This window comes from Cavia porcellus, unplaced genomic scaffold, assembly GCF_034190915.1.
Source record: "Cavia porcellus strain 051 isolate PalLab524CR breed Dunkin Hartley unplaced genomic scaffold, mCavPor4.1 scaffold_8, whole genome shotgun sequence".
In the NCBI taxonomy this organism is placed as follows: Eukaryota; Metazoa; Chordata; class Mammalia; order Rodentia; family Caviidae; genus Cavia; species Cavia porcellus.
Window position 1 is genome coordinate 15,154,015 of NW_026947491.1, and position 72,089 is coordinate 15,226,103.

The 72,089-nt window shown below is 42.5% G+C and overlaps 1 long non-coding RNA gene across 1 annotated transcript; it reads left to right on the plus strand.

The window, feature by feature from the left end:
- Positions 1 to 23,755: 23,755 nt before the first annotated feature.
- LOC134477150 (uncharacterized) lies at positions 23,756 to 35,270 on the plus strand. The gene is made up of 3 exons (XR_010049062.1): positions 23,756 to 23,890; positions 29,756 to 29,862; positions 35,034 to 35,270. It is a non-coding gene; the product is annotated as an uncharacterized LOC134477150 (long non-coding RNA).
- Positions 35,271 to 72,089: the final 36,819 nt, after the last annotated feature.

Genomic DNA, 72,089 nt, shown 5'->3' on the forward strand with positions numbered 1-72,089 from the left:
TGTGGGGTAGTCCAAGTTGACACACTTGAAGATCAGACATACTTCTCAGGAAGCTCTGCTGTCACAGGACAGGATTGTCACCTACTGAGAAGACCTAGGAACAGCTTTCTTGAGGTCAAGCTTTGCAAACCATCTCTAACTTTGAGATGATTTAGCACCTAAAGGAGAAGTGCACCTTCAACCCCAAAATGAAGTCTTCGGATCCACTTGAAGTTATTCTCGACAAGTGGCTGAGGGTAGACATTTAGAGAAATGTGAAGCGAACACATGCAAGAGATGTGAGTAATGTAAGTGTCAGGTCCCTTGACTCACTCATCGCTGCTGCAGTGGGAAGGGTTTTAAGGGTGTGGGATAAAATAAGCTCACAAGCACATTTCTATGTTGTCTTAGCAAGATAGACCAAGGCAGGAAAATTAGTTTAATTGACCCTTAAATAAAAATGATAATTTTGTTACCCAAAGTGTGTTCCAAAATCAGTCAAATGGAATAATAAAACCAGCTCTAATATGTTCCAGCACGGACACAAGAAGCATTCCTGAAAAACAAAACAAATCATTTGAAAGTGATTTGTAAGATGTAACCAAACTATTTTTTTTATTATTATTTGAAAGAGAATAAAGCAAAGCAAAGCAAAATAAAACACAGCAGAACAGAGTAAAACAAGGAGAATAACACAGGATTTCAGAAAAGATAGCAGGAAATCAACAGGGGCTATAATCATGTCTCCTGTTTTCTTCAAAATAATTGTCCATGCCTTCACACACAATAAGTTATTATACATCAAAATAGTATAAAAGCAATCAAAACACAAGAATGAGAGCCTTGAGGGCTTTCGAGACCAGACATTAGGAAATCAGTAATGGCTACCATAATGTCTCCTGTTTTCTTCAAAATAGCTGTCTATTTTCTCCTGTGTTGTTGTTTTTATTTTATTTTCTTCTCCAATACTAATAGAAAAATAAAAATGAAAACTTAAACATTTACTGTGCACCAAGTTTGGTGTTAACCATTGATTTTTTGATACGCATGTATCTGTAAATTATACACATTCATGTTATATCAGTGTATATGTGTATATGACACAATAGTTCTTGACACATATACACATGCACACACATACATATTTGACGATAGTTTAGAAAATATTTTAACCTGTTGCAAATCAGAGATTACCGAATTACATCAATGTGAGTGACTAGACTTGATCTCTTCAATAACACAAAAGGTTTAAACTTTATATTACTTGTGCCTTTCACAGGCAAGAAGTATACTAAGTGAACCTTAAAAGATCACCAGGCTATTTTATTTTCATGTGTTGTGTTTTTATTGGTCAAATCAATGGTGTTGTTTCCAGATGGCACTCACTGTTCAGGTGACAGGAAGGAAACAGATAGAAGAACACGGGTCCTTTTGCTCTTACGGACTGCAGAGTCTGATGATGGAGAAATGATGTATGTGTCATTTGACAAGGTCACTTGCCTTCATGGATTCATTTGTTTGTGAAATGTGGCTGAGAAGGTCTCCTCAAAGTGGGGAAAGTGGAATAAGACAAGCTTCCTGAGGACTTGCACCACAAGCACTGTGCCAGCACCTCTGGTCTGCACCGGTTACCAGGGATGTGTACCAGTCTCAGCTCCATTTTACATAGGAGGAAACATGTATCTATCTCCATGTGACCTTTGCTTTTACTAAATGTTTAAATTTTATTAACGGTGTTAACAGATTGCCCATATGGGTTGGGATCCCAACATACTTGGTATGGTAGACTATAGATATTGGTTTGCAACTAAAATGTCCCCCAAAGTTCTCTTGCATTCAGGGATGGGACTGCAGAGATGCAAGCGGATCATGAGGACTGTAAAGTCATCAATGGATTCGCCCAGTGATTGGGCCACAATTTGATAGCACTGCCAGTGTGTTGATGGAAGCGGAAGTCGATGGTGCCTCGTAGAAAGGAGTGACCTAAGGAGCTGTACTTGGTCCTTTACTACTTCCTCTCAGGCTCTGACTTCCTGGCTCCTTCCTGGCAGCCATGAGGTGAGCAGTGCTCTTCTTCCACATCCTTTTGCTGTGATGTTCTCACCAACCAGTTTCCCATGGACTGAAGCCTCTGAAACAGTGAGCCCAAACAGTCCTTTTCTCTTTCAAGTTGATTCATGTTGAATACTTGATCACAGGTATGGAAAGTTGACCAGCACATTGGCTCCTGTACCTTTGGCCTAACCCATTTTCACCCCCAGCCCCTAGATTTGCTGTGCAGCCCTGAGCAGCTCTCTCAGTTCTGGTAGCCCCTGTCTCACTCTCTCAGAGCAAACTCTGCCATCAGGGGAAGCCTCTTTGGGGACAGCACTCTCTTTGATCCATTTGTCTCTATCTTGGTTTAACACAAATGAGTAGCTAACAGCTTTGTAAAGGCAGCAGGGCATGATTCTGGCTCTGGGGCAACTTGCTCAAGAGACACTCAAGTACAGGTGCAAGGGATGATCTTGCTCCTCATGGCCAAAGCAGCATGGACAAGGTAACAGTTTTGCAGCTCCTTAGTGAGAAGGTGAGGTTTCAGAGAAAGGCCCAGTGGTCAGCAAGCTGGTGGGAGGCATGGTGCAGGTGATGCATAGCCAGGCACCCAAAGTGTGTAGATGCCCATTATGATCAGTACAAGGAGACAAGCAGGAGGGGGCCTGTGGCCCTTCAGGCCAAAGGCTGTCAATGTGTCCTCGTAACCCACTCTGACAGGGTGCTCAAAGTGACTGAGTGGTGAAGTCTCAGAAACTCAGAGACCACAGAAAGGAAGGCAATGCAAGGCCCAGTTATTTCTTTTTCCCTCACTCAAAGTATGATGATCTGGTGTGTTAGGCATGATGATTTATGGAACAACCCCTTTAATCAGAAAAATAGGATGCTATCTCTTGCTGTAATTTTAGCCCATGACACAGGTCAAATATCCCAGGACTCTTATCATCTAAACCTTAAGTGAGTTGATGGCTGTCATCCAACTGCATGCAACGTGGGAGATCTGATGAGACCACATTGCAGAAGCTTTCTGTAACCTCTAGCACTGAAAGTAAAGATGAGAAATAGGCTGTCCCTGCATTCAACTAAATCTCTGGCAGACCTTGCTACAGCAGCCTCTCAGTGACACTGGACTGAGAATACATCATAGTGATTCCCAGCTCATATCCACTTAGCTTGGTAGGCAGAGTATAGAACTGAGCCAACTGGCCATGATACCATTCCAAAGAGTGAATGAGAACCTCTGTGGAGACAAAATGGGGTGGAGACAGAAGTGAAGGGGGGGGGATCCTCCTCATGATGCACTGTCCAACAGTGACCATTTCCCTGAGTAGGGAACCATGAGACGTGTTACCCTCCATTGTCAGAGGACAGGTAGGTGACTCTGGAACTCTGACTTCACCCAGAGGCTGCAGGCTCAGACTCAGAAAGCTGCAAGGATGTTGAGTGATATTCCACAGTGACTCAGACGCCACCAGCATGTGAGCTAAATCTGCAGTGCAGAGAGGGTGTTTCCACACGCAGTATGTTTCTGATGTCCCAGTCCAACTCTCTCTAATCTTCCTTTCCTCTGAATGCTCAATATCCAGGTATGTCTTGGTCCCACTCTTTAATTATGACCCTGCAGGTTCAATCCAGTGGTCTGAGACTCATATCTTCACATCTCAAGTAGACAGAGTTACATCTCAGGTGCAGTGCAAAGATGAAAGCAGGCTTGACAAGAAACCGTAGGATTTGGTGCACTTCATGGACTTCTCAAGCACTAACCACTTCCTGGAGGGAGGTGGCCAGCCTCACGTGTCTATCCAATGGGTCTTTGCTGCTATCAGATGCCCAATCTATCTTTAGTAAATGTTGGCATTGGGTGGCACATGAGGAAGTGCTATCTAAGCACTTCAGGTAGGTTGTGGAATCAGTGCCTCTAACTGAAATTGTCTGGTCTGTGCTTCAGGGATGCTTCTACTGGGCAATAGAGGAAACCCATCAGAGTCTCTTGGAGGTCACACAACTCGAGTTAAAACCTCAATTCCTCCACTTAAAATATAAGCATGAGCCATAGTTTCCAAGGAAATATGACATAAAATTTGTGATGCTTGGCATAGTGAATGACACAAGTAAACGCTCTAAAATGCTGGCTGTTTCTGTCATGTCATTTATTATTGTCTTAATTACTCTCCTTCTGGCTGGGATCCAATACTGGACACCCACAGTCTGAAAGAGGAGCGGTTTATTTTGGCTTACTTTTACAAGTGTTAATTTTTGCATGATTGGCCAGTTCTAAGGCAGGGTAGCATGGCACTGGGCTCTGGTGGAGGAGAGTTGCTCATGGCATGGTGGACAGGGAGGAAAAGGAGATAAATATTTCCAGGCTGCACCTAAAATAACCATCTCTTCTGACCAGGCTCCACCTCCTAATATTAAGTCAGCTGTAAGCCCCATAATCCAGTTACCTTCCCAGAGCCCCACCTCTGTGTGCATAGGATTCTTGGGAGACATACAGCCATGAGCTGTAACAGCTAAGGTGGTGAACAATAGTGCCCTACTTAGGGGCTGTGTTCTAAGTACCATCCAGAGCTTCAGACCCTAAGTTCCTGAGGCCGGGTTTCACTGCCACATATCGATATCACATTGATCTGCACTGGAGAGAAGCCCGTGTTATACCTTAAATTCAACTTCTTCCTCAACATAGGAGTCTTTCTTCTCTAGGAGTCACTCAGGCAATGACCCAACCACCCCTGGACTCTTGCCAAGTGGCAATGGTACCCACTGGCTCAAAGCGCCACTAATTTACATCAGTGAACTCCACATGGGAAATTCTATTTTTAGTTTATTAATAAATCATCATCTTCCTTATTGTTTTTCTAAATCAGTTCTCACATTGATTTCTGGGGGAACCAAAATCTCCCTATCACATGACAGTCTTTCAGGAGCTCAAAATTTTTCTTCCATTAATGTTATGGGGAAAGAGCCAGGCATGGTGGCTCACACCTGTAATCCCAGTACTTGGGAGGCTGAGGCAGGAGGATCATTGCAAGTTTGAGACCAGCCTAGGCTAGAAAGTGAGCTCAAGGCCAGTCTGAACTGCAAAGCAAGACCTTGTCCCTCCCCCCCAAAAAAGATGAAAAAAAAAGTTATGGAGAGAACTTAATGTATTTATTACTGTTATTTTGACTGTGTTGAATTCTTGCTTTCTCTTACGCATCTCCCCAAATTAGCACATATTTGGAATCACTTGGTTGCATAGTAAGAAACACATTGGAGGTGTATGCCAGTATATATTCAGTGTTTCAAAAATAATACACAGTTTGCTACCACAATTTCCATTTTTGATCATTTAATAAAAATGAAAGAATTAAAGTGTGACATAACCAGCATCATGGATAATTACAGAAAACAAACAAGCGAATAAATAAAAATGGCAGACACACTTGGAGTACAGCAGGAACGTGGCCAGTGCTTGATTTCAACCACTGTTCTTGGTCCCACAGCTGGTGGTCACATCATGATGGATGTATCATGGCAGCTACATCATGGCGGGCATCTGGGAAGGCTAAAGGCAGCAATCTTCAAGCTTTCTTCTCTCCCACCTATTTGCTCAAAATGCTTGTGGAAGCAGAGAGACATTAGTCACTTATAGAGCAGCAGCCCTGAGGGTTGGGGGCTCAAGCTGTCAGAGTTCACGATCACTGTCACTGAAGTGCTGGCTGTGGTTGTCTCCAGAGCATCCTAGTCTGGAAAGGTGTAAACGTGGTGCCCTGCTGGAGGAAACCAAGTCTCCCTGCACACAGAGTAACTGACACACCTTCCCCAAGTGGGAAAGAGAGATCTTGTCTATGTGATGTTTCCTTTCAACCAGGCCATCCAGGCTCACAGAGACACCTGAGAAATGAAGCTATGTCAACCCACAGCAAAGTCGCAGTCCTGTGAGATCTGCAGCTCCTGAAGTTGCTATTCCACTGTTGCCCAGAGCATGGTGATGACTATCACTTCTCCCCTTACATTCCTCCATCTAGCCTCATGATGATGAATTCCTGTGCAAACGGTGGGAGCTAAGTCTGCTAAAAAAACGTGCATATTAACACGACCTCTCTGGTTACCCAGAGTACAGGCTTTGGAGTAAGGAGCCTTTGGGAGATCTGTGGCCTAGCTGCAGAGCAAGACACAGTGCGTGGCCTCTAAAAGAACAGCAGGGCACCACTGGGCAGTGTGACAAACTGTCTAAACTTCATAGTTCCATTCCTCCAGGGTGACTCCTTGATAAGAGAGTTTCTGCCATGCTAAAGAAACTGCAGGATGCGACAGCAACCAAAGCAATGTTTGGTGTGGAGAGTTCTGCAAGGTAGATGAAATACTGTGTGGGCTAGTGCAGCCCACAGGAGGGCCCTGCATGTGGCTGCAAAATTGCTGCGTGTCTTTTGCCGAGCAGGGCTGCTGCAGGGAGCTGGAGGTACAGCTTCAAAGCTTCAAAGGCTGCTGTGGACCCAGGCTGAAGAAACCAGGTATGAGACTCAGTGGTCCCCAAACCTCCCACACACTTTTCCATTGCAGACACCCATTTCCATGCCAAATACCTGCCTGTGCTAGATGGTTTACAGAGAGCTATAAATAAGCTTGAAGTTGAATAATAGGGCTGGAATATGCTCTAGAATCATTAAAACAGTGGGAAGCAGGATGTTTCAATACTAAAGGGCCAACTCAGAACCATGACTCACCAAGCTGGCAAATGGGAGAGGGCTCTGAACTCCGGTGAAGGCCCCTGGGGTGTGCCCTGCGCTGTGCATGGGTCCTGAGGCAGGGTTGGGAGAGACAGAAGAATGAGAAATTCTTAGAGGCCCACCATGCAGCATCCCAGCTCTGCATCCCGGAGCCCTGAGCTGCAGGAAGAAGAGAGCCATGGCGACTGCTCTTCTCTCTGTAGCTGCCTTGTTTTCTACAGCAAGTGCTTGAAGATTAAGCTAATGAGCTTTCCTGCTGCTGATGGTGGCAAGCCCATGCCTTTTCCCTGGCACCCAGCCCTGGTTATTTTTCTTTTAAATAAAGAAACAGGCTGTCTAACATCAGGTGGAGACCTGGGTGCCTTGCGCAGCCTCAGGTTGGAGCACATCTCTGCTTTGGGTGACAGATGGCCCCATCACACTCCATCTCCCAGACCTCTGGCCCCAGAAGCATGGCACATGTGACATTTGAGTTGCTGACAGTGCCATCAATTTCCATTAATGTATGATAGAGCTCAATCAGTCCAGCTGCCAGGCCAGCGTCGGAGCAAAAAGAAACACTTGGACAAACTCGGTGGCCCGCATTCATCCTCTCCCAGGCAATACTCCAGCGCATGCATTTCCCCCCAGCAAATCAATATCTTGAATTCATGGTGGTTATGATATTTTGTGTTGACCATGCGATGTCATTTGTCAAATCCCTACTCCTCTGTGGAATCCTGGCAGGCAGGCTATGTATTGACTTAAAAGTCTCAGCAACGAACGACTTTGTTTTTGTTTAATGCTTACTAAATTTGAAGGAGGTGTATTTGTGGGTGAGTGCAGATTCTAGAGGAAAACATTTCCTATTTTCATATAATTCTACATGTCAGGTTGTTATTTGCCATCCTGTTGTTTATTGAGTTCTTTTCATTTTTAATTCTTTGCATTGTTTTGCTCCTCATAGCTTTGTAATCAGGATGAGTGTCAATTTTAATTCTGTGTTCCTTGCAGAATTGCAGAAAAGGATCACCAAGTCATTGGTTCAAGAAGTTGCTCTGTAACAGAAAACCACTGAGTGACTATTTAAGACCTATACTCCCCTACTCCTTAGTAACAGAACTAATTTTACTACATTCCAGTTAGAATCCTACATTTCCAAGCTTTTCTTCTAGCTCAGATAGCTATCTTCCTGGGAACTGATGAATAGAGTGTAAAGGGCATTATGTATGATTTGGGGGTGATATCCTAGAACAACAACAACAACAACAAAAAAAAAAAAAAACCAAGACCTCTCTACCCTCTGCCCAGTTAGTATCTGTGAAAATGTGCTTGGACCATGAAGATGACTTGAGACATGACCAGGAGGGGGTCTGGGGCACTGGGTGCTGGAAGACATCAAGGAGCCAATTTTTCCACTTTGAGCCCCTCTCTGCTTTTTATCCATCCTTCCTTTCCATCCTTCTTCCTTTCAATATTTATCAAATGCTTCCCATCAGCTGGATGCCATCCCAGAAGCAGCTACAGCTCTTTAAGGGGTGGAGAAACATATGCATTAACAAATTCAGTGCAAGTTAGAAAGGGTGGGATGAGGGTGTGAGATCCAGCATTCAGAAATGACTTCAGCGAAGATGAAACAACGATATTAAGTCCTGAAGTACAAGTAGGGATTAGTTCAGTGAAGGAGACATGGGAGGATCCACCTACGCAAAGCACCGGACATAACAAGACGTACAGGAAGGAAAGGCAGCTGTGGGAGGGCTATTATGGAGACCTGAGTATAGAAAGAAAAGTTGTGTGTGTGTGTATGTGTGTGTGTGTGTGTGTGTGTGTGTGTGTGTAGCAGAGAGACAAAGAGAAAGAGGGAAGGTGCTTAAGATCTAGGAAGCTACCTCATCACGATGAAGGTTTGGACTTGGTTATGAAAATCACAGCAAACATCTGAGACCACCCCTCTTCCCAGTACCAGTCCCCACTTGCCTGCTCTCCACCTTCTCCCCCTGTGTATGTGCCTCACACCAGAACTAAACTTTTGATCTTGGTTTCAAAGTTGTACATAGTTTCCTCCTTAGAGAATCAAGCAACTTCTGATTTCTCTAAACCACAGCTCCCTCTTATATGACAATGCTTTTTAAAATTCTCCTTAGAAGTCGTAGTCATATATTCTTCTCCTCTTCCTTCATTTCCAATCTACATTTCATTCCACTAGCTGAATTTTCCTTATCTCAAAAACAGAACTTATTTTCTACTTACCGAAAAATGATATAATTATGTCTGCTTTTCTCAGGAAAAATAATGTGGGATGGTTATCCGTTGGAGCAGTGTTGATGATATGAGATCTTGGATTAGTCGACTTTCTCACACTGGGACAAAATAGCCAACACCCATGATTCAAAGGCAGCGAGATTTGTTTGGCTCACAGTTTCGGTGGTTCAGTCCACAGCTGACTTTCCCACCACACCGGGCAGAGCTCCTGATACCCCAGTACTATCAGGACGGTCTAGTCGTTGAGCACAGAAATGATTACTGGAGTTCTCCTGAAGATAGTCTGTTTCAGATAGGAAGGGACAGTGTGGCTCTAAGCCATGCAATGTGCCTGTATTGAGAAATTGCCAACATGATCATATAATACACTATGTCCTTTATTGCAGTCACTGTGTGTTTTCCTGGAATGATGATGAGCAGCAGTCAGGGACATTTCCCTGGACAGGTGGGAACTGAAGCAAGGGAAGATAGGGTACATGTGTGACCACCTGCCAGCCCCTTATAGAGGATCTGGGCAATGGGAGTCAAAGCAATACCATTTCCCAACTTCTCCACAGCGGTTTTCTCTTTTGATGACATCTTTGTGACAGTTCCTCTCTTCTAGAAGTGGAAACGTGAATGGAAAATTGGTACCCTAACCCAAGCTCTTCAGTGCCTACTTCCTGAAAGCCTGCCTTTGCTTCTTGCCATTATTATTTGTAAATAACTGATCTAATATTGTCTTGCTTTATATAATTTCCTCTTAATATTAATTACATTCTTCTGACATGAATGATGTGTAGACTTTTAAAATAATCCTACTTATGAGTTAATATTTTGTAATCTAAAGACTCATAGGTCTTTTAAGTTTGTGAAAAGTTCTTTTAAGATGTTTTCTGAGTATATTTTTGTTACATAACATTTATTGTGACTTTGAATATGATAATCATTCTTAAGATTTTATTACTTGTTTTCACTTTTCTACTTTGATCTGTACATAGTATAATAAAGTCTTCAAGCTTGAAGGCTGACTCTGATTCTATCTGTGAGCTAAAGCCAACTGCTTTCTTCTGGGATGTCTCTTGAATTTCAGGTATAGTTGTTCTGATCCCAGTTTGACTGACACAGACTTGATTGCATGAGAGGGGTCCAGTTTTACCTCCTAGTTTGTTTCTGTATCCTTGACTTAGCCATTGTGACATTAAAATTTACTTAATAATGTGCCCATCTAATAATTCCAAGCTCTGCAAAACTTAGTGACCACTCACTGAAACGACTGTGTATCTGACCTTGTTTTTACCTGGTGTTGAAGATTTTCCTTTCTTACTGTTGACTTTAGTATTTACAGAAAAACAGTCTCACTTTCTGGGTGGAGTGTGGGCCTTGGGTGGAGTTTCTTAGTTTTACAGCTCATGTTCTTCTCTGGAACTCTGCAGTACTGTCTTTACTAGTTTCAGAGTCAGATTGTTTTTGTCGTGTGTGCTTCTGACAAAATACTTGACACTAGGAAATTTATAAACAATCGAGATGTATTCCTCATACATCTAGGGCCTGAGAAGTTCAAAATCAAGGCATTAGCAGGTTTGTGCATTTGCTGAGGGGTTTCTGTTTCTAAGATGGTGTCTGCCTGCTGTGTCTTGGGAGGGGAACCAGTGCTCGGGCCTCATATGGTGAGAGGCATGGAAAGGAGTGAACTCTCTTCTTTGATCGTATTTGAGAGACCCCTAATCACACCCATCAGCATTCTGGATTTCTGTCTTGCTCAGCTTCCAGAGGTTTCACCTCAAAAGCTATCACATGGCAAACAAACTCCAGCATGTGAATTTCGGGAGAACATTCAGGTCACAACATTCGTCAAGCCCACGGTCACAAAACTCCACATCTCTATTCTATTCTTTAAACACTGGTTGTTCTATCAGAACCAGTAGGATAGTGTGAGCAAAGTTTAGAAAGAGATTTCACTTTTTTTCTTAGAACCCGCCTCTTTGTGAATCAGAGTTTTACTGCAGAGAAACCAACCAACAAAAATGATTTGCTATTTCCTCCCCACTACATGGGAACTATGATTTCAGCGAAGTTACATAACCTTTCTAACTTTCATTTTCTGTGAAATCACAACAGTATCTGCTCTGCAAGGTTTTGTGAAGCATTAACAGGCCATCTGCAGCAATACTCTGCTAGATGCTTAGCATATAAAGTCTCGTTCATTAGCATTTATTATTACTCAGCCACTATGGTTTATATGTAGATGTCCCCCCAGAGCCTAGAGGCTCAAGGGGGCACTTTGGGGAGGTGATTGGAGCCAGGGACAGTATACTCTAGTGGATTAGCTCATAGATGAGTTTACTGTGATGCTGGGTGATGAAGCCTGGTCAGAAGAGGTGAGTCCCCAGGTGACCATTCCCTTTCTCGCCTGCCCTCTCTTGATGTCTTTTAGCTTCCTGTCACCATGTTATGTGCTGTTCCCCCTCTACCATGCCACCCAGCCTTGGACCAGACTACTATGACCTGAAACTTGTATAAACTTTAAGCCACAATAAACCTCTTCCTTAGAGCTGTGGGTATTGGATTTGGTGCCTTAGCCACAAGAAAATAGCTATGACACCAACATATAGAAGTCTTGGAATAAAATTAAAAGCATCCCTATCTTTAAATGGAGCATTTTTAGGTAGATGTTTCCATAGTTTATTTGAAAATTAGTAACTTGACAGCATTTGGTCCTAAGCCCTGAAGGTGATGGGGTAGACCCCGAGGTGACCCAGGTCCTCTGAGTCAGTTTGTTACTCACAGTCTGTTTCTTATCTGCCAGGGGTTGGATGTGTGTGAGGGCTGCCACACAATGAGACCTGAGCAAGACAGGTGGATGGGCATCACATGATGATGCTGTTTCTCTGTTGGTTCCCAGGGTTGCTTTCTCAGGGATGGCACAGTGGTAGCCTTTCAGAGATCCGGTTAGCTTCCCAGTGGATTACTTCTGTTTCTCCAGTCAACTGATTCACTTCAGTTTCTAGGAACACGGGTCTGCAGACAAGAAAGTGCAACACACACTTCCTTAGGTCTACTAGGTAATCCAGACTAGAAGGAGTTAGAAAACAAACTTTGCTTGAGTGTTTCCCATGGAAGCAAGCCAAAAGACAGCTAGAAAAGGAAAAGAAAGGAAAGGATAAGGGAAGGGAAAGGAAGAAGGAAAGGAAAGGAAAGGAAAGGAAAGGAAAGGAAAGGAAAGGAAAGGAAAGGAAAGGAAAAGAACAAGTAAACAAAGGCATTAAATGGTCTTCAGACCTGCACTGAGAAACCAGGAAAAAGAGCTGCTAGGCAGGGCACAGCGAGAGAGCCAGGTACACAAATGGTGAGTTGCCCCCACCTCCAATAAAATATGGGAGAGACAAAGTAAGGACTGAATAAATTTTTCTTCTTCTTCTTTCTTTTTATTGGTATTGGGAATTGAACTCAGGACCTTGTGTTTGCCAGGCAGGCACTTAGTCCGCTGAACTATATCCCCAGCTCCAGGACTAATTTTAAGGCCAAATGTGCTCACACATATGAACTCACACACACACTGATGTGCCCGTGTATTTGCTCCAGAGCCACTGTACTGGCCACCCTAGAGCCATTACAGAGTACAGTAGATACCTACAGGTGCCCTTGCTTACTAAGCTAACTAAGAACAAGGCACCTCTTTGCCAGCTGGTCACCTGTCTCAAGGATGAGATGAGAAGTAGGTCAGAGACAAAAAGAAGTAGGTCAGAGACAGAAAGAAGCTGCACGTATACCACCAGTGGACATGATTGTAGGCAGAGTGCCTAGAAGCCAGTCCAGTTTGGCGAGTTCTGGACAGAGAGGAAAGATTTACCTCCCGAGTCCCCCATACTGGAAGCTAAGAATGCAGAGCTCACGGTCTGCCATCTTTCTGGTCCTTCTTTGTTGGGGTAACAATCTATCTTCTCCTCTCTCCTTTCTCTTCCTGTTTGCAAATAAAGTGTCTTTCTTTTGTTATACTTTGCCCCTCTAATTTATTATGAGTTATGATCCTAGTGAGCTGCTCAGACAGGTCATCTCCCATATGCATAGAGATCACCTACTTTTAGCCTCTTTCAAAGGACATGGAGCAGTCATCTACCCCGTTCACCAAAGGGTAATTCGGAGACTCTGAGGAGGATTCCAAAAGAAAAAAAAATATGTCCTTAAATTATTCACTTTGGCAGAGAACAGTATACAGTGGTCTGAGTTCCAACATGGACTGCTGTAAAATTTGCAGCAAAAAGAAGAATCATTAAAAAGTCTTGGCCTATTTTTTTAATGCTTGGGGAGTCAAAAGACATGGAAAAAAATTTTAAAATAGATCTTTTAAAATCTGTGTCATCCCCAAAACATTCTTTTTGTGTTAGACAATGATACTTTAATTGATAAATTTGATAGATAAGTTCTTTTTATAATAGGCCCCAAGCCACCAGAAATGACCCTGGAGAAATTTCTTTTGGTACTTTCACATGGGTCTGGGAGATTAGTGCCTCGAGGCAGAATCACAAATGGGATTTCTCCAGGCACCAGGGCAACCTTCTTGTCTGTTTCAACACATTCTTCTAAATGATTGATTATTTCACTTTTGCAGATGCCATTTGATTTCTATTTCTGAATTTTCCCAGAGGAACATATGGTAATAATTAGGCTTGCATCTTCTTGGAATTACAGCAAAGTTACTAAAGACAGTAGATGTGTAAAACTGCCCACTGCAAGGTTGAGAGTACAATCTATTTGCAAGGTTGTCATTCATACCAGCTGTGCTGAAGAGCATCATGGAAACACAGAATTGATGAATAAGGGAATCTTTCTGAAGGAAACACAGGACTAGGTCCAGTTCTTGTGAACTTCTGGTCCCATGATCATCAACCAATCAATGCACACACTTGTTTCATGATAGTTTCTGCTTCGACACTGTATTTAATATGGATTGTTGATTAATTAGTGCTGTACTCATAAGCCAAAAGCATGATATCTGGCTTCTGTCTTTTCACCCTAAAACACATCACAGCTTTTTTGCACATGGGAAGGCGAGACAAACCTTCACCACTATATTTAGTGTTTGCTTTGAACAGTGAAGTCACATACAACAGGAGAGAAATGGTGTATTATTTGTTAGCTCTATGATCCTCTCCAAAAGTCTCATGTATTGAGAGGTGGAGTTGTGACGAGATCCTTGGGGTGCTATGTGCATTGACAGAGTCATACAATTATGACTTCATAGCTGGATGTGCTGTAGGAGGCGGGGCAGGTTGGAAGTGGTCCCTAGGGTGTGACCTGGAAGGGTGCATTGTTGTCCCAGCTCCTGCCATCTCTCTTTGATTTCCAGCCACCATGAGGTGAGCAGGTCCCCTCCCCCAGGACCTTCTGCCGTGGTGTTCCTGGCTTGGAGCCACAAAATGTGGCTTGCATCCCTTGAAATGGACCCATTTAAACCTCTCGGCATTTAAATTGGGGTGCTGGATACTGAATCCCAGCATCGGAAAAGTGAATAATGGATATGGCACTAAACAGACCTCCAAATGGACACTTGCTCACACTCTCAAGGTGCGAGGCAGAGCTCACCTTACTCCACAGCATCTGGAATGTGGGTGTGGACAACCCATTATTTTGCTGCGTTACACATGCCAATGAGTGATCACAAAATTTAATGAGTAGCGCTTTGGGGATTATGAATAAGTTTCAGAAAGCAGGGGAGCTTTATGAAAAGCTTTATGGAAAATGACCATTAATTACTTAAAAGTCACACACTTCTGTGGCATAAACAAAATTAAACTGGAAGACCACCAAGAAGTTCTTGTCTTGATTCTGTTCTCAAATTTTTGTGCGGCCCTGGGTCAGTCACAGCAGTTCTATACCTCCTTTGTCAGCTATGACATGAGAGCATTATTGATGAAACTGTGATTGAATAACTGTCATACAGATTGTCCTTTGAAGCTAGATAGAGACAAAGACAGTTTAATGTACATCCTTAGGAAAGGGAGTAATTCCTTTGATTCAGTTGTTTTCTAAAAATTTTATTGGAAAAAAGTAAAATAGACATGCATAACAAAATAGCAATAGAAATAACACAGTTAACACATTGCATATTGTCATCTTCAAAGTAGTCACTCAAAGTATAAGACACGGGCATAAAAGTTCCCCAATCAATATTAGCATGAACTTTCCTTTTCAGTGAACTAAGAGACACAAACAGTACAGCTTTTCTCCCTTGTCCCTTTATTTCTTTCCTCTTTCCTCCATTCTCTTTCCTTTTTCTTTTTAAACAATTTCTTCCCATTTCACAGTAACATTGTACATTTTAGCCTTTTTGTCTATTTCACTTTCTCATACTAGGGAGACAATACAATGTCTACATGTGACCTGATTTATTTCACTTATGGGTATGGTCTCCAGTTGCACCCATTTACCTATCAAAGTTTCAAATTTATCCTTCTTATGTCTGAGGAGTACTCCATTGTATAAAGTCATCACATCTTTTTCATCCATTCCTTGGCTGATGGGCATTTGAGTTGTTTCTAAGATTTAGCTGTTACAAACTGTGCTGCTGTAAACATGGAGTGCACATATATCATTGTGGTATGATATTTTCAATTCTTCTGGGAAGATACCCAGAAGGGGAAGAGCAGGGGAGGATGGGACAGCTAATCTTAGCTTTTTGAGGAATCTCCACACTGTGTTCTACAGTGCTTGTACCAGTCTACACTCTCACCAATAGTGGCAAAGGAGTCCTTTTATCCTGACAGTCCCTCCAGCATTTGTGCTTGGTTGATTTTTTTTTTTCTTTTTCTTTTTTTTTTTCATTTTTTGGTTGATTAATTGATGATAGCCATTCTTTCTGGTATGAGTTGCAATCTCAGTTGTCTTAATTTGCATCTCTTGAATTACCAATGATGTTGAATATTTTTCATGTATTTATTTGCCATTTGTATTTCTTCATCTGAGAACTGTGTATTCATTTCAGACGCCCATTTTTGAAGCGGGTTTTTGAATTTGGGAGGTCTGAGTTTTTTCAGTTCTTTATATGTTCTAGGTAGAAGTCCTTTGTATGAGGGATGACTGGGTAAAAATTTTTCCCACTCTGTTGTTTTTACACTCTGTTGGTGATTTCCTTCAAAGTACAAAAGCTTTTTAAGAAGGTGAGATCCCAGTTGTTGATTCTTTGAAGTACTGCATATGCTATTTAGGTTTTGTTCATGAACTCTCTGCCTTACCTGTGTCCTTCAAGATGAAAGCAGTTCTTGTCCCACCAAACTCAGAATGAACTGAGTTCATGAAGCGAGGTACCAGTGTATAATAATGTTCACGGATAAAATCTGACAGGAAATTTTGACAGTGGTGTAGTCTTGTCATGGCTAAGTGTGCAAGATCAGTGTCACAGTATGCTTTGCCAAGAACAACTCAGGTGTTCCCGGGGAGGACTTCGAGTAGACTTTACCAGGTGATAGCTTGGGAGCATTCCTTTCATTAAGTAGAACTGATCACAGTAAGACAAACTGCCACTTCCTAGTGGATGGGATCCAAAGCCCTGCAAGTCAGTGACACCAGCCGAAATGGAAGTACTTAGGAGACCACGATTTGCTCTGCTATTTGCTTTATCTTGTGTTTCTAGAACAGCACACAGCTGCCCTGTTGCAGGTTACAGCAGACACTAATTCAGCACCACTGTCTTTCAAAGCCTGGTGGCATGAGGAAGCCCATCGTTGTCCTCTACCACTGATGTCACCTAGGGCATGTAGAACCCCCTCCAGGTCCTGCCTGGAGATGTGCATTTCATGAGGCTCCTGGTGATTAGAATTTGTGTTGAAAACTGTGATGGCTGATTATTGCTCTGCTCCAAACTGTCTCAAGGTCCAAATTAATGCTCAGCCCACCAAGCAAAAGCAGGCCTTGGAGAGGTGAACACGATGACCACCTAACTACATGCCTCTTAAGTGGAGTGTGGTTACACTGGATTGCAGGTCGTAGGAGGTGGCTTACACTATGGGAAGGGGCTACGTATGCTCTATGTAACCTCCTTGGAACTAACTCAAGGGAATCTAAGCACCATCAGGGACAGCTTGGGAAGACACTTGTGCAACTCTGTATCTGACATTTTAGGCTTGGGGTCCTGGTGTGTCCTCACCACCCTGAACATTCATGCAAGGACAAATGAGGACCAGAAGTTTGGCTGTGCTCATAACTCTCCAGTAATAAACTAGAGCTTGTAAGGCTTCTTGGGTGTTCAGACCTCTGGGTAAGCACAGGCAGGCCTATATCTCTTTGGGAAGAGTAGTTGACTAAAAAATTGTGCTAATGGAGAAAGACACAACCCAGGGCACCGATCATAAATAACAAAGCCAAGGAGACTGATAATTCATCTGTGGGTTCCATTCACTTTTTCTTACCTTGAACTTTCTTACCAATTAGTTGCTACTAATAACTTCATCTGTAGCTGAAAATTCTGAGACACCAAGAGACTGTGTAAATTGCCCCAAATCCCACATGATAGCAACCAGTGTTTACAGGCATAGGCTAAGTGCAAACCATGGCATTCTCCTGTTTCTTGAAACTAGAAGTAGAGTCAGTTGTCTTTGAATACACAACCTCAAGGAAGAAAAAAAGACAGACAGACCCTATGTGATTAAACATTGTCATCCTGTAAGTGGTGTTCAACCGAGAAATGTGCTCACTGAAAGTCAAACCACAATGTTCTTATTAATTGGACATCACAGAACCTCAGGTTTCCTGTGAGGGAGACTGATAAAAGATGGGGAGAGGTAGGTGTTTCCATTCAGACAGCTCCATAATAGGGAGCCTACTTTCACAGAAATGTAAAGGTGAGACATAACATCTCTTTTATTCATGCATCTTTCAGTTTTCAATATCACTGCATGTGGCTAAGGACAGTTATTACTGTGCTGTGTCATTTTTGTAAGGGATGGGAGAAAGATTACAGGATCTGGGGCAGAAGTTGCCTGTAATGTGGGACTAATTATTATGGTGTTAATTGAACAAGAGTTCCATAAAAACAGCATGGAACAATAAGTGGTACCCAAAAGCTTCTTTCCCATCATCCTCAAGCAGGATGAAAGGGACCTATTTGTAATCAGAGAATCTCATGTCACTGGGGTAGGCACCATTTAATATAGTCACATGAAATATTCTTCCCAGACATCATATGACATCACTTTCTCTGTGTAGATCAGGCTATTAAAATTTACTCTATTACACTGTGGAAACTGTTCAGCATACATTCCATCTGGCTTAAAATAACTCGATCCAGAGAAACCACTAAGACACAATTCCTCTGTTACTGCTGCTTGAAACATGAAACAAAACTATCTCTCTTCATTTCTTAAATAAGTAATTCTCTTTAGGGCGAACCACAAATCTGATTCCTCCTGTGAATTCAAATGCATCTCTATGGAGGGAACCATAAGCCTGGGTTTCCTCATAAATTTAAAATCATATGTTAAACTTTATGGAAAGATAAGTACAATGTGTCCAAAGATATGGATTGCTTGAATTTATCTCATTTTTTAATCAGGTTTCAGTGATCAAGAAAATTTTGATTTCAGTTGCGCTTTACTCATCCATCAGCTAGGTAAATTTGGTTTATTCTCTTCACTTTCTGGACTTCAGTTTCCTTGTTTATAAATCAAAGGAATTGGAGATAAATAAGTACACGTTTTCAGCAAATTCCATATTACAAAATTCTGTGATTCTGTGAAATCTGTCTATGGCCTACTAATCTCCAATTAAATTAGTGTATTTTAATTCCATAGTGACCCAAGTACAGTCCCAACAATCCAGAAGGGGCACAAACAATGCTCACCAACAAAGCCAAGTATCAACCCAACAAGTGGTTTTGATTAAGATTCTAGCTTCTGCATTTACAACCACATTCCCACTGAAAAGAGAAAAAAGTAACTTTTCTATAGAACCCATCAGCTGAGGAAGCAAGAATAAGCTTGTGTTACAGGCAGGGAATATAATATATTTTATCACAAGTTTATCTGGGGTTTCAGGGTAGGGAGAAACTCTTCTATTGGAAGATTAAAGCCCCCAGTGAAAGAGAGACCACTTGATCCTGGTCCATAACTGACAATGGAACACCAAATAAAGTGTTTCCCTTAATGCTTGCTACCTTGAAAAATACACAGGGCTTGTTGTTGAAGACAGCAAAAAAACATATACTGCATTACGCTTTTCTGGATACTAAATGTATGTGTTTTTAAATCACTTAGTCTATGTAATAACCCACCAGGGAAGAAAATCAAATTACATACTGTACACATGAACCTCAAAAAGTACTGATTACTGATTTGAGAAAGAAAAAAGAGAAGAGCAGAACTGTAGACCCTGCCATGCAAAGGCACGGATCCGAACTGTTAAACACTTATTACCATACTGTTGCTCTTGGGGAAATGAAACACATCAGAATATATTTTAAAATGTTAACTATTTTAGCAAATTCCACAAAGTGCTTAGTCAGCACCTTTAAAAAATCTTTTATCTTTGTTGACACCAAATGCAAAGTGATTTATCTGACTGGAAATTCATGATTTGTGAGGTTGCATAAATCAACCATTTGGGGGTAACTGCTTCGAATAGAAACATATTTGTACTTGATAAAAAGAAGCAAGGGTTTTGGAAGAAATTCATTTTCTTAGTAAGAGACTAAAGCTCTTGTTGATAAACAAAGCACCAATGTATGATCAGTTTCTGGGATGACTTGGAGGAGCTGCCCTGGGGCTTTTGATGTACAAAATAAAATTGTTAGGTTTTTTGGTGCAGTAGAGAAACAAAGGCAAAAGAGGGAAAAAGCCTTCATTGCCGCACGGGAGGACTGCAAGAAGAGTGTAGGATTGCTCTAGGCAAAGAAGTGGCGGATTTTATTAGTTTTGACAGGGGGTGGGGTTTGAAGGGGCGGGGAAAATGATGTACTGAGAGCTGGTTGGAGAGATGCTGATGCACGGGCAAAAAGTAGGAAGTTCAATTTGAACTTGGAAGAAGAACATGGAAATCAGTATTGGAGGGTCCAGTGCCATGTTGGGCAGGCACCAGGGTAAGTCTGGCAGAGTCCTATATGAGTGGAAACCATCAAAAATGTTTGTGCCCTTGTGTTATTTTCTATTGTTGCTAGGGCAAAGTATCTGACACCCAAAGTTAAAGAAAGAAAGGTTAATGTTTGTGGAGGTTTCAGCCCGCAATTAGCGCTCCAAGGCATGACTATGAGGCAACCATTCACGGTGTGGAAGACAGCAAAAGCAATAAGAGCAAAGGTAGGGAAAGAGCAAGCCTCCTTTCCTCCCTTATAATATACGCAGGCTACTTGTCCTGGGGTGGGTGTAGCACTTACACCATCTCCCTGCCCTCTTGCACAGACAGATGATGTTCACAAAGTGAGGACCCTGTGTCTTGGTTATTTTCTCTCATTGCTGGGATAAAATACCCAACACCCCAAGTTAGCGAGGGAAAGGTTTATTTAGCTTACAGTATTTGGAGGTTTCAGTCCATAATCAGCTGCCTGCAAGGCAGAGTGGCATGGCTTTGGGCAACACTTCAACACAGCAGCCAGAGCAAAAGGGCAAAAGCAAGCCACTCCTCCCTTATGTTTATATAGGCCACCCCCACCCCCACTCCAGGATGGGTATAGCATTCACAAAATCTCTGTGCCCTCCTCTCGCACAGGATGGGGATACTGACAGCATAAGAACCCTGGCTCCCTGCTGAATTTATCAGTTTAATTTCTAAACTTCTCAAGTTGACAGTGTATCAACAATAACACCCTGGTCCTATGCAGATTTGCTTAGTTAAACTTCTCAAGTTGACATAGTAAATCAACAATTACAACATCCTGGAGGGTAAACAGCCACCCTAGGGCAGGTCCTCTGTATCCTAGGAGGTAGAACTGCTGAGTCACTCAGTTTAGCTTCTGAACCTCTCAAATTGACACAGTGTATGAACCGCTACAAGTCATGAAACTTGAAGTTTAACCTAAACCCTGTGTAGTGATAATTTCACACTCTAGAAGGCTGAGACAGGAGGATTTTGAGCCAGGAATAGGCAATTTAGTGACTTAATAAGACTCTATTTTAACATACAAAATGAAGAGGCTGTGGATGTAGTTCAGTGGGAGTCTTGGGTTCAATCTCCTATGCAGAAATAAAAAAGCAACTTAAATGACTGTGTTCACAAAAATTATCTCACCCTTTGGAAAATTCTTTGGGGAAAATTGAGAAAGTCAGAAGCCAAACAACCTATTATGCGTGGAGATCTATAAGAAAATTCCACAAGATTTTCAGTACAATTTTTTAAAAATATTTTATTTCATTCTTTTTCTTCCCTCAGTCCTGGGAATTAAGCCTAAGATTTTCCCACCGAGCCACCTTCCCTGTCCTTTTTAGTTTTCATTGTGAGACAGGGTCTCACTCAATTACTAAGTTTTCCAGGCAGGGCTAGAACTTGTTTACGAAGGCTTCAGCATCTTTCTATTTTTAACCGTTTAAACACACTCAGTTTATGATTTTCTTTAAATTCACACTGTATGATTTCTAACTCCTGAGACACTTGTGTCTCCTCTGTGTGTTGGCTGTCATGAGAATGCTTCCTTAGCATGTATTTTAAATTTTGATTAAGATATATTAAAAGGTACCTACTAGAGCAGTTCAGTACAGTATTTCAACACATGCATACACTTAGCCCCATCAGTTCCAGCCGCCCGTTATCCAACTCCCTCTTCCCAAACTCAAGTAATCAGGAAGTCTACATTTAAGGTTTGTATTTACTGTTAAATTTCCGTGTACGGGAGCGAACACCCCATACATCGTGTTGGGCTTGTTTCAGTTACCACACTGCTCTCCAGGGCCACGCATTCGCTGCACGTGGGAATTCCTCACTGTTATTATTTTGTTTGTAAACTCATCTTTTCTCTTTCTTTGGGAAACCCACGAGTTGAGGATTGGTAGGTTGTTTTCTCTTTGTTTCTATCAAACCTATCACTGTTCTGGGCTACATTTTTTGTGCTAAAACATTAACCCATTATTTGAATTCTCCCTCATAGTGAGAGAAACATAATTTCAAAGCCATGTGAAGTCCATGATTTAGATCTCAAGAGGATGTATTTCACAGGAAACATTGTTTATCCACTGAAGATGAGATATTCTTTTCTGTCTCTATCTCTGTCCCTGTCTCTGTCTCTCTCAGATGGCTGTAAGAAAGACTGCATTTGTTCCTACTTACCTAAATTATCAGTCCCTGAGTATTCTGGTTTCACACATGAGTTCACTTGCAATGGGCCTCCCTGCGAGGTCCTGAAGCCTGTGTTCCACTGTGTGAAAGATTAGAGTTCTGAAGCCCTTGGAAGAGTCCAGGCAGGAGAGGAAGCTTCCCTGAGTCAGGGCATTGGTGATTGATGGAAGGGCTTTGCTGGATTTGTCTGCAGTTGGAAAGGCAGGATTTTCTGACAGAATGAAAGCATATATTCTGAAAGGAATCAAGGAGTTGAGGTAACTTCTAAATGTTTGGCCTGAAAAGTAAAGGAATTGAGTTGCTGGAAGTTAAAATGAGGGAATACTGTAGGTGGAACAGGATTTGCATGGAAGAACAGGAATTTGAGGTTACATTTAATAAAATCAGAGGGGGAACAGGAGCCACTGAACAGGTGTCAAACGAATGAGTCAGGAATTCAGATGAGATCTTCAGCTGGTGATGTAAATCTGAAAGTAGCCTTACTTTTCACTGCGTTTAAAGCCCTCTGTGTCGATATCACTGGGACCAGTGCGTAGACAGAGAGATCTGACGCTGCACACCCTAGACCATCAGTGAGACAGGCAGGGGTGAGATGCACAGTGATACTGATGGAGCAGCCAGTCATGTGGAAGGGAAACCATCAGAGTATGGGGTCCTGAATCCAAATAAAATCTCAGACAGGCAGAAGTCATGTTCAATTTATGCTCCATATCCTTGTTGGGTCAAAGTCAAGATGCATAAGCCATTGGTGTCTTTTATAAGAGAAGTTTCAGTGGAGAGGTAAAACCAAATGTTAATTTGAGTATATGGAAAACAAGATTGGAGGTGGAGCAGTGGAGACAGAAAATGGAAGGAAAAGGTTTTCATTGCCTATTGTTGTACAAAGGGAGAAACTTTTTTTGGTTCATTTGCAGTGTGGGAAAGTCATAGTGTATGTGTATCCATGGTAAGGGCTCAGTATGGTGAGAAAGCATAACTGGAAGACAGGGAATGAAGAATTACCCGAGCAATTCTCTTGAATAGGTGAGAAAAGTAACGCGTATGTGTGAGGGTGCCCTGCACTAACATGGGAATAATTCCCCCATAGTGATGAAGGTGGTCAGAAGATAAGCCTGCAGCCCTGGGATGGTTGGCAGAGTTGGTACCGGAAGCCCATTTCTTACCTTTGGTTGCAGTTGTGCCAGTAAAATGTCAAGCAGGATCACTAGCTGACAATAAGGATGGGGCAGAGAAGGAAGGAGAGCACACGGAATAGTAATCTAATGAAACCTAAGAGTGAATAGAGGAGGAGCATTATTTGCAAGGCCAGCCAGGAACCACGATCCAGCTGAAATGCTTAGTAAGACAGGGAGAGCAGTCAGCATGGCTGCAGTGATTCAGGTGGGGCTCAGATAGGGTGGAGAGCTAGATTTACCCAGGCTGTGGCTGTCAGGTGAGGATGGGGTGGTGAGGGGAGGAGTGGGGATGCAGGCTTGGGAGCTCCTGTGATTGGTCACAGGGCTCAAGGTGGGCAAGAAAGGAAGCTGGGCTTCCAGGGGAAGAGGGAGGAGCGGAAAGATAAGAGGGCCTGTGGGTGGTTGAAAGCGTGAGGGAGCAAGACTGTGTCACAGCACTAGAAAATGTGATCTAGCAAGACTGCGGGCAACGGTCCAAGACTCGACCTTCTCAGTGTGAATAGGAGAGAGGTCTGTTTAATTGTTTTTAATTAATTGAATATATTAGTACATTGTAGATACACATAATGACCGCCTTCATCAGAGGGAATTTGTACCCATACCTGGTATAACTTGCTTCTTTTTTTCCATTCCGTTCCTCTCACTTCAACCCCTCTTCCCCTCCTTATTTATAGTTTTGTCTCACTTTTTCCTTCTTTTCTTGTTATTTTTTTTATCTTCCTTCTTTTCTCCCTGGCCCTGACTACTTCCCCTTCCCATTTGAGCATTTTCTTCCAGTTTCACAATATCTATCGTACATTCTGATCCTTATTTACATTTCCTCTGGCATGGCTTCTCACACCAGGGAAGCAGTGCTATATTTATGATATTTCACCCTAAGAGTATTTATTTCACCCTAAGAGTATGGTCTCATAGTGAATCTCCTATCTAGAAATGTCTGAAGCATATGCTTCTTTGTAGCTGAGTAGTACTCCATTGTTGTGTTCATTTAATTGCACAATCTTAGGCATAACCTTATAGGTTAGTGACCCGGTTCCATGGAAGATAGATGACCATAAGTTAAGGAACTGAGACAGCACTGTTTTGATAGAATCATCTCTGTGTGTAGTAAGTTCAGCAATTTTAAAGTCAAAGATACAGTGACAGAGAGTGGTAGTGGGTTAGAGGACAAGTTCTAAAAACAATGAAGACTCCAGTAAGAAGAAACTTGTGGACTTGATACCACATTTCGATCATGCTTTGCTTTCTTCTTCAAGGATTTGCGTGCTGCCCCTCAACCCAGTGGTATCACATGTGGCTACCTCCTAGGTGGATCTGGTCATCGTGCATTGCAAGGTTTCCATTCCTAACCCATTCTTCATGAAGCCATCACTGAGGCTCATCTAAAATATGGATAATATCACCTTACCATTCGACAGCCCTTATACTGTTCCTCATTACCCATAGAAGATGTCTCAACTCCTCTATCTGGAAATCAAGATTTTCTGTGACCTCGAGACTTCCTCCTTGCTCATCTGCCAATCTTGCACTTTAAACCTCACCAGGAAAGAACTGTGTGTGCACTTGGCTTGTATTATGTCCTTCCCCACATGAAGTTGGCCTTTGACCAGCTGGGACTGCACTTACTCTTGAATGACTGACGGTTGCATGATATGAAGGCTTAAAAAAGTCACCTAGTCCAGTGCTATCCCAAGTGTCCACTGCCTGGTATAAGGTCATGAAATTTCCTGAACTTTGAATGACCTCTTCCCTATCCACTACGAGGTAGGAGTTTTGCGTCAGATTATGAAATAGCCATACCCTTAAGCACAACTTGAAGGTTTTCTTTATAAGGACATTTTCATGATGATGTACTGTGTGCTGATTTACATTCAGGCTATATAACTAACTCTATAACTAAACATCTTCAATTACCCCTTCCACGCTTTTTATATTACTAGTAGGGGAGACTGAGGTACAGCAAAGGTACAGCTGCTTGCATAAAGTCACCAGGAAGTTAGGTTCTCACACCGTGAAGAGCCAATAATGCTCATTTCTTGGCTTTTTGGGTATTTGGTGAACTATCTGTAGGCAATAGTATAGAGTATAGACAGAGTTTATTGCAAAATGATAACTTTTTCAGAGAGAGAGAGCCACACTCAGACAGTCACAGAGACAGTCACAGAGAGACAGAGAACACATACTTCAAGCATTGAGGAGGGCAAGTTTCAAGATGGCGGCTGGTCCAGATGATGCATTTTCCTTCACTTGATGTCATTGTTCTAGAAGAAAAATGGCCGCCTTGACTAATTTCAGAGGCAAGAAGTCTCCTGCTTATTCCCTAGGTACAACATTCTTGTTTAGTTTATTTTCAGACCTTGAGGAGGTTCCAGCTCCTCACTCCTCAGCTCAACTCCATACAGCCCTGGACCTTATCCGCACCTCAGAAGGTATTGAGTTTTCTAGGTCTGAGGTCTGAGGCCATAGACCCACTATCTGTAGCTCATGATTGAGGAAATGAAAGAAAGTGAAATATCACACCTTTTTCGCTTTTCACCTAGCCCACAGCTGCCTAGCTCCAGGCCTGCTGATACCCAGCTTTTGCGGATCAACACAGCAACCTCTTGCACTTCAGCAGTTCACTTTGTTCTCTATGTGTCTTCTAATGCTCTGTGTTAGCTCCGAGGACTGATTTTGGATCCGTGATTGTTTTTCATCATTCACCTAAGTTTTGCTAAAGAGAATACAAGAGTTGATTTCTGCTCCGCAGTAGTATATCCTTCCCAGAGAGTTTTCTTTCCTTTTACCTTTCGGTGGAAGAGAATCAGCATGTGTTGTGGTGTTATTATTTAAATGTTTATAGTCTGCCATTTTCCGCACACCGAGGCTCCAGCAGCGTCGAGTCAGACGGTCTCACACAGGTAGCGTGTGCTCCATCTGGTCCTCGCCTGTCGGCAGGTGGGCCCTGGATGGTGCGGCAGATGAAAGGCCAGATGGTCTCAGGTGTGGCCTCAGGTACAGCATGTTGCAGCCAGCCAGTCTGCGGGCCCCGAGGCAGGAGCGACTGCCGGGAGGCACACATCTGAGCGAAGCGGCCACCACTGTGCCAGAATCAGAGGGCAGAAGGTGTTCTTGGCTTCCGGGAGGCTCTGGTCTTCCAAGACCAGTTGGGGACCAAGGAGCCATACTGAATTGCAAATGTCAGTGCCCAGGCAGCATCCAGAGAGAGCATGGAAAACTGACTCTTTTCAGCTGCTCCCAGCGCCGCACAGGCAGGTAAAAGATTGTGAATTGGTTTGGTGATAGAAAACAGATCAAAGGCAAATGGATGCACCTAAATTTCTGACTGGATTTCCCTCATCCTTCTTTCCTTCCTCCCGTCCTTCCATCTTTCTTTCTTTCTTCCTTCCATCTTTCTTTTCTTTCTTTCTTCTTCCTTTCTTCTTTCTTTCTTTCTTTCTTTCTTTCTTTCTTTCTTTCTTTCTTTCCTTCTTTCCTTCTTTCCTTTTTCAGTTTAGTCTTGCTTCAAATTTGTCTTAAGTTTTAATCTCTGTTCCACTTCTAAATAGGTAAAGAGAGAACAGCATTCCCAAAGAATAACTATCTTGAGATTTAGAAACTTTTTTAAAAGAAGTATATTCTGGACTTTGTTAAAGAAGGCAAGAAATAGGGAAGGGTGCTCATGAGTCTTTGAAAAGGTGAAACCCATCCGAGTTTTAAAAATTCCCAATCTATGGCAGTAAAGGGTCCAGAAAGAGATTTTGTTCAACTGATATCACAAAGTACCATTGTGGTTAAATAAGAAAAACTTCTCACAGCTCTGGTAACCCAACATCAAAGCATTCAGTGAGAATGCACTTCTTGGTTTGTGGGTGGTGCTTTCTTGTCACAGCCTTCAGTTGTAGAAAGAGCCAGGATTTCTCTTGGAGCTCCTTGGTGAGGACGCTATTTGGGTTTGTGGAGTTTCCACTTCTGTGATCAATTTCCCAGAGACCTCGTCTCCTCCCATCACACTGGACATTAAGATTTCAACACATGAGTTTGAGGGAGTGTAGATTACACCGTGACTTTTAAGATGGATGAGTATTTCCTGCCTCTCCCCAGTTAAAATTCTTTCTGCCCACTGCTTACTTAAAACCAAGATGGCAGCATTTTTGATTCTTGACTTACTGGAGTTTCTAATGAGTGACACAATGAAGTCCTCATGTCCACTCTTTAAAATTCCACACAAGTCTCTGAAGCTGTTAAGGTAATTTGTAAGTTATCCATGAGGCCTGAGGAGAGCTTTGTAATGAACCTCCCATGGCATGGGAATTGGATTCCGTTTTTGTTATAAAAATGACTAGTCTTTTTTAGAACATTCTGAATTTAGTTTAATTCCTCAAGGCAAAGAAAATATTAACATATACCTATTTGTGAACACCAAGAAAGGGAACAATCAAATAATTTTAGCATTCATTTTCATATTTGTGTCAAAAATATGTCAAAGAGTGTATTTTTCCAGCTTTTATAAATTCACAGTTTTGTGGAGACACATCCACTTGCTTTATGAATCTGTTCTAATCCAGATTCAAGCAGAGCCAGCATCGAAGCTAATTTTTAATTACTTTCACTTGAAGACAGGGAAAACATGAATTAAATCATCTCACTATTTATTGATAACATCATTGGAGTGTTTAGCTCAAGGCATAGGGATTAAAGATGAAATGGTGATAGTATTTTTACTAGGAATTAACTTTATTGGGAGAGAGGATAAAACTTTCAAATGTATAAATTTTGTATTATTTTGAAGTGACAGAAATATAAAGTCACAAAGAAAAATACGATGCAAAGATAAGAAAATAGAGCAGTTACTATTTTTACTATTGTCATCAATTTATAGGCAGAGAAACCAAGACAAAGGGAATATTTAATTTGTCTCTTATCATTGAAGCAAAGAACATGGATTTGAAACCCACTTTGCCTCCAAAACCTGAGCTCCAAACAGTTTTTTTTTTTAGTACTAGAGGTTTAACTCGAGGCTTTTGCATTGAACTATGTCCCCATTGTTGTTTTTTCTTTTCTTTCTTTCTTTTTTTTTTTTTTTTTTTTGATTCTCTGTCTTTTTTGAGACAGGGATTCATTCACTAAATTATCAAGATTAAGCTCAGACTAGGGTCCTCCTGCCTCAGTCTCCCAGAGTAGTGGCATTATGGGTATTTGCCACCACACCTAATCTGTCTCTGTGTCTATCTATCTGTCTCTGTCTGTCACCTGTCTCTGTATGCTTCCTCTTAAAGAGACATAGAGACCTCCTCTACTTGAGAAACACAGAACTAACTTGTCAAAACCCATAAAAAAGTCCCCAAATACATCAAGATATTCACATGAATTTTAAAATTCTGAGGTCATGTGTTGGATTTATGCTAACCAAAAGAATAAAATCTTTAAAGAAAATTAAAGTAAGGGGGAAAATATGTGTGTGTGTATATATATACATATATAAAGTAAATACCCAGCATTAAATTTTTTTTTATTTAGAGAAAAAAAGCAGAACAGAAAAAGGTTAGAAATAATACAAAATTTCAAAAAAAGGTAAGAAATCACTAGTGATAAATTACATATTGTTATCTTAGAAGTAGTTGTTCAAGTTACAAAATCAAAGCATAAAATGCGAACAATTAATCAATGACAGTACAAACTTACTTATTCAGTACATGTTTGTAGTACATTATGATTGCACTCATCCCTGAGAGTTGGATGAGAAGGATACCTCCTATCTATCCATTCATGTGGTGCCTAGAGGGAGAAGTGCTTCTTTCTTCAGTGGCCTCCATAAAGCACAAAGGAAGAACTGCGAAGGTCTCTGGAGATGTTTGCAAAATTTGAGGACAAGGCAAACAATGGGATAAGAACAAAGAGAGAAAACCGAAGCAACTAAAGAATCACAGCATTTGAATCTTGGACTGGAAGGCACATGCTAATCATCAGTTCTGGGATTTTACTGAGATTAAGTGGAAATTAGCAAGATTTACAAGAAAAAAGCAAAATTACATTTAAATCTAGGGGCACATTTTATAATCCTCGGTAAGTATTTTTATAATTAAGAAAATAGTAATAATAGCGTGGTATAATAGCATGGTTTTGGAGGATCTCTTTTAAAAGGAGCTAGACAACTCATTTTGAAAGTCAGGTGAGCATCAAATTTGTTACTGTGTTGTAAATAGACTACAATACTATAGCAGAACATTTGATTGGGAACTGGATTATGCCTGTAGCTAAATTATGTCTACAAAATAAGAACTGTGCTTCCCTTCCATGAGTCATTTGCTTGTGAGAGCGGTAATGTTGAAGCCCTGCAAGCATTAACTCAGTCGATGTGCTGAGCATTACTCCTTTTTGTTTTATTTCTTACAGTTGTTTCTCTAATGCAACAATGGAGAACATCAATGTTTCAGATCTTTCAAACACTCAAATAGTGGAGAACTTCGATGTGTATCTCTGCTGGGCAATCCACAGCCATGGTAAGTTTGTGGGGTGGCTAGACATCAGGGTCTTGTTTTCCACATCTAAGAGGCTTTTCTGAGGTCACTCTCATTCTGGGTCCTTAGCTCCTTTCACATCTCTGTCTTCTTCGCCGGTCTCTCAGGCACTGTCTATTTCCCCAAGGGCTTTCCTCACTGAAAGATGTCTGACATTTTTGATATTTATAGTTCAGCTTACTTTTCTATTGAAATATTCCTTCCAACATCCCTCAAAGCATCCACTTTCTAGAAATTTGTATTTTCCAAATCCACCCTGGACACACATTGTCTTAGGTACTACTATTGCATGTTATTTACACTAGCAACGTTTTGACCTCTCTTATTGTGCTGTATGATTATATAAGAAGAAATTCCTGACATCTTGTACTCAGAAGACTCCATGAGACCCAGTCCTTGATGCTTTTGCACATGTCACTGAGTCCTGATTAATTTTTTTGGACACACTGTAAAGGGCCAAGGACCTGGTTGTCTGGAGAGAGATCCTGTGCCACTCAGATTCCCCAGAAAACATTATCCTTGCTGAGTACCAATGTTATCTAATGTTTGAAGGCGAGACCTGCAGAGGGCTATTTTGGATAGGAGTGGAGCAAAGGCATTGGTCATAGCCTAGGTCCTGGGATGGTTAACACTGGACTTTTGCAAATGTATTATTATTGGCCTCTGTCCTTTATGTTCTGTGTCCCCAATAAGGGTGAAGAATGGGATTTGTTCTCATCTTTATCTCAGAACAACAGCTATAGCTGTGCAGCAGAAAGAGAGTCTGTCCTAGGGACAAGAAAGAGAAAGGGATAAGGGGCTTGGGTTGGAGGTAAGACATAAAGAATTAAAAAAAATAGTTACTCATGTTGGAAATCCCCAGGAACCCCAGGAATAAGCTCCTCCGACTTCCAATATAGGTTCTAAAGTGCATTTGTAAATGCAGCTACTAAGCCGTAAGTGACTTTATGATTTTCCTCACACTTTACCTGTCTCATGCCTCCAAGTCTGGCATAGTTGTGCCCCTTGTTAAAATTCTCTAGTCAGGAAAAAAAGTCCCTGTCTTCTATGTGTACATAACCAAGTCTTCTCCAGAAAAGCTTGGATGTCATTAGGAAAGCTTTCTTTCCCACATCTGGTTTAGGTGCTATTCTATGTAACTTGAACTCTACTTTAGAATGGACACACAGTCACAGATGTCTGGAGCTGGGGTTTAGGAAGCTCATCGGGCTGGTCTTCGTGTAACTGTTGAGGGCCAGCAATGGAGAAAGTCTTTGGAGAGCCAGTGTTCTGGGCTCTTGGTATCAGTGATCTTTAGGTAGAGGAGTGGTTAATGGAGTAGAACTAGACTTTACTGGAGAAAAATCCTTAATCCAATAACAAAAACAATGTCCAGTTTTCATTAAAAAGAGCCATAGATGGGGTCAAAGACACAAGAGTGAATTTCTGTGTCAAATATTATTTTCATAGTGGAGCAAAATACACCAAGAGAAATCAGAGAAGGAAATATTGAAATGAATCTCAAAATGAGACACAGACATTTCCTTTTATAACTATCTGAAGCTATTTTTCAAAAGATTTTTTCCAGGGCATAAAAATAGATGCTTGAGAAATCTCTATGACTCTTATCTCTTGGAAGCTTGCATGCTTTATGAGGTTAAAGGTTTCTGTTCTGCCTCACACAGCCTCCTCTCTCCCTGACTTGGGCGTACACATACTATTCTTGCCCGGCATAGCACCTGCTATCATGCAAGCTCTTGCTAAGTTTCTAAATGGGTTGGAGTAGTCACTCACTGAACAGTTATGAAAAACTTACTCTGGAATAGGCACTATCTTATCGTTCACTGTAGCTGTTTTTCTGTGGAACAAGATCCCAGGGCTTATTCCTCCTGTCTACTTCTAACTTTGTGTCAGTTAAAAATATCAAGTCATACAAGATGCTAAAAAGATAAAAGAAGTGACTCTTAGGCATGCAACTGTGAGGACTCTAAATATGAAGGCATCTCTTCCCACCAAGAGTCTGTAATGTGGTTGAACGAGTGTGAGTTTTCTGTTTGTAACAGGCCACTGGCCAAGAAGGTAAAGGGAAGAGGTAGCCATTCGCTGGGAAAATCAGACAACGAGTTTCTTTTTATTTAGAAGTAGGGGTTTTCTAGGGAGACAGAGGGGTTGCAACGTGGTGGAAAAGCGGCAGCCGGAGCCAGAGTGCAGGAACAGAAAGCAGAACTCCAGGGACGGAGTGCCTCAGGGATCTGTCTGTACCCTGCTTCATCTTCAACTTCTTGCTTTCAGGGACCATCTAGCCCCATTTCTCTTCGTAACCCCAGAATTTAGCATAATGCCTTGCAAACAGCTGGCACTCAATAAACACTTGCTGGATGAATATGTAGCAACAGATGAATGGCCTCTGAGAGACTGTTGATTTATTTGCATAATTCCTCTTACCTAATTTTAAATACCTGGCATTTAACCCAAACTTCCCACATATGGCTTATCTACAATTGGGGGGTGAAAACCAAAAGATTGTGCTGAAGTTAACTTAAATTTCCAAGAAGAGAACAGATGGTGATTTTAAATAGTTGTGGGAAAAAATTGATGAAAAAGAAGACAATGGCAGAGAAAAATCAATGCTTTCTCTGTTGGCAGAGTCTGGGTGACACCAGGAGAGGCATCGCAAAAGTTCCCATCTCATTCCTGCCCCGTGTCGACCCAGTTTCTCTCTGCCATCAATCCGCACGCTGCAGCTAAGGGCTCTGTGACACTTGGTGACATTCACTCCAACTGGCAAAGAGAATGTGACAACCAGGCCTATTTTTAAGTGACAGTTGAATTGAATTCATGTTAAGAAAAAAGAGTGGGGGGTGAAAGAAGGGGAGAGACAGAGAGAGACAGAGACAGAGACATACAGAGGGAGAGAGACAAAGAGAGAGGGTTCTTTGCAGAGTCCCATCATGGAGAGCTTGTGGCATGTTCCGAGCGTGCTTCCTGCTGGGGAGACTGAGCACAGGGCGAGGATTCCAGGGAAGGAAGCTCAGGCAGGGAGGGGCTGCAGGATCAGTGACTTCTTTCTGTCTGGATCTTGGTTCACATGCAGCTATGGTTTCTGTTTTGTTTGCAACTAACTAGGCAGCACCAGAGAGCAGGAAGCCCTGGGAGTCCTTAGATATTGCAAAGCCATAGATTCTGAGATGAACTTTGGGGACTTTGGGCTCATGGCCTTTCCACATTTGGTGAGGTCAGCCACTGTTCAGACATCAGTGTGTGTGTGTGGGCACACGTGTGTGCACACCTTTGTAGAGGATAATAAAAATAAAAATCATGTTTATGCATGCATGAATTTGCCCAAGAGAGGAGGTAAAAAGTCCAGGCATGTGTGTATCTGTGCACAGACGTGAGTGTGTAAAGGGGAGAGGAGGGGAAATCAAAGCCGTGTGTATATCTGTGGTGGGAAAGCAAAACTGATCATGAGGGATTTGAGCGCAGACCTCGCCGAGTGAGGCTTGACTCGCCTGAGTTTCCGATACACCCTGGGGCTTGCCATGCCGTGTACAGCCTTAGTTTTTCTGTAGTATAAACATTGCAGGAGCTCAGAGGGAGAAATGGCCGACAATGATAACAGAGAATTCCGGTTTCCTTTTAGTGGATCTGAAGCCTATATGAGAGGAACAATATGTGACCCTGTCCTAGACTTCACACTACATCCAATCATTTTTAAAATTGTCAAAAAAAAAAAAAAAAAAAAAAAGAAAAAAAAAGAGTCTACAGTAAGTACGTTGCGAGAGACACTGTGAAATCAGAGTCATTTAGCACTGTTGTATGGGATCAGTTTCCTCGGCCAGGCAGTCTGTCCTTGCTGGGTCTCGTGTAGGCTGCAGACCTCCTAGGGAGGCCGTGAGGATAGAGCTTTATTCTGCACAGTGCCCCAGTTTTGGGATTTCCTGACACCCTGCTCTGGGTCTGTGCTTTCAGCCTGGGTCCCAGCAGGTGAAAGAGAAAGGGTAAGAGTTCACTGCCAGGCTGGGACTTCCTTCTTGGATTCCGCAGCTGCCATTGTTCCCTGGCCCTGGTGACCAGAATCCTCCATGTTTACATGTGAGGCACATGGCCTGGATACACAGTAGATGGCAGGGAGTGGTGTCCTGGGGCGGCCAAGCACACAGCTCCTGAGGACCTTGGAAGGGGACCACAGTGACGGCGACATGTCTGACTTCTGCGTGACCCCCACCTGCACAGCTGGGAAGAAAGCACAGGACTCTGATTCTGCATGGATTTTATGTCCGCCTGTGTCCCAGTGTGGGGGTCCTGCGCTCTTCCTGTAGGCCCCACTCTCAGATGTGAGGCCTTTCTTAGCACTCACCATGTGTATCTCACTGTCGCAGTGAAGTCTGTGTGGTGGCGACAGATATCCAGGCTGGTGATTTAGCCTCCCCTTTAGGGCCATCTGATGGCCCCCACATCCTCTTCTTCAGCCTTCTTTCTCCTGCTTTCTTCTCCCTGTCCTCCATGTCCACTCTCAAGATGAGGACAGATGATGGCCAGCCTTAACTCATGCAATTTTGGTGACATTAAGCCTGACACGCTGGTCCAGTGCTTTCTGCAAATTCAGTTTCGGCATTGCATACCACTGAAGTGTTACTAGTATTTTAGTAACTTTGGAATTCATTGACTGAGGTATGGTATGCAATGTTTTTTTCTCTGCAGTGATGGTGTGCATGTTGACCAGAGGGGTTTTTGTTTGTTTGTTTTGGCTACACTTGTCTGTTTCTGCAGGTCTCCTTTAGTAGGTGAATTCTATACAGAATGACTAAGTGGCAGGCATCTTGGTAATGCAGCACTTAAGCCCATCTCCTACAAAGGTAGCACCAGTCTCCATGGCTTTGGGGATGACCAGATTTTGATTCAGTGCTACACGGATGCTCATGCATCTCCAGTCGTATTTTACTTTTGTAAAAAAAAATTGTCTTTCTGATTGGAAATTCAAATCAGCTGCTGTAGAGCTACAGGATCTAGAGATTGTACAGTACGCAGGAACTGCAGGGGTAGCAGAGATAAGGGGTTACAGCTGCACCTGTGTGAACAGTTAGAATCCCAGAGGTCAATATGAAGAGTGTGGGTCACTTAAGGAAACCATCCAGAGTGGAAATCACTACTGTAACTTATTTCATGTCTTCTAGGATGCCTGCTGAATGAGAATCATCTCAAGGAATATGCTCTAAGTTAGTCCTGTAACTTCAAACAGAAAACTCAGGCAAGTTCGAGACAAAACGCATTTGAATTTCCCAATGTCAGAACTACATGATGGAATTCAAGATCCTAATTTGTCTTTTCTTAAAAAATGTGTTTAAAAAGCCTAGCTAGTCTTTCAAATATTTCTAATATTGTCTATGGTCGCATTTCACCAGTGCATTCATTTGCCCCTGAGCAAGTCTCTTGAGTATTTTTTTGAAGCCTCCTGGAGTTTGTGTGTTCTGTGTGTTTGTGTGTGTGTGTGTGTGTGTGTGTGCATGTGCAATCCACATTCAGACACATCCTAAGTATACATAAGCTCTATGAGCAGATTATTTTGGAGAGATTAGAGCATTAGAGTCAGGATGAAAGACTCATATTTCATGCTTAGACTATTGGAATTGTTTTGTATTCTAAGTAAATTGTATTCAGAAGAAAACACGGGTGCACACAATCTTCCCCCCACAACCCTGCAACCAGAATGAGTACTGCTGGCTACTCCAGTGAAGTAGGAATAGGTCCGTGAAGGCATATTCCACTCCAGGGTCTGACCTGTGCGTGTTGATGGTCCACGCTGAAAGCACAGAGCTGTGGGGAAGAAAGATTCTTCCTTTGGACCAGGGACTGCTCAAGGAAGGGCCACCCCGGTGGAGGAGAATGTGCTTTAGGTAATTGCCCAATGAGAGAGTTTGCTTCTACAGAAGCAAGTGCCCCTGTGACTGCCCCTCAGCAGACAGAGGCGTGCATTCACCAAGCAGCGCTGGTTCTGTGAGTACAGAAAGTCATGGCGCACAGGAGCAGTGCACCTCCTGCTAAGTCTTACATCCTCCTACATTCCCTGCTAAGTCTTAAGCTCTCTCCCTCCTAGCCTCAGAATGCTACCTGTCTTTCTCTCCACCTTTTCCTTTCTCTCCTCCTTTTCCTCTTGTTCTGCCTCGGTATAGTCATTTGCAAGAGTGCAGGAGGCGGGGTCAAGTGTGCACTCTCTGCAAAGACAGCACACTTTCCCTTCCTCTGGATTTCTGCTTTCTGGTCCACAGCAGAATAAACTTGGATCCTGCAAGACCAGTCTTGGTTTGTGGCTGAGACTGGGAACCCGGATGCCAAACCCTCCAGGCCACCTCCCAGCCAAAGGAAGGATCCAAGGATGCTAGAAAGAGGGACCATGTGAGCGAGATTTCCTCAAGGCTGAATGCCCTCAGTTCTTGCATTCAGAATGAACCCAAGTGCGTATGCCATCCGCACTTGGTATGCAGCTTTCTTGTTATTGTTGTGAGTGACTTTTAAAGTGTGTTCATCCTCAGCTTCTAAATCCATTACGGAGAACAAATACACATTTAAATATTTATTATTATCCGAGATTGTGGCCACACACTTCCTGGTCCTCCCACCAGCATCTGCTCTGTGATTGACTGCACAGATGGGCCTTGCACCCAGTTCTAAGAGGCGGAATCCCAGGGCTCTGTGCTTTCTGCTGAAAGTAACAGTAGCAGAGGCTAAGGAAGACCGCAGTCTCTCTCTGAGGTCTCGCCTGCTGAGCTGAGCAAGAATCCTGCAGCACTTCTGAGATCTGCACTGCAGCTTGCCGAGCAATGTAGTGAATGGATGAAAGACTGCTCCGTTACTTGTCTTGGGTTTCTTGGGTCCACCAGACAATTCTGTCTCTCCAGTCTTTCAAACTTGTGAAACTTTTGAAACTTCTGTGCTTTTCTTGCCTTTTTGGGTAACATCGTTAACTATGAATTCTAAGCATTTTGATTCTAAAACATTGCTCCAGTCATTTCTTCTTCCCATTCCCACTCTCCTGCTGTAGTCCAATTCTTCAGCCTCCTTTCCGAATGCCTTTCTAAGGAAGAGAGCAGGGCAGAGTATTCCAGGAGTGCTGAGGCAGAGGGAATGCATGCGTGCGTGCATGAGGATGGTCAGGTAGGCAGCCTGGTCCGGAAGCTGAAGTTCAGAACCCAGGTACCTACTGGCTAGAGTGTGGCTGGCCTCTTGCATCCCTCTAGGGAGTTTGGCCTTAGTCCACCAGGCTACCAGGAGCTCACAGAGTCTTATGGAAACAACCAGAATCCCGTGTTTGTTTCTGCCTTGGAAAAATGCTGTTACTATGGAGGCAGAGGAAGGCATGGAGGGAAGAGATTATTTATTACACAAAGCCAGATAAGCACCTTGAGACTGACTCTGGTAGTGCGAGGTGCAGAGAGGGAAGGGTTGCTGGGTGTGGTGGCGCACCACTGTAAGCCCAGAATTTGGGAGGCTGAGACAGGAGGATCATTGGGAATTCAAGGCCTGCCTCAGCTACATAGTGAACTCAAGATCAGCCTGAACTGCATAGTGAAAAACTATCTCAGGACAAAACAAACACACACAGAGAGGGAAGTGTGTGAAAGGAAGAGTCCATGCATCCTAGACTCAGCAGGCAACGACTGCCAGGCATTCCTCATCTAACCCGTTGCAGGTGGTGCTCCTCAGCTGCCCCTGTGGGCATCAGAGGGTTGCTCATGGCCATCGCATGTGCTTTCTCCTTTCCCACAAGCAACCCGCAAAAAGTCAGTGATTCTCTGCTGACAAAACTGCATCCACTATCGCAGTGTCTTTGGCCTGGGAGCCAATGGCAAGCAGGGTCTTCAGGCCTCTGCATGGCCCAGCAGCAGAGTGTCACACAAGAGAAGCCAGTCTTGCCTGACTTTTCTTCCTTCCAGGCTCTCAGTGCTGGACAAATGGAGGCACAGCACCCGTGGTCTCACTGACCATCGCCCATGGACCATGCCAAAGAATTGACTGAAAACATCAGGCAAGGCACAGGAGAGCTGCTTCCGCATAAGTGAGCCAAGGAACTTTTTTGAATTTCACAACCATGTAGTATGGGACAAATCAATGCAATAAATACTTGGCGTGGAAACAAATTAATGCACAAAATAAAAGACTGATAATGGAACATAGGGAGTTAGATCCTTTCCAAAGGGGGAAGAGTACCTGGAGACGGAGGGAGACATGAGGAAATACTGAAAAAAGAATCAAGATGTGTTATGTACACACACCAGCTCCCCGAGGTAAATGAGATTGTCATGTACCACAAATGTGGGCTGATAAAAATTGTTTTGAAAAAATAAACAATTCCTGGTCATCAACTGTATATAAATGGCATGGCTGATACCATTGAGGAGAAACACATGTATAACATTTATTACAGAGGCACAATAAAACAAAGCTCTGTTAGAGAATCGACAAGACCATCAGAGGTAAAAAGAGACTAAATAATTGTAGTTTGGGGAACAAGACAGCTCCATGGTGGAAGAAGCAGGAGCTGAGCAGAATAACAAGATTCATAGATTTTATCAGATGTGAAAGAGGAAAGGGACAGTAGGTGGCTTGGACATGAAGCTTTCGTTCTGAGTCAACTCTTGAACATGAATCATCAGAAAGAAAACCTCGCTCCCTCCCATCAAGGCAGTGGGAAAAAAGAGTTGAACCAATCGTTTGGCAAGAAGAAGACAAAAGGACCTGCTGATTTACCCAGTTTGCTTCTGTTTTGCATTGTTTCTGCAAAACACATCCAGGCTCCATCTACCTGGAAGGTTCTATTGTTTAGAGGAGCAGCAGCATTCCCTGTGCAGAAATAAAACAAAACAGGTTTCTGCTTGTTTGCACAGGCAGCTTGGATCTAACAAAGCAAGAATACAATGCAGAGAAATTGCCCTTCATGGAGGCGGGAGCACGGCTCCTTTGTGACCATTCTCCGTGAAGTGGAGGGGAGAGCATTGCATTATTCTTGTCTGCAGGGAGCACGCCTAGCACACTGGTTACTGAGCCTAGGCTGACAGCCCTGAATCCTAGTGGCTCTCCAGCTCTTCTAATGAGCAGAAGATGCACTGCAGACTCCTCAGCACAGGGAAGCCTCCAGCATCCAGAATTGGCCACAGGACACTGGGCACAGGGAAGATATGATGAAGGTCTGCAGGGGTGAAAAGTTGCCAGGAGTCTGCATTTTCTTCAGCATAGCAAAGGCCCTTGACTTGACAATGCACAATCAGATGTAGCAGGGTGTGTTTTGGACCATGCTATTATACTGGGATTATTTGGAAGGAAAAATTGCAAGGGAAGCCTTGAAGCTGTGATGGCTCCAGCGGCAAGAGGGAGTCTTTAAAAAACACATTTTTAAACTGGCGATTTTAATCAATATAACTCTAATCATTTCTTTGTCATTTATATCTGATTTTAGAATTCTTCAGACATAATATAATATGTACCATTCCTATGATAACTTGCAGGCATGATGGATGAAGCCTTTTCATTACTGTTACGCTGTGGTCCTTAATGAAGCAGAAATGACACATGCGTGCATGCTCTCCTTGCTCCTCCTGGGAGGCAGAGGTAGGCATGAGTGATTATCTTTCCCCTTCTGCAGCAGGAAATCCAGGTCGCCAAACAGTATCTACTATGGAAATAAAGGAGACTGAAGAAACATAGTCTCTTCCTTCCATGTTCCCACAGCATGGCAAGGGAGAAACATTATCACACCCCATGCTTAATGTATCCTGTACACAAGCTAATCTTCAAGTGTACCTTGATAAAAACAGATGACATGTGACCTCTGCTTACTGTTTTAGGTTGAATCGCAAGAGGAATACAAACCTGGAACACCTCAGTGAGTGTCTACACTCGGATGTCTATGTGCCTGTGCATATATGTATTTACACACCTATGCATGCAGTGATAGGTACCTGGGAACTCTGGACATTTTCCAGACATATGATATCCTGTCACAACTGGAAGTGAAGTGAGATAGAGTCCTAATGACCAGGGATCTCCAGAAAAAGAGAGGAGACCTAGAGGGTCTGAGAGAGCTGTACTGAGTCTCTTGGGTCATGTCAGCGTTTCAGATGAGCCTTGTCACCTTGCACACAGTCAGCACTAACAGTCTGTGTAAGCACAGATGTGAGGGAGTGAGTGACAGGTGGTGTGCAGGAATGCTACCCTTTCTTTTAAGAAACTCAGTAGTGCTGGTCATGGTGGGTGATGCCTGTGTTCCTAGCATTCTGGGAGGATGAGGCAGAAAGATCACAAGTCCTAAACCCAGCCTGGCAACTTAGTGACATAGCGAATGCCTCTCTCAAAACACAAAACAAAGCAAACCAATGCAAAACAAACAAGCAAACAAAAAATTAAAAGCTCTGGTAATACAGCTCAGTGTAAAGATCCTAGTTTTAAGACCTAGTAGTGGAGAAGTAAAAAAAAAAAATCAATCAATAAAGATCTCATTAGCCAAGAGGTTTAGGTGGTCACTAGAGGAAGATGCAGAGGTGCCTCCCACACTCTGTTTGCAGACATCACTTCTGAAGTGGCTCTGCCTGACAGTCACCCTTCTCCTAAGACTGTGCCCCCAACCAGGGTCTCCCCTGTTCCCTCCCTCCCACGTGTCATGCATCTTTGTGAGGGACACACACACCCAGCTCTTTGCATCACCTGCTCCTGGCTGAGCCCAAGCTCCTGCTCTGTGACCTTGTGGTCACCCACAACCTGCTCGGGACAGAGCTCGGAGAAGGAGACAGCCAGGTTCATGGGGCAATAAGGTAGCAGCTGGGCTCAAATCTCTCAATCACGAATGGAGGTTTTCATATTTGGCAGTGTTTGTGATGGGCTCCTGCGTTTAGTGAGACAGGCTGAATGGCATCATTCTCTTCCATATTAAAGACAGGAAAATCCAGTCAGTGTCAGTTCCCCAGTAGGGCCTGGGGCTGTTCTTCTTTCTGGGGTTTCTTTCTTTTTTCTGTCATGGAAGCTTGTTCACCAGGACAAAGCCAGCAGGAGGGACCAGGGGCTCCACACCCAGGCTGGAGGGGTCAGGTGTGCACCACACATTTTCCCCATAAAGATCCACTAGCGAGTGCAGTCTGGGACCTACAATGAGAGCTTAAGGATTTATTTCCTAGAATCAAAGAAAGAGATGCCGAGGTGCTCTTGACATTTGGGATGCTGTGCTCAAAAGACTTTGACATCTGTGACCTCGTGATTGGAAGGCTCTGGCGCCCTGTGACTGGGGAGTGGGAGCCACCAGGCAGTGCCTGTCAGATGCCGTGTCGGGTTTGATAAATGCGCTATTTGGTGCTCTGTCAAAAGGCTCGTGTAAACTGGGCGTGATCTCTCTCTCACATGGAACATGGTTGCACCATCTGCTTCTTTTGGAATCAGAATCTTGAGCCATCTTCATGCCCAACCAGGCCTGGGAGGCGCCCCAATGTGCAGAGGGCTACAGGGTGCACAGAGATCTCAGGCTCTGGTCTTTTGGGTTCAAAACCTGGGGGTGCTTGGGGATGTGGGGGAATCACGTGTGCCAGCTGTGTCCTGCTCCTCGTCAATCACCCTCGCTGTCCCCACCATCCATCTAGGGACTGCCCCCAAGCCATGGTTGAGTGCTAATGTTTTTCTAATGTGCCTCTTTTGCGACAGATTGGGATCAGAAAGCAGGCTGTTCAGTGCCCTTTGCTGCTCTCCAGACAAGTTTCTTTTAAAAATCATCCCTCTTCTCAAAGCAGGGCTGGCATTTCTGCTTGGCAGAATGCACTGTGACGGCCATCAGCATGGGTCTTCTATCAAGCCACTCATGTTCGTGGCCCACTGTAGGGGTCCCAGGCTCCTGTCAGGAGGAGGAGGGGACAGGTCCTTGATTAATGTTTAAGTCCTTCAAGCACTCTGTCTTTGTGTCACGGAAGCACCAGGGCATTGCAGGATGATGCAATGGAGTTCTTAGCTGTAATTGAAGAAACAGTCCAGACCCACAGTACAGACTGGTGGCTGGGAATGCCTGAGGGCTGAAGGCTGCAGAGTCATCACCCTGTATGCCATTTCTGTCATTCATTCGTGGGCACCTGCAACTGGCAGTGCCAGCAAATCTTTGAGCTTTAACGTTTCCTTCACTAAGAAAGCTTGTGTATGACCCATGAAATAATGAAAACACTAGGAACTGCCAGTCCAGCTATTTGATTTTCTCTAAGATTAGCTTTTTGAACAATAAGGTGAAAGAAATTATGAATTATGGGAAGGGGACAGAGACTCTTACCACGTGACATGAGTTTATCACACACATGTTTTAATCCTCTGAGGCATTATGGTTTGGATCTAAAATTTCCCCTTAAATCTCAGGGGTTTGGCAGGTGTCTGGGTCAGGGGGTGCTGTGCTCTGCAGTGTATCCATCCATGATGAGCTTAGGACTGAATGTGCTGCAGGAGGGTGGTCACTGAGAGTGTCCTGGAAGGGTGCATTCTTGTTCCCAGCTCCTTCCTTTGCTCTTTGCCTGCTATGGTCAAATATCTTTTCTCTGCCAGGCTCCAAGATCACCTTATCTCCACCTTAGAGAAAACCGGCTATGGACCCAGACTGCAAGACAAGATAGACCCCTCCTCCTTTAAAGATGGGTGCTGGATGCTTGGTCCCAGCCATGGGACCTTGGATAAGACAGGAGGCCTCTGGCTGCAACCCAAGCCGTGAGGCCAGGATCCCGGGGTCTGCAGGAAGTTGTCTGTTCCTGCTTTCCCATGGGGCTCCTGCTGTGCCTTCTGGGGCAGATGCCAGTGCTGCCGGGAGATGGATGACATTTGAGATGTGGAGTGTTGGTGTGGAGATTAAAATACTGGGAACCCATTCTTCTTACCAGCAGCATTGTTTTCCCGGCTTGCTGTTAATGGGGTTTAGTGGCTGCTCACTTTGGTTGTAGGAAACAGCAAGGACCTGGGTGTGGTAACACACACCTGTGATTCCAGTAGTGTGCGGAGCTAAAGCAGGAGCAACTCCAGTGCCAGCCTGGCTGCCTTAACAAATTAGCAAGACCCTGCCTCAAAATAAAATATTACAAAAGAGCCAGGAATGAAACTCAGAGAGGAGGCCATGGATTCAATCACAAAAAACAACACAAACAATGACAACCATCACCACCACCATCCATCCAGAGAAGCAAGAGCTTGAGAATACGTTTGGTGATCACCTTCCAGCTGTCAGACCCTGACCTGGGCTGCTGGTTTGCTGCCTGATTCTTATCACACCTAACCCTGTCAGGTAAGCTTCTTTTCCTTCTTTGACACAAGGAATCAAAGACTCAGAGAGGTTGAAGAACTGCCTTTCATCGGAGTAGGCAGACTGTTGGGTTTCAGAATAGACCTCCAGGTGATTCCAAGCCTTGTAAGTCTTTAGAGCACAGTATTTTTTCACTGAAAAATCACATTCAAAGGACACAGAGGGAAAGCATTTCTGAACGCCACTGTCACTTACTCCCCAGGGACATGGTCTGAGCAGTGGGGGAGTACAGTGTCCTCCAGCTATTGCAGTAGTGAGATGAGGTTCACAAACAGTATTTCCAGGCAGCAGGAGCTTCCCTGCTTGTGGTATTCACTGAGCACTCCTGTTTAGGGATGAATTTGATCACTATTTGCTTGTCTATCTGTGCATGCTTTCCGTATTCATCCACCAGCATCCTCTCTGTTTCCAGTGCATTGATGGATGAAGTGTACCACACACCTGCTCTTTTCGTTGACTGAAAGGAAGACAGGAAGTTTGTTTTGGCTTATGGTAGAAGGGTGGAGTGGAGAGAAGCTGCTTAAATCACGGTGGCCAGGAAGCAGAGAGACAGGAAAAGCTGGGAACGATGATGCCTTCTTCCAGGTCTCATTCCAGTGACCACTGCTGGCCAGGCCCCGCCTCCTCCTACAGCACATTCTGCATGAACTCATCTACCAGTGATCCACTGGCAAGCAAGCACCTATGCTCCAATCACCTCCCCACACAGGAGACTTTGGAGGGCATTTATACCCAAACCACGACAGAGAGAAACATAGGAGCAGCCACATGAAAAGGAAAACCATTTGTGCTATTGTGATGAAATGTGACCTAAAATCTCCTTGAGAAGTTTATTATTTCAACGCACCCTACTGCCTGCTAGTGCCTACTCAGGCTCTGTCTTCTTCTGAACTCTTGAGAGTTGGGACCCTGTCTCTTACTTTTTACAGCACATCTCCCCCGTCCTTGTCTGATTTGTGGCCCTGCATCATGGTTTAGATCTAAAATGTTCCTCCCCAAAGCCTCCTCCACTCATAGATGGGACTTCTGGAAGGTGTTTGGATGGCAAGGGTGCTGTGGTCATCAGCAGATTCAGTCCCTGAGGAATCTGCAGGTAAAGGTGCAGGCAGGAGGAGGAGCCTCGGTGCAAGAGGCAAGAAGCGGTCTCTAGGGAATCATCTGGAAGGGCATGTTTGCCAGGACACCATCTAGAAGGGCACATTCTTGTTCCTTGTGCTCCCTTCTGCTGTCTGCTTCCTGGTCACCACCACACTAGTAGCCTTTCCTCTCCCAGGCCCACACCCCACCCTTTCTGTCTGGGAGCCAGCAGCCCATGGACTAAAATCACGACCCAACCATTTTTCTTCTTTTAAGTTGTGGGTTTGAAGTATTCTGTCCCAGAGACAAGAACATGACCTTGCGTTCTCTTAGGGCTTCCTTGTGCAAGTCTATAACATAAAGGGTGAACAGGTCTCAAATAATGCCTGGGTAAGAAGCAAAAGACTGTGAGAATCTCAATTAATCTGAGTGAGCCTGGCTCAGGGATTTGTAATCTTTCAACATGTCTTCCATAATTTTAGCGAGGTGTTTCATTTGGGAACATTTGGACTTGACGACTTCATATAAAAACGATATCATAAATGTAAGTACATAGATTTGCGATTGTGTGTTTATAGAAACTAGTTCAATAAGGAATTGTGATTGAGCAAAAGTTAAAAGAAATCTGAGAGAACCCGTCAGTGGCTCCCGAGATCTAGCAATGGTGGACCTTAGGTGGCCAACCAAGAAAGCAATTCACCCGCCCTCTTGGTAAGCACCCCGGCGTGAGCCATGCAGTCATCAGCTCCTATGAACCTACTGGCGTAGAATGTGGGCTGAGAATCAAACATCACAATCCTGCCCCCACCACACCATTAGCAACTGGGGACAGAGGTCTGAGCATCTCTTGGGAGGATGGTCGTATGAAATATAGCAAATAGGGGATTTCCTTCTATCTTCTGTTTGAAGACAAATGTCATTTTTACTGTTTTGTTTTGTTATGATTAATTGTTTTGCTCTATTCAATATTCTCTTTCAATTGGTTTTATAATGTTCTGTTTAGGGTTTGATTTCACTATATACCTAATTTTCTGGACAACTATTGTGAAGATAGCGAGATATACTATGGTGCCTATTACTGTTATCCCAGTATCCTGCTGTGAGGTTCTGTACCAATTTCACTGCATTGTCTCAATTAGCTTTGTTCTGTCTTGTTCTTTAAAATAAAGGAAAAGGAAAAGAAAAAAGAAATCTGACTAATTCTCTTCTGTACCTTTTCTGTGATCTATGCATTGCAAAGAACAGGCTTGCCTAGCAGACTGGCATGCGATTTGTGTTTCAATAATGTACACAGAGACCTCTGGCCTTCATCCCAACAGCTGGGTACCTCACAGCTGCATTTGTAGCCCTGTGTCTCAAAATGTACCTGGTTTATCCAAGGCCCCCTCCTTCCTACTCCAGGTCTACCAGCTTACGATGATGCAAAGGCCTCTGTTGGGCTTGGCCTTCCTTAGCCCTGACCCCCAACTGAGGCTAAGTCACAGAGCATCAGGTTGAATGTGATGGTTCACTTTGATCTGCATCTGTAGTGGCTGGAGAGATGGGAAGGGAGTCAGTACAGCACACTTATGGGTGTGTCACGGTGGGTCATGCAGGCATGAACATGGGCACACTACTGGATAACTGGCCCCTTCATCTCTGGTCTGTTCTCTGTGCTTAGCTTGCTGACCACCGTGATGTGAACACACTTGACTCCACCAATCCCTGCTGCTGTGGTGTCTCTCCACTAGGCAATCACGGATCAAAACTTTGGAAACCAAGACTCCAAAGAAATCTCTCTTCCTTTAAATTGTGGATGCTGGGTATTTTGTTTGGGCAACTGCAAACCTGAGCCATGCACTGAAGCTAAAGGCACTAACTGAGCTGTTTCCTGTTGCTATGCTTTGCCTTGTCTAGAATGTTACATAAATGGAATAAAGTGACAAACAGCCTTCTATATTCTTCCACTTAGTAAAATGGTTTTGACAATCATCTTTCTTTCTGGGGAGATATCTGTGCTATGAATGTTACTTATTCATCTATTTCCCAGGAGAAATGCAGTTTTCTTTTTTTCACTCTAATTCTTTTTTTTCCCCAAGTATAGATAAGGCTGCTATGAACACGCTTTCATAGGTGTGAACTCTAGGTTTTACTTCTCTCATGTAAAAATCTCTCTGTAGACTTTATTTCCATTTTTAGACCTTCCTGTCAGTTTTCTCTCTCCATATGTTATTGCATACTGTCCACCTCTTTAATAGAACCCATAGCAAATTAATCACAGTTGTTTTAAATTCCTTGACTTACAGGGTTATTCCTTAACCCCACATCTGCATCATATCTGAGTCTGATTTTGTTGATTAGGTTGTCTCTTTACCTCAGGTGTTTCTTTGCTTTGCTTATTCTTTATAGTTCTTCTTTATTGTAATCACACACCTGGCATAGACTTGCAGAGACTGACATAAATGATTTCTACACTTGAAGCAGATTTTTCTCCTACAGCTGTAGTGTGTAACATTGGGGTCAATCTTCAGAGTGTGTGGACAGATTGCTTGTTAATATCTGAAACTGATCAGAATGAAGCTGAATTCCATTCCTAAGCATGGGCAAATTTTCTGTACCACCTGAAGAAGGGTAAGGAAGGTCTAGATATCTGGTAAAATGTTGCTTCCAGATGTATCTGTGAGGGAACTAGGGGAAGAAATGAGCATGTGCATCTGTGTTTAAGGCTAAGGGGAGAAAATTCATTTCATTGGATAGGAGCAGCGGCCCCTAGGCTGCTGGATTTGCATGGGGAGGAAGAGGCACCAGAAGTGAAAATGTCCTCTCTGTTGGAGCTGAGGCATCCACCTTTTTCTGCCTTTGATTGCCTTGATTCTCTGTCCTTCACATTTTAATTTTGTAGGTCCATGTTTGAGGTGCATAATTATCACTGTCCCCGTGGGGAGCTGGTTCATGTACACCACTTATTCTTTTTCAACCCCCTCCCCTTCCTGCTCTCTCCATCTCCCTGGCTTTCAGACACAAACTGAGCTATGCTATATGACTGGCTTCCCTGGGAATCCAGTGGGCCTTTTTGGCCTCCATAATTATATAAGCATATTATCACAGCAAACTCCTGTATCTATCAATCTATCTATCTATCTAGATATCTATCTATCTATCTAGATATCTATCTAGATATCTATCATGTGTTACCCTAGAGATCCCTCTGGATCTGTTTTCCTGGAAAATGTCAGCTGGTATAGTAATGAAAAAAGAAAATATAGAGCAAGTTTGAAAGGCAGCCATAGGAAAAAAGTATAAATTAATCTCAGCCTGATATGGTCCGTCTGAACTCTTCAGTAAGCAGTTACAGAATGAAGAGCTCAGTATTGTGGAATTTTCATGGTGGCCAGCAAAGATGTGCTCTTTATTAATTGTTCCCCCAAGGAAATAGTATTTTTGCTGAGTATGGAGGCACACACCTCTAACCCCAGCATTCTGGGAGACTCAGGCAGGAGGATCACCAGTTCAAGCCCACCATGCGCAGCATAGCAATTTAACCAGACTCTACCTCAAAATAAACAATACAAAAGAATGAGGATGTAGCTCAGTGCAAAGGCCCTGTGTTCAATCTCTAGTTACACACACATACACACACACAGAACCCAGAAAACATTGAAATTTGCTTATTGTTAAACATGGAAGATGCTTCTTGGGAAGGAAACAGGACTGGGTATTCTTCTTCACTTGACCAAGGGCAGGCTGCATAAGAGGGTCCCAGTGAACAGGAGCTTGGTCCAAGAAGATTTCTGTGGTGTCTCACAGACCTGCAGCGAGGGCACTCAGAGCTCAGGGCATAGGGCACTGTGGGGTGTGTGAATAACTTTGTCCAGCAGCTCCACATTAGTTGAGAAAGAGGAAATCTGTTTGCTAATCAGGTAATCTGGTCCTGTAGTCTGAATTAGGGAAGGAAAGACACATTATTTAGTGTCTACCATGAGTCTAGCAGCACTGGGTTGACTCTTCCCTTTCTTTCACAATGATGTTTTCAGCATGCATCTTTGTTTCTGCTTCACTTGCAATAATACTAAGGCATCTACAGAGATCTTTTTCCTATGATTATGCAATAGGGAGCAGAAACAGTGAAAGATACCCAGGATTCGGATACAGATTTATGTACATCAACAGGCACTGATGGGGATCATTCCTGAAATACCAGGCCCTGATCTCTGGTGGTCTAGGGCTTATGTGGGATAAGCAAGCAGGAAGTGCAGAGGCAGCATGGCGTGTCCACTGGGGATTGGCTTACACAGTGTGCATCACAGTGACTAACCATTTCTAGGAGATGGAAGTAACGGGAGCTAGCACAGGAACTATTACCTGGGCAACTAAGACCCCTGAAGTGTACTGGCTGGGGTAGGGGTGGGGCATTTTCTGTTGATTACAGATTTGAAGACCAAATCAATCACTCCAGCTTATGTAATTCTTACATTTTTAAAAATCCATATTTGTATATTGCATCTTGCAAATTAAAAGCCAAAATGCGCTCCTTATACATAGCCCATCCCATAATAAGTAACACTTGATAATTGGCAAGTAAAGGAATCAATTACTTTAAAAGAGAATTGTTTTGTAAATGGCTGAATATTCTCTAATTTTGTACAGGAATAAATTATGAGATATTTTATTGTCTTTGATTTCTGTATTATCCATGACAGCTACAAAACAAAATAAAACCCAACCCAACCTCATACACTTTAGCTGGAATCAGCAGAGAACTTGAGAAACAAACAATAGTATGATTGTGAAAGCATTGTAGAAATAAAAACTATTTTTATAATTTCTGTTCTGATTTCTGCCCATGTGTCAGGTAATTAATGGTCTCCACAGAGCCATCCGGGTGGCCCCTCAAGCATACTATTTAAGGGGACTCACAGTGAATTCTTTTGTGGAAGGAAGAAAGAAATCTTTCTCCTTGCATCTTGTTTTTGGATTTTGTTTTTGTTCTTTTTTTTTTTTCTTTCTCTCTTTTCCTTCATTTCCCAACATATTTTTGGGTATGCACAGGCAATGTTCTGAACCCAAGACACTAAGGAGAAATGAAATCAAGGTCTCCAACCCCAGAAGCTTGTACAGAGAGAGCGAAGAATCACAGAAACATGTTTCAGATTTTTGCATATTGGCTTTCTCGAGGCAGAGCATGAGGAATGTACTGCTGGGTGCCGGGGAAGCTCTCCCGTGCTGGTTGGCTCCTGCTTTGTTATTTGGCTCTGAGTAGATGCATGTCTCTCTCTCTCTCTCTCTCTCTCTCTCTCTCTCTCTCTCTCTCTCTCTCGTGTGTGTGTGTGTGTGTGTGTGTGTGTGTGTGTGTGTTAAAGTGCAGTGAACTACACAGAGAAGTTCTTTTTCCCTGCGGATTTTGTAGGTGTAACATCTCAGCCCACACAACCCACCTGCTCCAATCTCTGTTTCAACTTTAACAACTGGTGTTTGCAACAGTGGTGCTGACTCTGGATTAGTTACGGAAGCATGAGGCAGCCAGATCTGTCTCAGGAACCCAGGATCTGGGAGCCAAGCTCTGCCAGCAGGGGTGTGACGGTGACCAGGCCACCTGCCCATCAGAAGAATGGGTCTGGGCCCTGGTGCTCCCCTCTGAGAAAACACAGAAGATGCTGGAAATGTGGGCACGCTTTTAAAAAGGTGTAAAGAAGCATAAGCCTATGGGCATGCAGATGTGCAGTTAACATTTCCATTTCACTTTTGCATGTTTTCATAGGAAATTTGCATAGTTCTTTTTTTTCAAGCAAAGTGACTTCACGAGACAATGACATTTTCACTGCAGTCTGTGTGAGCTCTCTGAAGGGCATGCTGGGTGGCCCTGAAACCCTAGAAGCCCTGGCAGTTGGGAACACTATTGGATAATTCAGGATCATGCTCAGATAAGGATTTGTGAGAACCCTGATCACAGTCTGTGCTATGATTTCAGAAGCCCGTGTTGACATCTTCATGTCACAGTGTCATCATCCTGGGGGCGTGAGGGACTCCTTACTGGTCAGCCCACATTTCTTCCGTTTCTCCATCTGGTGTTCATGTCATTCATGACGTGAGGATAAGCCCTCATCTTATCTTCAGTGAGTCTGTGTACCAACCTTGCAAGTGAGCTATGCAGAGTTGGACCAAAGGGATCAAGAAATAAGGGCATGTATGACCTGGAGCTCCTCCCTCCCCTCCCCTCCCCTCCCCTCCTCACCCTTTGCTTTCCCTCCTTTCTTCTCTCCTTTCCTCTCCTCTTTTTCCCTTTCTCTTTCTCTCTTGCTCTTTTTTTTTTTGGTTTGTTTGTGGTACTGGGAGTGGAATCCAGGAGCCCCTACCTCTGAGCTCACCCCCAGCCCTTTCTATTTGCTGAGACAAGGTCTCAGAAAGTTGCCCAGATGGATTCAAATTGGGATCCTCTTGCCTCAGTTTGGCTCGGGATTGAAACTGCAAACTTGTGTCACCACATCTAGCTGTATTCCTTTTGATAAATATCCCTGCCCATGACAAATGTAATAGCCAAAGTTTAAATGAACTCTTACTAGAATCTTTACAAAAAAGAAATACATGTGGGGAGAAACATTTATGAAAACAAGAGTATATTCCACTAATTTCAGGACACCAGACACTTAAATATATGGGCTGGAAATGTTAGAGGTGAGACTGGAGTGTAACGCAAGTTCAAAAATGGGTTCTTCTTTCAAAAGAACATAAAGCAAGAGAAGCACCAAGCCAGACAGATGCAAGAAATTTTAGGGATGAGAGCAAAGTCTTCATACCACAACTTTATTTCCATCTTGTCTTTCTGAAGAAAAATCTACCACAGGATACGTAGGGACCCATAAAAATTCTGGACCTGGCCAAAAAAAAAAAAAATAAATGATGACTATTTGAGAAGGAGGATTAGAGTACTAACTGCACCCCAAGAGGAATAATTCTGTAGGAAAGGGTGTTCGGGATCCTCTTGCATCCCAAGTAGGCCAGAAAAATGGAACAATCAAGACCTTGCTTTGTGTCTGTTCCTCCCAACCAAGGCAAGTTCTACAATGTTGAATTTGCCTAACTTAGCTTTCATGGCACTTCTATCATCTAAACGATGATGGTGACACTCATAAATAATGTTGATGTCATGTATGAAGTAGTAATTAAGTTATTCCATACCTGGTTTACATAATACCCCTAATAATTATTCATCCTTTATTTATTCATTCAGTGTTTATATTAATCATCTACTCTATGCCAGCCAGTTGACTGGATGGTGGGAAAACCAAAGGAAATGGGGCAGCCTTGCTCTGAGGAAGGCGGTAGTAAAAAGTGGGGTACAGATGGGGTATTGCTTTGGAGATAGTATGCCCCCCATGCATCAAGGAAGGGAATGAAATCAACACAGAATCTGTAGTAGGAAAGATTCTTTTGGAGGAAGCTATTCTTTAGTAAAATCCTTTAGAATTTAATAAAATTCTCTTAGTAAAATCAAATACTTTCTGTGCCTCAAAGCTGGGTAAAAGAAAAAGGAAAAATTGTACAGGTGACATTTATTGATGCTAGATTGTGCCCCAGACTCGAATAGCACTTTACAAGCTATCTGGCTTATCCCTTATCATGGTTGCCTGAGGCATGGACAGGAGAGAGGGGAAGACAGCCACAGATTCGCAATTGGGAGTATGAGACAACTGCAGGAGTTACTCTTAGGAAGAGTGAGTTCTCACCTTCTGGAAGCACGCACGCATCCACTAAAAATACTCAGAGTCCAGGCAAATGTGAGTGGTGGCAACCTGGGTGGGGGTATACTTAATCAGATGTTTTTCTGAGGGGCCCTTCTAGCCTTGAGACATTCTAACACTGGAAACGCATCCCAGAAGATTTATATAGCAGCTCATTTATTATGATAATGCACTTGGGTGATGACTAATATTGTTATAATGTGCTAAGATCTGATTAATCTGAGTAATAATAGCAAAGTTTGGCAACAAAATGAGGAAGCAGGATTTCTAAGCATTTGTTATATCACCAAGAAATTTCTGTCTCCCGAGGACACAGGACCGGAATGATTTTGACCCACGGAGTCCATATGGCTATGATGAGTTCATAGTCATCATGTGTATATTCAGAAAATGTGTTTATTGATTGATAGCACAGTCATTTGGATTTTAATCGTAGCTGTAATAACAGCAACAATGCTCTGTATTTAGCATTCCAAACTTCACTGAACAGCAAGATTTCCACCTTCCTCTTTCCCTTATGATACAATATCTGACAATTAAATGGAATTCAAATCCAAATTCCCCATATTAAAATGTCAAGATGTTAACACATGTGGAAAATGATTAAGGGATTTATATTTGCTTATTGTAAAGAATTCTAAATCTAGGGGGCTGAATGGCAGGCTGCGTGTAACAAAAGGACCAGAGTCACCCCATGAATCTTTTGTATTTGTTGCTTTTACCAGAGAGAAACTATGACTAAATTTAAAATCATTAATATCTACTATCCAAAAGGAGGCTGACCTATAAGGTCAAACAATTTGATATTTAGCTCATCTTTGATCATTACCATGATGTCTAGGTAAAGTACAAGATCTTTCAAAACAGATAATTATATATATGCAATATTTTTATTATATATATTTTTCTCTTTAATTTTATGTTTAGAAAAATAGAACAGAAAGTACAGAGGTGCTGTACATATGTCCTGTCCTCTGACACTTTCCCCTATCATTAACAAATTGCAGAGTGTGGTGCATTTGTTAGCAGTGGTGAGAGCATGTTGACACATTGTTACTAACTGAAAAGCATCGTTCATATTGGCTCACTTTTGGTGTTGTACATTCTGTGGTTTTTAACAAATGTTCAGTGCTACGTGTTTCCCATTATGGAATCCTACAGAGTAATTTCACTGCCCTAAAATTCTTCTGTTCTCTGACTATTCAACTCTGCCCTTTACAACTCCTGGTGATCACTAATCTTTACCGTCTCGATAAGTTTTCTTTTTCCAAAATGTCATCTGTTTGGAATCTTACTATACATATTTGCAGGTTGGCATCTATCATTTAAAACTATGCATTTAAAGTTCCCCAAATCTTTACATAGGTTCATTTTTTCATTAGTAAATACTACTCTATTCTGTGAATGGTCCACAATTGTTTTCCATTCACCTATTAGGTGTCTTCATGGTTTCTAAGTTCATAAATTGTGATATTAAGTATACATGGGGATAGTTACAGCATGCAACTGATAGGAAAAAAATAGAAAAAGGAAACTAATGTCCTTTTGGTGTCAGGAATGCTTGGAAGTAAATCAATAAAGAGCAAGTGAGTAACAATAATATCCATGGAATGCTTAGTACATACTATACCTTTCCCCATTTCCTCCATATTGTCTTTAACTAACCCTAGGCAGCATACAATGTTACTGATTGTCATGGTTTATGTCAGTGGCCCACAAGCCTCATGCAGTTATGCATTTGTGATTGGTTCCTTGTCTAGCTGGGACTGGTGATGTGAATGCTACACCTGCTTAGGGGTGGATCTAGGATATGATGTGAGGGCGGAAAGAAGGCATGTTTCTCCCTCTCTTGCTGGTCTGTGCTTGCTGTTTGCAGGTGCCATAAACTGTGGCCCGCCATGCCACCCTGCCTTGGATTCAACTGACTATGGACTGAAACCTCCAACTGTAAGAAATAAATTTTTCCTTCCCTAACTTTTGTCTCAGCAACAAGTAAAATGTAACTAAGACACTGATTTAAAAAGGAAATAAACCACATGGTCCATTATAAGCTTTCCTCTCAGAACCCTCTTGCCCTGGGTATTTGGCCATAGGCCAAATACACTATTTGCAAATGAGAGAATAGGTTAACTGCTTATTCTTAATAGCTGAGCAGGAACGTCTTAGGAGGCAGCTTGAGTCTAGAACATCATGCAGCTGAAGCCGGAGCTTGATTTAGTAGCATTTCTGTTATATAATATGTAGCTTGGGAAGAAAAGCTGAAAAACTCAATATAATTTAAAGTAACTAGCACTGGGGAATCAAGAAGCTCATCTGATCTGGGATTACACAGTACTGGGACGGTCTTCTCCAGAAAAATTACTGAGCTCTTTATGTCATTGTGGACCTTTGAGGACTCACTGCAGCACGTTAAGTGACACAGCTAGATACACAGAAGTCTCTGGAATGATGATAGCATAAGTAATACTGACCAGAGCGAGTAGATGAATCTCTGGTCAGGGGAGGTTCAGAGTCATCAGATGTCTCTTCACCTGACACTTCAAAGCACATCTTCCTTCACGTATTCAGCAAATATAAAGAGCACAACAAAGCGAAGAGGAGAAATGGGTGTACCACTGTGTTAGATAGCTGGTAGCTAGACACAAAAATGAAGAATATCAATCTCATTCGAATGCTGATATGATATCTATTTAATAGTTCCTAGAGTTAGTATGTAGGGCAGTTACATGGCTTAGACAGGGCTAAAGAACAGACTCCCCCACAACCCCATCATATTTTGAAGGGTTTCAGTCTTACTCACCACATACAGTATGGCAAAAGACGAAGGCTGAGTTCTGGGTAAGATGGAACTACTTGTGAACATCAGTGCTCCTGCTGAAATAATAAGACATCCCTGTCTTGAGCTAATTAGGGAACCAGTGAGGCAATGATGTCTAACGAGGCCAAGATTTCTACAAAAGGGGACTCTCCAGGGATGGGGCAGAGCTCTGCAACTACCTTCCCCTCGCAGCAGCATTCGCCAAATCTGCTTGGAGCATAAGGCTGAGCATCTTGGATTTGCCCAGATAGGGGCCCGATGCTTAGGGAGAAGAAGCACATTGGTGTCTTTGGCAAGCGTGTGCAGATGAAAATAAAACACAAGGACATATGCATCATCAATTTTTTTTTTTGACCTAGCAAAGAAGCTGCCTGGGGCAAGAGACTAAAAAGCAGCAAGCACAAAGTATTTGAGAGTGGAATGTTGTGCAGTTTGTCTTTACTGATAACCCAAAGATTAGCATTTAAGTCTCATGCAGGGAGCTCCTTTATGAACCTAGAAGGCTTGAAGCCCAGGAAGTCACCATGGGAATGGGCATTTTTGTGTAAACTGAGTGTTGCAAATTGGCAGCTCAGTTCTGGTGGAGATCTGTCACTGATTGAGTTAAAAGGCTCCTCCTGCATCTTCTCAGTTTAGGAAGGAAAATAACAAATGTTTTCTGGAGAAAAAGGATATAATCTGTGTATTGTTAAAATGTTTTTAATAGAAATCCTCTATTTATTTGGTGGGTTGGGAATTGATAGGAACAGAGGTAGGTGGGAAAATCAAGAGAGAAAGTGGACCATGGAAACAGACCTACAAACCATCCTGATGTTAGGGACAGCAGACCAAAACTTTAATATACTATGATTAATTCATGCAGAAAATAGAGAAAAAGGAGAAGATAACTGAGAGAATTTGAACAGAAAATCAGGATCCTTAATTAAGAAAATATAAAAAGAATGATGCACATATAATCTAAAATTAGAAATTCAATGGTGAATTTAGTTATAAGATTAGCCATCTGAAATGTAGGTCAGTAAAGAATATGTATCCAAATATCCCAATACAGAGAGAAATTACACCAAATCTAAAAGAAGATTCATTTTCCAATAAAAAGTTAAAATCATTCTTATGAACCATTACTGAGCATAGCTGATTCAAGAAACAAATAGAAAACATTGATAGTTTCTGTCTATTCCAAAACTGAATCCATAAAAACCTTCCCATAAAAATTGAATGTAAACAACTTGATGAAGCATTCATTTCTTCCAAACATTTTAAGAACACACACACACATACACACTCAAAATTTTAAGCAGAATTTCACGGACATTATGAAAACAAAACATGTTCAAATTCATTTCATGAGGCTAGTTTAACCTTTATTCCAAAATATGATGGTGATACTATGAGAAAGAAATTTACAGACCAATCTGTCTCTTGAAGAGAGCTTCAAAATTCTAAGTAAAAGTTTAAAGTGTGATCTGAAAGTTATAGAGCACGTATAGTCAGTTCTGTAATCAGGGGTTGCAAAGAAAACAATTATATAGAGAACACATAATGTATAGTATTATTTGTAATGGTCCCCCAAGGAGTCAAATACAAAGAAAGAGCAGGAACTCTGTCCACACACTAAAGACCTAGAAAATCCAGCTGAGGGTCTGGATCCCATGGCAATAACCTGCACGAATCCAGCTGAAAACCTAGAGCCTACAATGACTCACACAAGTCTGTTTCACAGATATGCACTGGGAAGACCCAAAGGTCAGTGGTGGAGCTAGAACGTCCATGTCTGTGGGGTGAAGAAGCTGTGCCAGCAGGCTCAGGGTTTTGTACTGGAGCCAAGAAGCAACACTTAAAATAAGGATCAGGGCTACTCTGAAAATTATCACAGCCACCCTCAGTGACAGTGAGCCTGAGCTCCTCCAACAGTGAGAACAGCCAAGTACATATCAGGAAGCCAGTGCAACAAGCTTCTCCTGGAGATTGAACAGCACACACCTTTCCTTCTGGAGCCAGGAAGCGATGCTCAAAGTAAGGCCTGAGCTCCCTCAAAGTGAACCACAGCCACTCTCAGCAACAAGGTCCTGATCTCCTCTGCTGATAACTGCCGAGGTCCTTTCAGGGGAGCCAGCATGACAAGCTCCTTCAGGAGAACCAACAGCTCTAAACAACACTTAGGAGAACCCACAATGCTACTCTTCCTCTCCAGGTCTCATTTTTATGCTGGTGATAGTCTTCAGGTGGGCCATCCATTCTCAGCACCATGCTGATTCAATTTAGCTGGTGTTTAAATTGACCACTAATTACGAACCCACTACAGTCAGTTTATGCAATATTGGAAGATGGGATAACATTAGACACACTGTTCTCAGGTTGCTCCATTGCGTATGAAGTTCTCAGTCTTGTTCAGTAGCCCTTTCCAGCTTTCTGGAATGGTAACCCCATTTCCTGCATTTATTGTATGATGGTATCCCTGTGCCCACTTGTATGCTACTGGCATGGGTACTTGATTCATAACATTTATCTCCGTCCTAAACTTTACCATTTCTTGGATAACTTTAGGGTATGCACCAATAACCTGTCTAACTCTGACTTTTGGGGATAAAGCTGTGCCTCTAATTATTTTTTACACTTAAGTTTCACATCCCAAACAAGAACTTACTGTGCCCCGGCTCTGTCTCTGAAACCATCAGTGAATGATCTCATTCTGTTTCCATAGCCTCCTTTACTCCTGGCTTTTTTCATTTATACCCAATACACGTTTTCAGTTTTTATCTGAAGCTGCGGGATACCGAGGAGGATATTTACCCATTCACCAGTTTCATCCGATGTTCATTTTTCTCATCTGCTTAAATTTCCCTCCTCATCTCTTAGTAATATTCTCTGTTAAAGCAATGGATGTTTGTCTATTCTACTCCAGGGCCTTGGGAATGTGAACCAGGAGACACATATGTGGCCTCTTTTCTGGGCCTGCACTGGGACCTTGTGGATGGCTGAAGAATGTCTCCCCCCAGGGAGAAGTGCCTGTTAGCATCACAACGCCAACCCTCCTTGGAGCAGCCCTCGTCTGTGTATCCATGGTCCAGACTCCGCCCACTGCCCACCAGAGATGCTTTAAGCATTCCCTATCTCCTGTCCTGTCTCCTCCTTTCTGCCCTCTGTGACATCTTCAAATGCTTTCATTTCTTCTGTCATAAAGAAAAGTCACCCATGTGGTCTCTTCCAAGTTCCAGTGCACAGAGTCCCAAACTACACTGTGTTCCCTACTGGTCTCCTGCACTGAAAGGCCCTGCTGACTGCTGGATCTGCACTCCCCTCGGGCACTGCCTTTTTCCCCACATCCTCCTTCTCCCCAATTTTCCACTGCCTCCTGTTGGGCCTGCATCTCACCAGTGCTCAAGATGGATATGTTTGCTTTTCAAATGTTAAAGCTAAGTTCAGCCTACTGCCTTCATCTTTCTCCTTTCCTCTACTTCCTCCCACAAACCTCTGAGACATAGCCATTCTTGTTCTTTAAAATCCTAGATCCTTGACCTTTAGGACTCTGTGTTTGTCCACTGAATCTGGAGTCCTTCTTTCACTACTTTAACTTGTGGACATTCTCCTACTTATTCAGAGTTCAGCTGTGAACTTCCCTTCTGAATTTCCTAGGGAGTGTTGGTGAGAGGCGGTGGACATGTGTGACTAAAACCAGTTGCTTCATTTCACAGAGCATTGAGGTGTGTGGCCATCATATCACCCTCAGTTATGCTTTCTTTTCTCAGTTATGCTACAAGAAGAGGGTTAGTACTGTCTTCCTTGGTCAGGAAATACTCTGGATGCTGAGTAAGGTATCTGAAACAGACAGACCACCAACAGATACCTGATATCTGAAGGAGTAAATTATTACAGTTGCCTGCTTTTCTACGGCATGTTATTTGTTTTTATGGAAGTGATGTCATGCACTTTGGTTCTAGTGAAGCGTATCTGGACCACTGCAGAGGAGGCCTTGGTGCAAGTCAGGAATAAATGAGTCTCCAGCCCCACAGTTTCTGGAAAGAGACCATCCTGAAGCTCGGGGGTGCACTTCAGAATGCCGTTATCACTCGCCAGAGAATATCAGCTCTGCAGGGCTTGCTGGCACTGCAGATTCTGTGCTTATTCCTTGGCAAGAGCAAGTTCTTACTCAGAATATTCATTTTTACCTTGCCTGCAATGCATAATCAAATGAGTGGAGAAACACTGCAAATGCAAAGATATGTAAAAGCGATTGAAGTTTTAATTCTCGGGGAGTCAGAGTTACTCCAGTTGGCTTATGCTGTTCTCCAATGTGTTCTGTGCAGTTCCTTGTAATCCACTGAAGAAGCACTATCCAGACACCTGTCTAGGAGCTCTGAGCACCCTGCTAGGGGACTCACCCTCTTCAAGTGTCAGGCACTGTGTATGATCGGAAGCAGTGGAGAGAATGGACTTCTGCTTGTTCCTATGATACGAGGTGTGATACCAAATAGGGCAAATGCTTAAGTTTAAAGGAAATTATTACAGTAGAAGACACATTGCCATGAATCCCCTAAAGTCCTCACCCTCACTTTGCACACACTCATCCCACTGTCCTTGCCACTTTCTGCAGCAGCTCTGGAGTCCTTTTTCCTGGGGGTCTTTGATTGCGCTGTCCTGGCTACCTCAATGTCTTGAAAGGGTTCAAAACCTTTCTCTTTCATGGTTATTTTGATTTTGGGGAAGAGCTAGAAGTCATATGGCCCCAGACCTGGTGAAGGAAGTGGTGGGGATACAGCGTCATGTTTTCAAGCTTGTTTCTCTGTGAGGTTCCCTTGGGCAGCACTACGTATCAAATATTTGGTCACAGTTCATAAAGAGGATTGAACCTGCTGAAAAGACTTCTGATCTTCAGAAATATTTAAAAGTAAATTTCTGCACTTTTGGCCACATATCTGTTGTAGCCCTAGCAAACAAAAACACATATTCCTGGATTAGAAAATTCTAAAAATCTGGACATGTTGCCACATACCTGTAATCTCAGAACTCTGAGAGGATGAAGAAGTAGGATCACAAATTGAGCCCAGACTGGGTAATTTATCTACTTACCAAGATCTTGTTTAACAACAACAACAAAAAAGAAAGTGAAAGAAAGAAAAAGAAAACTAGGGATGTGGCTCAGTATGCATGACATAGGTTTAATGCCCCACACTGGAAAACAATCAATTCTCACTAAACTGATTTATTAGTTTTGTGGAAACCTAGTGAAAATTCCAAGATGACACTTACAGAGATGCATAATGAAATTCTAAATTTTGCATTGAAAATGTATAGAGAATTTCTGCAGATGGCAAAATGAAAGACTTTCAATACTTAAATTTAACACCTACTGTAAACCTACTGCCTTAGTATTAGAGTAAAAATAGATATATTATCCAGTGTAGCAATGAGAATGCTGCAAATAAAACCACAGATGTATGGCTAAATGATTCTCAATAAAGAGGCAAAAGGAATTAAATGAAGGATGTATATATTTCTCAAGGAATAAGATATCCATATGAAAGGAAATAACCCTCAATCGCTACTTGCTGCCTCATATACACAAGAGCAATGCAAAATGGATCATTCAACTAGGTGCAAAAGAACAAACTATAAAACTTTTAGAGAAAATGCAAGAAACGAACCTTTGTGATTTTGGGATCAGAAAAAAGTTTTGGGTGGAACATAGTAAGTAATTTCTACTAAAGAAAATTTATTAAACTGTACCCCATCAAGCCTTGAATTTTCTGCTTTTTAAAAGACAATTTGGAAATGCAAAAAGGCAGGCCACATACTGGCAAAACATTAGCAATACACATATATCACAAAAAGCTTTTATCTAGAATATGGGACAGAAAAAAACACCCCTTTCTGTGATAATAAGAATACAGCCCAATTTTTAAAACTCAAAAAGAGCTACTCCAGAAAGATCAATGAGTTGTGAGGACACAATTGGGTAACTGTTTCACATCAGTAGTAATCGAGGAAATTCAGATAAAAACTAACATGAGATATGACCCACCTGAATGGTTAGATTATAAGACTGTTAGGAACAAGTGTTTTTGAAGCTGAAGACCCATAACACTCAAACGCTGTTGGAGAGACTGGCCCATTCTCAGCATCACTTTAGTTGCTAATTAAGCATTTTCTTATAAAGTTAATCAGAAATTTGCATGGACCAAAAATTCCACTCCTTGATATTTACTCCAGAGAAATAAAAATTTTTATCCATATAGAGACATGCACAGAAATGTTCATAGCAACATCATTCGTTTTAGATTATAGCTGGAAACAACATAAATGCCAATCAGAGTTGTCTGTGGGCAAGCAAGATGCAACATAGTCACGCCACTGGAAGCTGTTCAACTGCAAAAAGAAATGAAGTGCTATTAAGTGAACATGAATGAATCACAGAAACACTACGCTGATCAAAAGAAACCAGACAAAAGTGTTTGCCTATGATTCCACTTATATAAGTTGCAGGAAAGCTAATTAATACTGCAGGAGAAATGATCAATAGTTTCCCACGGACAGATATGGGGTTGGCTGAGAATTGATTAGGAAGAATATAAAGGAAATTATCAAGGTAATGGGAACATTGTCCATCAGGGTCATGCTTGTTAATTCAGGACTTCCAAAAATTTGTCAAAAGTTTCTGAACTACACATGAAAACATTTTATTGACCCCAAATTAAGCCTCTGTGTGCCTGATTTTTAAAAAAATCCTGGATCCACTCCTCTTTCATTGACACTAATAAACATCCTTTAGCCGTGATGCTGCTCTTGCCTTGATGTTTCTCTTCTATTACTTATGAAAATGTACGTTTCCATAATTGATTGGTTTTATTTATGTGCCCTCATGGAGATGCCAACTTCTGGGCACTTTGAGCTGCTTCGTTTCCTGCCATATCTGCCGTGTCCATAGTAGAAGTTGGTACACAGGTCCCTGTGCTCATTCTTTGGAGGGAGCCGAGGTAAATCTTCCCAGTTGAGTTGCTGAGGTGAACTGGATGTTGCCTCAGACAGGCAGGCCGTTGGAAAACAGGGATAGCCAGGCCCATGCTCTGCTAGATCAGATGATTCAGCTCCTTTTGCTGGGATGGCCTAAATTCTCTATCTAGCAACACGAGTTGCAGGGAGCCCACTGTGTGAACACAGAGGAGTCAATAAGGTAAAATCTGCAGTGTGTCAGGATGGGGACCAGGTGAGATTATGGCTTGAGTTCTCGAGAGTAGGGATACTAGTGAGCGGGCATCAAGCCAGAAACAGGAACGGGAGTGAGATGAGTGGTTTCTTACTGCAAACCAAGTAAGAAGTGCTTCACAGCCACTTCTCATAGACACTCAGACCATCTGAGACAGGAACATGGAAGTCACTGTGGAAAAGACATGTTCCACACAGAGGCAGAAGAGGCTGAGAAGCAGTTGAGAGCCGGTCTGAGCTTTGGGAGTCATCTCTAAGCCTGGAAGCAGATTGCCTGTGGCCAGAGCTGAATCCATGCAAAGACGAATGTCAAAACCAGAGCCACTTGGTTGTCAGGGGGCGGCTACACTCAAGGACCTGGTTACTGTCCTCCTGTCTCTGGGCCAACCCTTGGGCTCTTACCCAAGGTAAAGAGCAAGAAGCCAGCTCAGCATCAGTGACTGTCACAGTCGCTGGAAATCTGTTCCACCCTCTTAACCTTGTGGCACAGGGAACTGTGTTTGTGACATGGAGCCTGCATTTTGTTCCCCTCTCAGGAGAGCCATGATATGATAATGATACACATGTCAACCGGCATGTATGAAACTGGCAATCAGAGAATTAAACCTGAGAGCGTCTTTGGGAAATTCTCAAAATACTGCCATGGGCTGTCTGGTGCTGCCAATTCCAGCTCCTCAGCACTTACCTTCCATCTGTACCCTCTCTCTCCACACCTATGCCAACCTCCTGGTGTACCTCTTCAGTCCTGGTTTAAGCTCCTGCAGAAGCCACATTACTGACTTTCTTCCTCACTGTTTTTGTAAAAATCCAGACTTGATTCAGAGTCTGCCTTAATCTCAAGTGGCTTTCTAGTACTGGAGGAAAATGCGCTAACTCTTGGGTGACAGAGACATTTTGCTACTCTGAAAGGGGGGAAACTTCCCAGGAGTCCCTCCAACAGGGGCCAATCAAGCCCTTTCCATATCTCTGTCTCTCATTCTCTTTCTCTTTCAATCTCTGTCATTGTCTGTTTTTGTTTTTCATTTAAATCTGTGGAAAGTATATAACCCAGTGCATTGACAATATTTCCATTATTGTTTAACTAAGCCCATTGCTACTATCTAGAACATTTTTATTTGAAGACTGGAACTCTGTATCTACTAAGCAATGACACCTTATTTTCCCTTACTTCCATCTCCTGCAAAATGGGATTCTACTTTCTGTTTTACTGAATTTGATGATTCTAGGTACATCGTAATTGGAGTGATCCCTTGTTTATCCTTTAGTATCTACATATGTTACTTTAAATAAGATTATCAAAGTTCATTTATGTTACAGCATTAGTTTGACTTTTCTTCCTTAAAAAAAAAAACCAACATTTTATTAGTCTATGTTTGTAGTACATAGTGTTTATCTGTCCATCCACTCATTTATCCATTGATCCATCCATCCATCCATCCATCCATCCATCCATCCATCCAGCTCTGTTTCTCTGGAGAACTCTATGCATTATCTCTGTCTTACACTGAGAAACAATGTCTGAGAAAGAATAAGCATTTAAGTAGTGATGAATGACTACATGAACTAAAAAGAACCACTTAGTGTGCACAGGGGAACATAGAGGCTGGTGCAAATTTCCTTGCCCTTGAGTTTTGCCAGACATCTCTATTGCTGGCCATAAGATATGCAAGTGCCTCTCTTGTAGCTCTCTGATGCTTTGCAATCTTAATGAAGCTTATTCCAATCAATTCCACTTTTGAGTGTCATTCTTAGAGTTTCACTTTTCTTATCAAAATGTCCTACACAGGCTCCTGGATCCACCGATGTGTTAAACTTGGCGTGAATATAGAAAAATCAGGAGCCATATGAGGCACACATTACCTTCCTGAGATGGGCTCTTGGGGCCTTCTGAAGTCAGGATCCATCACTGTGGGTGACTAACTGAGGGTTGAGGGCTGCTTTTGTATAATAGTTTCCCATGCAACTTTTCTCAACTTTCCCCTGGAAACATCAGTGCTTCCAGGCTGAGAACTTGACATCCTAACTCAGAATGAAGCCTCTCAAGAGACCAGGTGAGATCACCGTGTACAAATATTGCGTCTTTGATTATGCTCCAAATTTTATTTTCTGATTCAGTGTAAGACATTTTATTCTTAACTTTCCTCTCCTGGAACAATGCTGCTAAGGTATGTGGTAGAGTACCTGTTGGCTAAGTGGATATTTTTAATTTCATTAAGCACTCACAGCTTGAAATACTAATGGATGCATTTTGACTCATTTCCTTCTCTAAATAAAAACAGCAGGCCACTGCTTCTCCTCCTTCTGCGTTTCCTCTCTTTCTCCCCCACCAGACACACACTTTCTTTCACTTTTAATCTGTTTCCTTACTCAGTATCATGCTAGCTTTTGGCTAGCTCCCCACTAACATCATTATCAGAATTTTAAAAGCTTTTTTCATTTTTTTTTTTTTTTTTTTTTTGCTTCAAATGGTACCTTCTTTTAAAGAGTTGGCACAGCAACAGTATATGCACCTAGGAAAATCTTCCTGTGATCATTTGGCTGTGTGCATGCCCTTGTTCAGTTATGACCTAAGTAAAGAGACAAAGGAGAGTGCTTATGATAAATTCAATCCCAAGGGAAATGAAAACCCAGAACCTGGGAACTGCTGTCACTCTTTCTAATAGCTGTCATGAAAGATCGCTAAAAGGACAATAGGAAATCAGTAGAACTTGCTGTGATTCTGGAGCAGGGTCTGCGCTCCTTCCCTGCTCCCCCAACTCCATGGGCCCATGTGCCTTATTTCCTGACCTCTGGCCTTGTCCATCTTGCCCTTCTGCATGGAACCCTCTGCAATCTTCTCTCACCCCATGCTGGGACGTAATCTTCAACCTCTTCCTTCACCCCCTAGTGACTCCCTATCATTTCACACCAGAGTTCTTTGGGGTGAGCTCTGAAAAGGCTTCTGAAACACAAATAGATTTCAGGAGCTGAAAATAATTGATAGCAAGGATTCAAAGCCACTCAAGCAATTGACAGAATAATCACAGAAAACCAGACTAGGCAATTGGGCAGGAAACTGGCACACAGAGGCAGCAAAGGACATCAAAGACACACGAAAATCACAGCAGTGTGTGTCCTTCTCCGCTGTTCCCCATGGGGCTGAAGGCTTTGAGCCTGGATTTGAACAAAGACACAATTTACTGTATGTCTGTGGACAAAGTCATATTCCCACTCAAAACCTCATTTCCCTAATTCACAACATGTGTTCATTCTCTTCTTACAGAGTTTATGTAAGAATTGTGTTAGACAACATAGCATCAACGAGAAGGCTTAGCTCAGCTGCTTGCATGTTGCAGGCAGTTATTAGATCACAATATCTACACTCCAAAGGTCCTTGAGTAAGTTAGGGTTCTCATTGCTGGGACACGATAGTCCCACAACTTACAGGAGGGCAGGCTTATTTGTCTAATGGCTTTAGAGGATTTAGTCCATGGTTGCCTGACTCAGAGGCAGGGACATCAGGGTAGAAGGGTGTTGACATAGGAGAATGAAACTCCCGACCTACAATGTCCAGTACGAGTCCGAGTTCTCTAAAATTGGAGAATGAATTTTAGGAACAATGGAGGTTAAGAGCAGAATATATTTATTGAGAGAAAGCTTCTGTCTGAGAGAGACAGAAGGGGTCCTGAGTGGGTTGCCAAGGACTCTGTCTTTTCCAGAGACTTTTATAGAGTAAAATCATGGGGTGAGACTGGTTTAAGGTGGGGAAAACTGGGAACTCACAAGGCAGATGGGCATAGGTGGGACAGAACTATGGTTAGCTAGTAAGATTAATAGTTCAGGTAAAATTGATTAAATTGGGGACAAATGGAGAAGCAAGTCATGTAAAAGCAGGCATTCTTAGAGAGCCATGACTCTTCCCTTAGGGGGTTGGAATGGTGACTCCTGGCTTCCTCAGGGGATAGGGAACTATTTAGAATATCAGTCCTTAGGATGTGGATGCACTTATTTGATCCTTTGTCTTGAGGCCTGGCCCACAGCAGGAGGTGTCTGTCTCCCCCAGTTGCAAGATCTCTGGGCTTCTGCGCTGGCTCCTTAGAGGACCTAGTGTTTCTAACTAACTCAGCTGCATGCAACAAGTTCATGATGGTTAGAAAGCAGAACAGGGTAACAGTGTTAGACAGGAGGGACCCAGGGGACGGTGGCCTCTGAGACCACACCTCCATGATCCTCCTAGACACATGCAGAAGTGTGCGCCACTGATATCCAGTACAACTCCTAAAGACCAACAAATAGTCACTCCACCCTATTGGGTACCGTCATCAATGCAAGCAAGACTCTGCTAGTGTATAACAAGTATTTGTCACAATAGGGAGCTCACATTGGAAGGACAGCATGGACATGTCCACTGCACTGGGAATTATCCTACCTGTGTCGGCTCCCACTGAAAATGAACTTGGAAAGAGAAACAGCACCCTCCGTGGTGAGCACCACGTCCTTCTTGGAAATTCATTAGCTATTGGAATCAACAGAAGTGCATGGAGCCACCACTGAATAACAATGAAAATTATGATCAGTTTCTTTAGTGGCAGGACACTGTCTTTGCTTCTCTGCCTTAGATCCAGGAAGCAAATTATCCTTTCTACGGAAGCCCCCAGGGCTGAAGATTTCTTGTTTAGCTGCCCAGAGACACTGAAGTGTATCAGTCTTGAATCTCTGGGGGAAAAACTGCATGATAACACCATTCCCCCAACTCTGATTTTGACCAGCAGAAGAGTATGACGTCGGAATCAGTTTTATTATTGTGCTTTTGGAAAGCACTTCTTCCCTTTTCCTTTTCTTTCTTTCCTGCTTTCTCCTGCATTTTGAAACACATGGATTATTAGCATTGCTGTTGATTAATAGTCACTAAACACACCATTGTTCTTGACTGAGACTGGTATTTTACTCTAGAAATCTTCAAAAATAAATCCTCGCAAATATAACAATAATGAAGAAAGAAAGCTCAGCATCTGAGAGTGAAGCGTACCAATTGTGTTTCCATTTTCTCCTCTTTGTTTTCTTTCTGATGCCAGAGCAATTTCGCTCTCCTTGTGAGCACTCCCTATTGAAACGCTAAGTGTTTCAAATAGAATGGGCAAGATTCAATGCTCGCCATCCCAGCAAGTTAAGGACCTACCATCTGACCATTAGCACCCCGCTGAGTCTCAGAAGGACCGTTTTTGTCTAGGCTGAATGTCATTTCAGCCAGTAACAATTATTTACTTCTGGAAAAAAATTTGCTAAGGGACGGGGAACCAACTGGTGCCTTTGATTTCAAGGCCTGCTTGGTTATTCCTAAATTTCAGCTTGGGAGGAAAATTTGCAATTACCTCCGGAGAACCTGCCATTTCACAGGCATCCTAATGGCATTTCCCTGTGAGAAGAGCCTGTGCTTTGTTGTCAGATGGGCCACCAGGTTCATCATCAAGCAAATAGCTTTTCTCAGACTTGATTTCCCTTAGATGGTGCAAAATTCACTGGTTTCCCCAATCTTAATCTTTTTAGCACACAGAAGTTATGCTAAATTCCCAGTTTTCTTTTCTGCCTGTTAGAAAACTTTAAGCGAAATACAAATTTCCAATCTCCATCATGTCAAGAATTGTTTCTTAATAAAACAGTACTCTTCCCTGAGACCTTGAAGCACTGTGTTACTGCTTCTGTTTTATCTGTTTTAATAATCATCTTCTCTTCATGGTACTCTATTTCTTTGCCATGGTATTTTAACCTCTCTTCCTATCTGTAAGATTTCTTGGGGGCCAGAAATGTGCTCTCTTACACTGCCTAGCACAATGTCTTACATCTAAACTATATAATTTTCAGTGATATATAATTATGTGTAGATTGCATGTGAATACCATTTAATGAACTAATATAATTCATACTTTTACATTGTAGGTTATGTATGTATGTCATGTATGCAACATATATTTTCTATTAACTCTTTCCGTTGCTTAATTCACCTTTGTAACACCAAATAAAAATGCAATATACATATGAAAATGAACTAACTTTTCTCTTCTTTGTCTCATAGTTTCATTTGCTTCTCAGTGACTTAGCACCTGTCGAGGGAAATTGCTACTTTAAAAAAAACTCAGGAGATCAATAGTTGAGGTTTATTTTGTTATGGAACAAGAAATTGGGAGGCACAGAAGTTGAATATAATTATACGGCTCACAGAAGGAATTAAAAAATAATTCCATACAACTCTTGGCTGTGCTGGTCTTACAGAACCATAGTTTGCATCACTCTAAAGAGAGTACATGCATCCTCACCTTCTAACAAGTGCTAGAGTAAGATCGGATCCATAATCACCTTGAAAAAACTCATTGCTTTGAAGTGATAATTTCATGCATTTAAAATACTCAGAAGCTATCTAATTCACTCTCCAGAGGTTTGTATCCCAGTCAGGATGCAAGGGCAGCAGGGAACCAGGGCTGCTGTGAGAGCCCAACTCCTTTGTAAACTTGAGGCTTCTTTGTCTCCCCCCCCACCACCACCACTTCCTTCCTTTCTTCCATGTGAATGGCATTTATAAGGGAAACAACAGCTTCTTAGGATCCATTACCATGAGTTGGTCCTCATGAAGAAGAATACAAGTGTGTCAGAAAGTCTATCTGTGTGATGTTGTTGTTTTGTCCTGCATTATAGCATGATGTAGTAGCTAGTATAAGTATTTTATATGAATTTAAAAGTATTTATTCAAATCTTGGTGAGATCCAACAGACTGCAAATACCTTCCAGAATTATTTCTTCTTTGCCACTGGTCTTGGATGAAAGTCTCTTTCCCATTCCTTTTTTGTGTCCCCCAGGAGTCACGGGACATCAGCTCCTGGGTCTTGGAATCTTCCTTGGTGAGATAAGAACTTTATTTTCCATTCACAGAAAGTTATGATAAGGAAATAGCTCCTAAAATAGGATGCTGCTGGGCACACTCTACAGCCATGTGTGCCCTGAGGTCTGTGTGAGTTTAAATATCACTCAACTGACTGGGGCCACCAGCTTTCCTGGGCTTGTGTCTCAGTGTTTACAGAACTGGATTATTCCAAAGAAGAAAGAACAAAAATACAGAGATGTGTGTTAGAACTGCAGAGAAGAGGAAGTGCTCAAGAAATTTTAGCACAGTGCTGTTAGAGAGCAGAGGTGACCTTAGGAACAGGGAGGACACTGAGAGTTGTTCAGGCTCCTGGCACTGGTTCCAGAGTTTATAACTACTTTGTGGTATAGAAGGGCTGAGCCCAAGTGTACTCTACCACTGAGCTGCACCCTAGGCTCTTTCTGTTTTTTTCTTTTGAGATGGGATCTTGCTAAGTTATTTAGCAACTCTTGTGCCTCGGCCTCTTAGGTAGCTGGGATTACAGGTATACACAGCTGTGTCTCTACTAGAAGTCTTATTTTCTTAGGTTATCTCTGTTGAAAACATTTATTCTACAGCATCATGGTGAAGGTCAAATACTCTAATTGGTTAAAACTTCTTTGTAAATTGTTAGTTGCCAAACTAACACAAGGGTTTTCATGGATTCACAAAAAGCTGGTGTGTTTTCATGAAGGCAGGTGCTTGATGTGGACAGATCAAGGCTCCCCCAAGCAGTCTGTCAGCGGTCTCCAGTCTGATGCTTTCTATCAGGGAATCTCTGAGAAAGAGAAAAGTTGTCCTGCTAATCATGAAGCATGAGAGATACAGGATACTGCAATGTGAGAAAGAAGGGAAGAGGATTGACACCCCAACTCTGTTTGGAAAAGCACTTGGGGTCAGGCTCAGCTCCTTGACATGATGGATGATCCTTGCCAGGAAACGTCTCATCAAGCCTGTCTGTCTTGTGCTCTGTCCTGAGCACAGACTTTTCATCAATTCTGCCCTTTATTCTGCATTATCTTTTCTAGACATGAGCTTAGACACGAGATCTCAGAGTAATGCCCCTTTCTGCTTCTGTTCTGTAACACTAGCAAAGATCCCTAAACTCACTCCTCAACTGCGACATTGGTGTTTTACCTTGTGATCCCATTTTGCAAAATGGGAGGTCATCCCTGGGATAGGAGGTGACCTGAAAGGGTGTTTTCCCCTCCTGACTTCCCCTTCTCTTTGCTTCCCACCCACCATGATGTCAGCAACTTTCTTCCACCCAGTCCCTTGGAGCCAAGCAGTCAAGGACTGACATTGTGAACCAAATACGTCTCTCTGACTTTAAGTTGGATGTGTTGGAGATTTTTGCCTCAGCAATAAGAAACTGACCAAGACAGATGGAGAAGTAGAACTCAGAGCATACTCCTACTGTTGCTGGATTTGTGGCCAGGACAGACCGCTCAATGAGCAGAAACTGAGATGCTGCAATATCTCTGTCAGAGTCCCTGTCTGAGACAAAGTGTAAGATGTGGCACAACTAGTAGCAGCAGTCTCTCCACCCAAAAGCTCACCAGTCCACAAAGATCAGTCAAGGTCTTCTTACAGGACTGAGGCTTCGACTTGGACTAACAGTAAAGAGGAAAACAACCATTCTGAGCTGTTAACTGCTTATAGCTGTTTTCTTCTTGTGGAAGAAAATAGTGAATGGAAACAGATAAAAAGTCAGTGGTTTTGAGTAGATATAAATCCTTAAAGCAAACACTTCCTTAAAGTTAAAAACAGTATAAAGTAGGACCCTAGGATGTAGGGATTACTTTGTAAATAAAGGAATTGGGAATATCTTGATTACATACAAACTAGGGTCCCCAAGACATTACTGCAAGGTGTGGAGTTTCTCTTTCACTCGTGGTTGTATTTGAAGAGCTGGTCTGCTCTGGTTATCTGATGTTTCCTTTTTTATTTACTGAATTTTATTTTAGATCTTTACTGTTTTCCCCAGATGAGTACGCGAACTTCCTCACTGTGAAGATTTCCATGTCTCATTGGTAGATGGTTGCAATCAGTGAACCCATCGCTATCGAAGACCACAGTTCACACAATGGCCCATGCTGTTATACATTTTTTGGATTTGGACGCATGCATGACAACTCATGTTACCATTACTGTTATCATATGAAACAGTTCCACTTCCCTAAATGGTTTCTCCCTGTTCTGATATTTATCCCTCTCCTCTGCACTTAGTCCTGGCAAACAATGATCTTTTTATTGTGTCTGTAGCTTCACCTTTCCAGAATGTCACACAGTTAAAATTATGCAGTGTGTGGCCTTTTAACACTAGCTTATTTGCTCAGTAATATTAGTTTAAATTCTCTCCATGACTTTTCATAGGTTTTTGCTCATTTCTTTGAAGAATAATTGCTGAATAATATTGATTTATCTGAAGATATCATGCTTTCTCCATTTATCTACTAAAAGACATTTTGGTTTCTCCTAGGTATGGGCAGTTCTGGTATTTTTAAAAAAGTTTATTGTCATTATCCAACAGTGTTTTTTAAAAGGAAGAACATCAAACATGAGTAAAAAAAGAAAAGAAACATTCATGGAAGTGAATTGAATTTGACTACACAGTTCTGGGATCTACCTGCCACTCTAAGCTTTTTTCAATCAGTTGTTTTGTTAAATCAAGATCTGATTATTGAACGAGCGCTAATTTCACATTATAGCTCAGTCAGACCCATGACCTCTGCCTCTGTTATGGAGATGACCATGATGGTCAGGGATATATTTTGGCTTATGTACTCAGAAACCAAGAAATGCTGCAGAAGATATTCTTGTTGTCATGACTGCTGATACTTCCACTGCTGCCATCACTAACTTGGCAAGTTCTTATACAATGCTTTGTCAGGTTCCCTTAATTACATTCTATCCCCTCCAATTCCTCATTATTAAAATGGGGAGACTTCCAACTATGTGGGTTGCTGTCGATATTCAATTAGATGATCCAATAAAAGCATGCACCAGTGTTTGAAAATATGGGGCACAATTTTTAAGGAACCAAAACAAAAGATTTTTAAATGCCACTGCCATAGATGATTATTTTCCTCCTAAACAAAGATGCATAATAAAAGTCTTACACATCTTGAACCATCAAATAATTGGAAATTGAGGAAAAATTATAAATTTCTCTCTAAAGTCATACAATTCCTGGCCATTTTTGGTGTTACAGAGAACAGTTGCTTAAGGTGGGCTTTC